The sequence below is a fragment of the Colias eurytheme genome, chromosome 22 (assembly GCF_061535395.1).
Source record: "Colias eurytheme isolate Ceu_HAF_F1 chromosome 22, ilColEury1 Martin Lab GWU primary, whole genome shotgun sequence".
NCBI lineage: Eukaryota > Metazoa > Arthropoda > Insecta > Lepidoptera > Pieridae > Colias > Colias eurytheme.
The window spans coordinates 7,212,378-7,284,466 of NC_143001.1; the positions used below are offsets into that span (position 1 = coordinate 7,212,378).

Sequence of the window (72,089 nt, forward strand, 5' to 3'; positions counted from 1 at the left end):
GGGTGGCTGAAGATGTTGTCCGGAGTACCTAAAACCGAATATGTTATGGGGTTTTGTTACCCATGTATAATGAAAGTCGTAGATTGTAAAATAAACCTTTAATCGATCTTTCAATAATACAGTACTATGTTGTTAATGCTATACAATGTTTCACCAGTCACCACAATGAGTCTAGTCTGTACAGGTTAAACTCAAACTCAAACATTCATTTATTCAATTAGACTACTATTTAGTAGCACTTTCGAATCGTCAGGATCGTTAGCAGGAGACAATCATTGAGTATTGGTATTAATTACGTATCAACTGCGTATTGCGTTTTGCGTATTAACAGCTATTGTCCTAGTGAAAATGAATCGTCGAATCAATTTAAAATTCGATCAAGTGTGTTCCGTTTCGGAACGCCACAGATAATAAAATATAGATAATAAAAGTGGCAACACCACAATGTCATGGTGGTATACATTGAGGATACAAGCACTATAAAGAGATAAGAGAAGCCCGAAAACCATATTGTTGTATGTTCAGTTAATTAACAGGAAAAGTTATAGGTGGTCAGTGGCGATATTTTACGGCATGATATAGAATTTTAACAATTTCTATATCATATAATATCAAAATAATGTAGATAAATAAAGAAAATACTGCAAAGATTTTATGAAAAAATTAAGCACAGATTTGAAGGTGTCTTGGATGCAAATACGACTTGTGGCACGCACTTTGAAGAGACTCTACGTGACAATAGCCCAATTTTTTCAAAATATGTGGTACCAGAGTATCCATAAAATGTTTACGAAAATGCAGGACCAAAGAAGTATCGATATTGCGGATTTTTTTCCTATAAATAAGGCAAATTAACAAAGCACAGTGGCTAAAACGCTATATGCGGAGAAAACAATATTCATAATAATTGTCAAGACTGGTTATAAATACTTTTTTTTTTTATGCGACTATTATAGACGATAGTATTATTGTCTTGATTATTGTAGTTAGATAATTTATTTGTAAAAAGATTAAAAACGAGTTATTTTTTAAAAACTTACCCAATTATAAAAAGAAAATATAAGTTTAACATTTTTGTTGGCTTTTTTTAGATGATTCAATTATCGTTCTGTATTTATTATACGTTAACATATTATATTTATTATTAGTTAACATATTAATTGCATTTAATGATATTACAAAGAGTATAATATCATTAAATGTAATTAATATGTTAACTGTATTTTTAATATCTATTGCAAAAAATAGTTAATTTCCATAGAAATATATTAGTATCCCAAGTTAACTTATAAATACCTTTTTTAAAAAATATAAAGATTTGTTGTTGCAGATTTATTGAAAAAAAGATTTAAAAATAATAAGGAATAGTGTGTGTTGTTTCCGTGCAGTATTCAATTAATAGACCAATAGCAACACGGCATTAATGCCAAACTGTCTCATGTCGTCACTTGAACCAATGACACTAAAAGAGTTGTTCCTTTATGCTCATGTTAGAAAAATGACACAAATGCGTTTATACTAAAATAGTGTTAGGACTGATGGAACAAAATGAATTAAGTCTTTATTCAAAAAGTATAACTACACATACGTCTTTGTGTTCGTGGGTACTTTTGACTCGAGACGAATAGTTCCTTTGCGATTGCCTAAAATGATGGATAAGGTAACTTATACCGTTAATCACACCCTACTTATACCGTTTGGGTCATTCGAAAAAATGGGTTAGGACGCAGCTAGAGATATGACCTTTTGATATGTTGTGTATTTTGACGAGCTGAATCCAATGGTGCAATAAAAACCAAAGGGAATAACTCGTCTTACTCCCTTATTCACTGGAGGCACAGAATTATTGCGTTAAAGTATTTTAAAAAGCTTCAAAATATTTGTGGTCAACCATAGCCTATAGTGTGTACTCAGCATAAGAGGGTTAAACCGCTTTTTAAATTAGCGCAATAAATCGGTTAATTTCACACCCAATATTTCGAGCAAAATATCCATTTAAATAACAATTCGTGGCTTATAAAAATGTAAATCAAATGTTTGCATTAATATGGATATATTGAATAATTTGTTTACCTTATTTATTAACCAGTAATATTTTAACACATAATTTTTTGTACAAATATCGTTGACAATTTGTACGAATATGAATAACGTTTATTTTTCTGTAGGTACTTAAAGCTTATTTCATAAGTTTTGTATATGTTTTGTTCAGCTTTTATACATCCATACTAATATTATAAATGCGAAAGTAACTCTGTCTGTCTGTCTGTTACTCAATCACGCCTAAACTACTGAACCAATTTGCATGAAATTTGGTATGGAGATATTTTGATACCCGAGAAAGGACATAGGCTACCTTTTATTGCGAAACATGTACCACTTGCGAAGCCGGGGCGGACCTCTAGTAGTGTATAAATGATATAACAGTTTGGTTACATATATTAGTAGTATATTATGTGTATTAAAGTCTCATCAGAAACGGTCCAGGCTTTTAGTCATTACCTGGAATAAACAGACAGTTATTAATATATTTCAACTAGCTCTACCTGCGGCTTCACCCATATAGTCTAAGAAAAAACCCTTCTCCTTGGGATTTCCAGGATAAAACCTATCCTATGTCATTTCTCAGGTTTCAAGTTATCTTTCGTATTTTTGGTATAAGGAAGAACTGCCTTTTTAGCATTTATTTGTAAAAATATACTTAAACATTCAAACTTTAAATTTAATTGTATTGTATACAATTTATTATTTATTAAATGTATAAGGTTTTATTACATTCACACAGGAAAACAATAATGTATCTGAAATAGTGCAAAATATAGATTTTTTAATGACTCCGCAGTGTAATTTGGATGTGCGCCGAAAAAGAAGACTCGAGGATTTACAAAATGTCGTACTGTTGATATTTTATTCACTGCGAATAAGAGCTAATTGGGATATCTGAGTAAGAAATGAGAGTAGCTAAATTAACATGCAGAAAATATAACAAACTAGCTGTTGCCCGCAGGTTCGCCTGCGTAAAAAGATACATTTTCACGGTACAAACTTTCATCCCCTATTTTATCTCTGAATTGATCAAAATCCTTTCTTAGCGAATGCCTTCGTCCTAACATCTAAATATCAGCCCGATCCATCCAGTTGTTTGAGCTGTGCGTTGATAAATCACTATGTCAGTCAGTCAGTCACCTTTGAGTTATATATATTTAGAAATATAACAAAAATCTGTGATAAATAATATCCATATTTATATTATAAATACGATCTGTGTGTAATGCGTATTCAAATGTATAATCACAGCATTATTCTATAGCTAATGTGTTATTCTGACGTATAACCTATACTCCTGTAAAGTTTCATCAAAATCCGTCTAGTAGTTTTTACGTGAAGGAGTAACTAACTTCCATCCATCCATCCATACTTATACTACAGACAGTAATATAATATTATGCTTATAATATCATAGATAATATAATACCACAGTATTACAATATATTTCCTATATTGTAATACTGTGATAATACTATACTGGTAGGTACTTATATTGTCGCATTTATGATACAGTAAGTATGACTCTACATTCCAAAAACCAAATTCTTGACCTATAGTCTTAAATTGATTGTATTACTTACCTACAACATAATATCTAAAAACTATCATCACATACAAAATTAACAACCACTAACATTACTCTGAATTAAACTAATAAGAAATAATATATTGTTTGAATCTCGCATACCGCATAAGTAGGTATAATGTTTACAAAGCCTTTCTGAGCTTTCGTCTGATAAAATAGTTGAAGTAAATTCACTGGTTTGTAATGTTATTCCTGTACCTTAAACTTAGGGCTTAGGGCTTAGGGCTAATATTATAAGGAACTAAAAATAAAAAGCTTTCAAATTAATAAGATATGACTTTAATTTTAATAAGGTATTGGGTAAATATATATTGGGACTTAATATTTCTATAACTTTCACTTAACTATTTATTTAAAGAAAACGATGGTCATAAAATTTTAACAATGAAATAAATTGTAGGTTATAACATACATACATTCTGATTTAATTGACAAGATTATGGTTTTTAATTTAACGTAGTTCCTTCTTAATAGGACGCATAGAAAAGAGACCATTATGACACTTCCTTTATCCTAGGTTCAGAGTTAAATAACATACTTAATGATACTATATACGTCATACAACTATATTTAGTCATATAGCTCATGCAAACAAACAAACTCTACAGCTATTATTTATGGTATTGAAGTAGTAGTAATCCATTATTCTCAAGTATACTCTTATTATTCTGAAAATTATCAACAGAAAGAAATTATCAAGCACATTTGTCCCCTAAAACGATTTACTCTACCACTGTACATGATAATGAATCCCAAATATCCCCTTAATAGAAAACGAAATTTAATAAAAATATTTTTGTTCCCCGAATGTCGCGTGAAAAACAAAAAAATCAGACGAAATTGTATCCATTCAATATCATCATTGGAATGTCATTAGGTCCATTTTCCTTTGTCATTTTGTTTTGCTATCTGTCTACAATGTTTTGATTAAAAACAATTCACTATGATTGGCTTAACTCGAGAGTTATATATTGTGTTTTTAAAGTACTTATTTTCGTGAGATAATAGATATTAATAAAATGTAATTAACATTGTATTATTTAATACGTATTAAAAATAAAATATAACTAGTTTATAATACTAAAAATATGCTTGATGATAAGAGTACGTGTAGTAAGGAAATTATTAATGGCGATCCTAATCAAAATACTGAATGAAGATGAAGTCATGAAATTATTGTATTGTCACCGATCATTGTTATAAAGTTAAGCTATTGCATAGCTTCTATCGCGGGCCTTGAGCGCGGGGACCGAATCCAGAAATTCCGTAACGAAAAAATCTCACGCTCCCCACTCCGACGGGCGGAGGTGTGGCTTGAAGGCATGCTATGTAATAGCTTCCTTGTATAGTTACTATACTCTTGGGCAATAGCTTTACCGCGGCAGTCCCCGAGTGCCACACGTCTTTTTTTATAAAATGGGTCCGTTTAAAGTGGGCCGATATTATCACTTATAATTGCAGTCGGTTACATATTAAGGGAATATTATAAGGATAAAACATACATGTGAAGCTAATAATAATATTACAAGCGTGTAAAAAAGCCGCAACTCCAAAAAGCTCAGAAATAATCGTATTTATTATTATTATTGTTGAATATAAAGTATTTATTCAAACCGTTCTACTTTTGATTTCTGTACAAAAATAAACATTTTATATTAATGTATAAATACTTTTGGCTACCAATATCTATTTACAATTTTTATTCGTTTTAATAATTTAACTGTAATTGAGTAATCAATTTATAAAGAAATGCTGTTTTTTATTTGCGCTTGTTATCCCAAAGCAAAAATGTATCAAAGAAAGAAACATTATTTGCCTAGTACCTTCATTAAACACAATTTTTAAAGCAAAAGATTTCTACGAACTAATAAAAACACTAATAGACACTATAAAAAGATTCTGAGAGTCTATGTAATTTATTTTAAAAATTAAGTACAGTTCTGGGAAATGTGAATCGAGTGGATAATATATAAATATTATTTGAAGTTTATAAAACCTTGGATGAGCGAAAAATGAAAAGCCAATTAGAGAGATGTTGCTTGCTGTGCCCAATTTATCTTTAATATTTCTACGGTCTACCTAAGTACCTATATTTATATTCAATACAGTATATGACTAGTACCTGACCGTGACTTCGTTCGCGTAGTAGGTCAAAAGTTCAATCTTGTATGTGTAATGAAATAACTTGAGGAAAACTACTTTTAATTCGGCATTGTATTTTTCAAATGATGCTTAAACGTAAAGACAGACAAAAGATCTCCAAATTTAGTTCAGATTTTTATCAACATTGCTTTAAACATGATAAAGATTTATACAAATACAGTAAATATTATTTAGTTTAGTTTACCAAATACCAAAACATAGAAATAATAAAAAGATTTGAATAATCGTAATAAAATTCTCTAATTTGAATTAAAACTTCATTCACATTTTATTCTGTTTTAATCGGTTTTTCAGATCTCACTCATAGAACGTTTATACCTAACTAGCTCATCGCCCGCGGCTTCGCCCGCTTCGTCTCAAACATAATAAATTATATACTAAAACCCTTCTACTGAATCACTATATCTATTAAAAAACCGCATCAAATTCCGTTGCGTAGTTTTACAAAGAGACATAGGGACAGAGAAAGCGACTTTGTTTTATACTATGTAGTGATACTAGTATTTTGTAATATGTGCTAATACTTTTTTCCAAAAAATAGTAATTAAATGTAGCCTCAGGCGTTCCTAAAAGGTGAACAAATAACGTCGACGATCAAAGGAATTTCATTTCTCTAAATTCTAGCCCATGTACAAATTTGGACAGCTCTTTACGATTTGTAAAATCTTTTGATGTCTTCGAGTGGTGAAGGAAAAATTGAGTCTGTATTTAGAATTTAAAGCGGTTGAATTTTAGTGCTTTTAGCTTGAATTGCTACGTTTTAGCGTCGATTCAGGTTACATAATGTATTATATTATGTTTGAACTCATTTCTACATCTTCTCTTATATATTTTCTTTTATTTATTTATTCTAAATAATCCCAAGATCTTCAATAAATAAATAAAATAGCAATCAATCAATCAATCAATCATCAGCCTTTCGATGTCCACTGCTGGACGTAGGCCTCTCCTAATGCACGCCACTGAGCCCGGTCGTTGGCTCAAATAGCAATATGAGTAAGTAATATATAGGTAATATATTGTACAAACGTCTTATAGCTTAAAGTAATTTCTACCAGGTAACCTTCAAATACGCAGTATTACTTTTTCTTAAAAATCATAGAGAAGATCCCTCTATGTATCGTTATGATACACTAGCTGTGCCCCGCGGTTTTACCCGCATTGCTCCACTCCTATTGCTCTTAGCTTGATGTATAAAACATATAGCCTTCGTCGTTAAATGTGCTATCTAACACCGAGAGAATTTTTCAAATTGGACCAGTTGTTCCTGAGATTAGTGCGTTCAAACAAATAAACTCTTCAGCTTTATAATATTAGTATAGATATATCGTTTCTATTTTGATATTACATTGTATATTTGTTGAATGCATATTGCGTCGCCTTATATGCAGGAACGCAGGTGAAAGTCGTTAAATTTTCTAATTAGAAGGTGAAATTTCGTTTACCGGGCATTTCTAATTAAAATAATATATCACTTATGTACTTTAAGAAAATTATTTATGTGATACGTGTATTTCTGTATTATAATACATAACATTTAATAAGTATGAATGTATGGAAACTTTAGGCTGATTTTCCACCATTAATTTGCGAGGAATGTGTTCGTAAATAACCAATAGTATCGCTTCAGACGCTTCAAACTTCAAACTAAATGAGGCGATACTATTGGTTATTTACAAACACATTCCTCGCTTCACATCCTCGCACATTATTAGTGGAAAATCACCCTTATGCAATATAAAATAACACATACATTGAAATTACAAATAAATTGTAATATTTACATACTTGTTTTTCTACGTATCTTACCTGTTCCGACAAAAGCCTTCTTCAAACGTTTCCAAATTTCTCTTTGAAGTGTTTTCCTCCTAGCAGTTTCCTTTAAACTGTTTATATTTTAAAACAGAATTTAATAATAAATAAAATATATTTAATTTTCTATCTGTAATAGTTTTCGAGTTATCGCTAACAATATAATTCTTAAGGCACATGTTTTATAGTTTACTAGTTTACCACCCGCGGCTTCGCCCGCTTTGTCTAAAACCTAATAAATTATGTACTAAAACCTTCCACTTGAATCACTCTATCTATTTAAAAAAACCGCATCAAAATCCGTTGCGTAGTTTTCAAGATTTAAGCAGACAAAGGGACATAGGGACAGAAAAAGCGACTTTGTTTTATACTATGTAGTGATATACTTATTACGCGCACAAAGTCGCGGCCAAAGAAGGTCAACTATTCTATATAAATCGTCTTCATACATTCATTCATATTGGGATAAATTTTGAATTCATAATACCTTGAAAATAATAGAATTAATATTAAATAAAATACACATAATTAAAAACAGCCGTTTTAGCCGTTTTTCGTTAACAGCGTCTGTGTTATTTTAAATATTATAAAATTTATAATTAATTGGTTTAATCGATACGTAAATATTTAATTTTGATTTCATAATATTTAAATTATGATTATAGTAGAGGAAATAGGTAGTTTATTTAAGTCATAATAATAAACAAAAAAAAAATACACAATAATATAATTAGTAGATAGACAAGCGAAAGAAATGATTTACTCCAATTCTGAAAGTGCTTAAATTAAGTAGGTAATAAGAAATAAGCTTTTTATAGTTTAAATATATTATATATAATTGATGAAAAACACATTAAAAACACATTTATTATCATAGCTATAGATATACAATTTATTAGACAAAAGCATTATATTTTATCAAAACATAGATAATAAAATATAATTCGTGTTTTCTCGCAAAAATGTAGATGAAATTAGCTGAGTAGCGTGTAGTAGCTGTAAGCGCCTTTCAGGATCTGAAATAAAATAATAATCCATATGAGAAACAAATTTTATTCAAAGAAAATATAGTATTATTTATAATTTTACAGCCGTACAAATAAACGAGTTATAACATTTTATGCAAAGAATAAACTAAGAATAAGGAAAAATCATACAAATAAACACGAAATAAATGTAACCTAGTATAACTTCGTAATAAGTATTCATACTAATGCTATTCCGTCCTTATTACGGCTACCACCCTAGTATAAGTCTGACATAACCGAGTTATAACATATCTTTTAGTACATTGTGCTGTGTTTTACAAGTTTTAGAAGAAATTTCCAATCTAAATTTGAGATAATAGCAATGAGAGTAATACGAGAAGTAGAAAAAGTTGAGCAAATTAATAATTTCATTACGTACCTATTGAAATGGAAAATTTTGTATGAAATGTCAAAATATACGAAATTATGAAAAACCCTTTTGATATTTATAATGATTTATTTATTTACAACATGCGCCAAACCATACATACATAAAACTTATTTCTAAACTTATCACAATAATATACACTTTCGTTGAAAATATAAATCTTCTAAGCCTGGAGTTGTATGTTTTGAATACCAGTTATTTGGCAACTCTCTATCTCAAGGTGGGTTTATCTTCGTATAGCGGATCGCGTTATCTATCATTTGCTTGCATATTTAATGATATATTTAAATTATTTCCAATAAATATTTAAAAAATAAATAAACAGAACATCGTATGATGAAACTTCACAACAAATTCGACGAAGTCAAACGAACGTCAGCAAAATGACAGCACCAAGGCTTAACCGTAGACAATTTCAATGTTTTTCATAATTTTGTGAATGAATTGCGACGTTGCCGCTTCGCGCCTATTGCATAGCGTGAGCATAGATACATCGACGTTATTCCAAATTTATTTGTAAGAAATTATGACATCCTTATTCTTTATTTATTCTTATCATATCTATGCATTGCATAAGGTTTGAATCAGCAAGTTTTTATTTGTACGGCTGTAATGTTTTATTTATTACTTGCTGTGGTTTAACTTGGAAAAAACTACGAGAAATAACATTACTTCTATTTTTGGAAAAAACTCAACTGTTTTTCTTTAAAATTTCGTCAAAACGGGTACAGTAGTTTAGCCGTTAAAATCAGACAAACAGAGAGTCATACAGACTTTCGAATTTATAATATTACTAGAGGTCCGCCCCGGCTTCGCCCGTGGTACATATTTCGCAATAAAAGGTAGCCTATGTCTTTTCTCGGGTATCAAAATATCTCCATACCAAATTTCATGCAAATTGGTTCAGTAGTTTTGGCGTGATTGAGTAACAGACAGACAGACAGAGTTACTTTCGTATTAATAATATTAGTACCTATGGATTAATGACAACAAATTAAAGTACATTATATGTATTATGTATTCTATATACACGCGTTGAGAAACCACGAAACTCTTAATATTTGTCACTTAATATCTGTCACTTTAATAGTTGTTTATGTATTCTTAAATACATATAAAGAGGTTTTCCTTTACATACTCGAAGGGATAAATTTGCGATGTTTTCCAGGAATTTCAATCTGATTTAGATTTTTCGTTAGAAATTCTGTTTCTGGAAGATGTTCAACGTAATAGATACATATACGCCACAACATCAAAACAACAACAATATTCCTACGAAATTTTATTATGTTAAAAGTTTAAATAAGCATATCTATCTCTACCAAATTTATATCTAGCCGTGCTGCAGGTGGGCAAAATCAAGAATTTCCGTGCTTCAGCCTCCATGTGTTGTTCTAATGTAGAGGTATAACCTATATCCTATATGTATAACCTATATATACTGTTAAAGTTTTATCCAAATCCGACCCAGTTTGTTTGTGAAAGAGTAACAAACACACATACATCCTTACAAACTTTCGCATCTATAATAGTAGGATATGATAAAATGAGTACATGTTTTTTTTTATTTTATCCCATGAATATTACAGTCTACATTACAATTTATGTATATAAAAAATATTTATTATTTATTTTTTTTCCACGATCAACAAATCATTTTATCACGTTATTTTTATACTCACATTAATAAACGTAGCAACGGTTAAATTATTGAACGGTCCCGCGGTAAAAACTATAGTTTTTCTCAACTGGTAAGTTAGTATGCATATAACCTTCTGCTGTTGAACCGGACGAGACCACCAGTTACTTTCATAGGGACCAAGCATGAGGTCTTTGCTCTGAAATAAAAGAAATTAAAAAAAATTAGGCTGAAAATCTATACTTAATATTATAAAGCTGAAGAGTTTGTTTGTTTGAACGCGCTAATCTCAGGAATTACTAGCTCTATTTGAAAAATTCTTTCAGTGTTAGATAGCCCATTTATCGAGAAATAATATAATCACGCTTAGACCAACAGGAGCGAAGCAATGCGGGCGAAACCGCGGAGCACAGCTAGTTTAGAATATGTATGACTATTTTTTTATTTTGATTTCATGAAAAATAGACTGACATATTTATTTCACTACACCTATATGAGTTTAACAATTCGTTCAAAGATAAATTGACATATTGATGTACAGTCACGAGCAATAATATATGCCTAGGGGGCGATGTGCAAAAATATCTGTCACTAGAACAAATTCAATAATATCTGTCTGCCCGTATACAGCAAAAATATCTGACATTATTAGGCAGCATAATAAAGTGGCATCAAAATTATATGACGAAAATGTAGAGCAAATAATTGTGACAACCTCTCGAAGCATAAATATGTGACGTCACCTAGGAGGCAATAATATCTGACACAATTTTATATTTCTGTATTGTAAAATATAATTGATTCCTCACAAAAAGCATAAATATGTGACACTAGCTTTCCGCCCGCGGCTTCGCCTGCGTTTTCACAGAAATACCGCATAGTTCCCGTTCACGGCATAAATATGTGACATCAACTAGGTGGCAATAATATCTGACACAATTTCATATTTCTGTATTTTGCATCGATTCCTCACAAAAAGCATAAATATGTGACATCAACTAGGAAGCAATAATATCTGACACAATTTCATATTTCTATATTTTGTATCGATTCCTCACACAAAGCATAAATATGTGACATCAACTAGGAAGCAATAATATCTGACACAATTTCATATTTCTGTATTTTGCATCGATTCCTCACAAAAAGCATAAATATGTGACATCAACTAGGAAGCAATAATATCTGACACAATTTCATATTTCTGTATTTTGCGTTGATTCCACACAAAAAGCATAAATATGTGACATCAACTAGGAAGCAATAATATCTGACACAATTTTATTTTCAATTTAATATTGAATTAATATAAAATAAATAAATTGTATTTTAACTACGTTGTTTTAAAACATGATTACCATATTAATTAATATGTGCCGTCGTTGTATACTACATATTGTATGTCTAGATATTATATCCTACTAGCTTAACACCCGCTGCTTCACCCGCGTTTTCAAAGAAAAATACGCATAGTTTCCGTTCCTGTGGGATTTCCAGGATAAAAGCTCTCATAAGCGTTAATCCAAGTTACCTTCTATGTGTGTGGCAAATTCCATTGTTTTGTCTTTTATTTGTGTGAAAGAGCAAACATCCTTACATGATACGAACTTTCGAATTTATAATATTAGAAGGATATCATATCATGACAAAATTAAAGTATTCATATATGTACTTATATGAATACCCACTTGGGTAGGTCTATTTTATTTGAAGGTTCAGTGTAACCTTCGTGTATTATTTAGAAATTGTTTTATTATATTTGACGTTAGCGGCGCGCGTTTGACACGATTGCTCCGTTATTCATTTTCATTTACCTATAATATTGCTAGTATTGCTATTATTTTATTGAGTATCGAAAATTATGGCAAGTTATCATATTATCGTAATTTCATTTAAATAAAAAATATTTACAAAATATAATGTGTCTTTTGTTCATATTCTTACCCCAGCAAAATACAAAACACTAATTCAATAAAAAAACGTTTGGCCTTTTTAAAATCCTATCCTATCTTATCCTACTAGTCCTACTATAATCCTATCCTACTAATCTAGTATTATAAATGTGAAAGTTTGTGAAGATGTGTATGTGTGTGTTTGTTACTCTTTCACGCAAATACTACAGAACCGATTACAATGAAATTTAGCAGACATATAAAGGGTAACTTGGGTTAACAAATAGGATAGGTTTTATCCCAAAATTCCCACGGGAACGGGAACTATGCGGTATTTTTGTGAAAACGCAGGCGAAGCCGCGGGCGGAAAGCTAGTGTCACATGTTTATGCTTTTTGTGAGGAATCAATTATATTTTACAATACAGAAATATAAAATTGTGTCAGATATTATTGCCTCCTAGGTGACGTCACATATTTATGCTTCGAGAGGTTGTCACAATTATTTGCTCTACATTTTCGTCTGCTTGTCTGCTTTTCGTCTTTTCGTCTGCTTTCGTATGCTTCTGACTGTACAGTCAGAAGCATAAATATATTACCATTTGCAGATTAGCAAAAATATCTGTCATAAGAACGGGTTCAATAATATCTGTCTGCCCGTATACAGCAAAAATATCTGACATTAGTAGGCAGCATAATAAAGTGGCATCAAAATTATGTGACGAAAATGTTACAGCAAATAATTGTGACAACCTCTCGAAGCATAAATATGTGACGTCACCTAGGAGGCAATAATATCTGACACAATTTTATATTTCTGTATTCTAAAATATAATTGATTCCTCACAAAAAGCATAAATATGTGACACTAGCTTTCCGCCCGCGGCTTCGCCTGCGTTTTCACAGAAATACCGCATAGTTCCCGATCCCGTGGATATTTTGGGATAAAACCTATCCTAAGTGTTAACCCAAGTTACCCTTTATTTGTCTGCTAAATTTTATTGTAATCGGTTCAGTAGTATTTGCGTGAAAGAGTAACAAACACACATCCTCACAAACTTTCGCATTAATAATACTAGATTAGTAGGATAGGAAGTAGGATTATAGTAGGACTAGTAGGATAAGATAGGATAGGATTTTAAAAAGGTAAAACGTTATTTATTGAATTAGTGTTATGTTTTTTGCTAGGGTAAGAATATGAACAAAAGACACATTATATTTTGTAAATATTTTTTTTTAATAAATTTACGATAGTATGATAACTTGCCATAATTTTCGATACTCAATAAAATAATAGCAATATTATAGGTAAATGAAAATGAATAACGGAGCAATCGTGTCAAACGCCGCTAACGTCATATATAACAAAACATGTGACAAAACAATTTCTAAATAATACATGAAGGTTACACTGAACCTTCAAATAAAATAGATCTACCCAAGTGGGCATTCATATAAGTATATGAATACTTTAATTTTGTCATGATATGATATCCTTCTAATATTATAAATGCGAAAGTTCGTGAGTATCATGTAAGGATGTTTGTTACTCTTTCACACAAATAAAAGAGAAAATGGAATTTATCACACACATAGAAGGTAACTTGGATTAACGCTTATGAGAGCTTTTATCCTGGAAATCCCACAGGAACGGAAACTATGCGGGTTTTTCTTTGAAAACGCGGGCGAAGCCGCGGGTGTTAAAACTAGTAGGATATATGTAATATCCAGACATACAATATGTAGTATACAACGACGGCACATATTAATTAATATGGTAATAATGTTTTTAAACAACGTAGTTAGTTAAAATAAAATTTATTTATTTTGTATTGAAAATAAAATTGTGTCAGATATTATTGCTTCCTAGTTGATGTCACATATTTATGCTTTTAGTGTGGAATCAACGCAAAATACAGAAATATAAAATTGTGTCAGATATTATTGCCACCTAGTCGGTGTCACATATTTATGCTTTTTGTGAGGAATCGATGCAAAATACAGAAATATGAAATTGTGTCAGATATTATTGCTTCCTAGTTGATGTCACATATTTATGCTTTTTGTGAGGAATCGATGCAAAATATAGAAATATGAAATTGTGTCAGATATTATTGCTTCCTAGTTGATGTCACATATTTATGCTTTTTGTGAGGAATCGATGCAAAATATAGAAATATGAAATTGTGTCAGATATTATTGCTTCCTAGTTGATGTCACATATTTATGACTAGCGGTCCGCCCCGGCTTCGCCCGTGGTACATATTTCGAAATAAAAGGTAGCCTATGTTCTTTCTCAGGGTCTAAAGATTATCTGTGCCAAATTTCATCATCAAAATCGGTCCAGTAGTTTATGCGTGAAAACCATACATACATACATACATACAAACCTTTCCTCTTTATAATATTAGTATAGAAGTATAGATTTGTATGAGGAATCGATGCAAAATACAGAAATATGAAATTGTGTCAGATATTATTGCTTCCTAGTTGATGTCACATATTTATGCCGTGAGAGGTTGGCACAATTATTTGCTGTAACATTTTCGTCACATAATTTTGATGCCACTTTATTATGCTGCCTACTAATGTCAGATATTTTTGCTGTATACGGGCAGACAGATATTATTGAATTAGTTCTAGTGACAGATATTTTTGCACATCGCCCCCTAGGCATATATTATTGCTCGTGACTGTACTGGACTAATTAAAAATCTTTGATTATATACTCCTAATCAAAGTTAATTAAAAATATAATATCTTGTATGCACATACGAAAACGACTGGACCGATTTTGATGAATATTTATAGACTGGCTTTATACTAAGTAGAGTGACACAGACAAAGCAGTAATTGCGTTAATAGAAATGTTTTATAAGACAGACCAATATATATAAGTAAATAATATAATTATATAACCCCTATTTAGAAAATAAGACAAGAAATGCTACACCAAATTATTTCACCAATAGCTTAAAGGTATTCTCAAAATTAAAAATAGAATAGGAAAACTCATAGAAACCTAGAATTTAATTAAAAACTTAAAGTACTTACTGCATACAAAACATCGTTACTATGCCAGCAATACATGAAAAGTTGAGCTATACCAAATATGAGGTATTCGGCAATCAGAAACTGCTGCATTGGATTCGTTTCTACCTAGGAACAAATGAATTTAAGTAAAATATATTACTAATATTTTCCTTTTGTGTTATATGAATAACAAATGAATAACAAATGAATTGATTTTATAATAAAATAAAATTAAGAAGACATAATATAAAATGTTTATCTAATGTAAAATGTATTTGCATGCCGTTGAATAACGGCTAAACATGCTGAAATAATGTATCTTATTCTTAACACCTATGTATACCATGTTTACTTGCAAATAAACGATTTATTTATTTATTTTATTTATTTATGAATGACTCAATTATATTACTAATGCTATAAAAGAGTAACTGTTTGTCTCTCCGTCTGTCTGTCTCATCTTCACGCCTAAACCACAGCTGTACAAAGTTTGTTTGAGGCCGCAGAAATATCACGAAATTTTTTTGTTTGTTTGAACGCGCTAATCTCAGGAACTACTGGTCCGATTTGAAAAATTCTTTCAGTATTAGATAGCTCATTTATCGAGGAAGAATATAAGCTATATAATTATAATCTCGCTAAGACTAACAGGAGCGGAGCCACGCGGGTGAAACTGCGGGGCGCGGCTACTAATAAATAAATGTAATATTTACCGTTATTTGGTAGGCAGTAGCGCACAGCATGACCGAGCAGACAAACATATATAACAACATAATAGGCGACAGACAGGAGTCGAATAAGGCAGCATTTCTGAAAGGAAACCTATGTGTTAGAACAGCTAATAGAATCTTATAATATAAAAATTAATCCCAAAATGTGTTGGTAAGCGCATAACTCGAGAACGGCTGAACCGATTTCGATAATTCTTTTTTTATTATATTCCTTGAAGTACGAGGATGGTTCTTATGTAGAGAAAACGTAAATATTATGTACAGTCAGAAGCATAAATATATTACCATTTGCAGATTAGCAAAAATATCTGTCATAAGAACGGGTTCAATAATATCTGTCTGCCCGTATACAGCAAAAATATCTGACATTAGTAGGCAGCATAATAAAGTGGCATCAAAATTATATGACGAAAATGTAGAGCAAATAATTGTGACAACCTCTCGAAGCATAAATATGTGACGTCACCTAGGAGGCAATAATATCTGACACAATTTTATATTTCTGTATTCTAAAATATAATTGATTCCTCACAAAAAGCATAAATATGTGACACTAGCTTTCCGCCCACGGCTTCGCCTGCGTTTTCACAGAAATACCGCATAGTTCCCGTTCCCGTGGGAATTTTGGGATAAAACCTATCCTATGTGTTAACCCAAGTTACCCTTTATATGTCTGCTAAATTTCATTGTAATCGATTCAGTAGTATTTGCGTGAAAGAGTAACAAACACACACATACACATCTTCACAAACTTACGCATTTATAATACTAGATTAGTAGGATAGGAAGTAGGATTATAGTAGGACTAGTAGGATAAGATAGAATAGGATTTTAAAAAGGCCAAGCGTTTTTTTATTGAATTAGTGTTTTGTATTTTGCTGGGGTAAGAATATGAACAAAAGACACATTATATTTTGTAAATATTTTTTATTTAAATGAAATTACGATAATATGATAACTTGCCATAATTTTCGATACTCAATAAAATAATAGCAATATTATAGGCTAATAAAATTATAGGTAAATGAAAATGAATAACGGAGGAATCGTGTCAAACGCCGCTAACGTCAAATATAACAAAAACATTTCTAAATAATACACGAAGGTTACACTGAACCTTCAAATAAAATAGATCTACCCAAGTGGGTATTCATATAAGTATATGAATACTTTAATTTTGCCATGATATGATATCCTTCTAATATTATAAATGCGAAAGTTCGTATCATGTAGGTAAGGATGCAGTTTGTTACTATTTCATACAAATAAAAGACAAAACAATGGAATTTGGCACACACATAGAAGGTAACTTGGATTAACGCTTATGAGAGCTTTTATCCTGGAAATCCCACAGGAACGGAAACTATGCGTATTTTTCTTTGAAAACGCGGGCAAAGCCGCGGGTGTTAAGCTAGTAGGATATAATATCTAGACATACAATATGTAGTATACAACGACGGCACATATTAATTAATATGGTAATCATGTTTTAAAAAAACGTAGTTAAAATAAAATTTATTTATTTTATATTAATTCAATATTAAATCTTTATATTCTTTATATATAAAAATGAATCGCAAAATGTGTTGGTAAGCGCATAACTCGAGAACGGCTGAACCGATTTCGATAATTCTTTTTTTATTATATTCCTTGAAGTACGAGGATGGTTTTTATGTAGAGAAAACGTAAATATGTACCACGGGCGAAGCCGGGGCGGACCGCTAGTAATATTATAAATGCGAAAGTTTGTGAGGATGAATGTGTTTGTGTATGTTTGTTGCTCTTTCACGTAAATACTACTAAACCGATTAGGTACTGTGAAATTTAGCACACATATAGAGGGTAACTTGGATTAACATAGGATAGGTTTAATCCCGGAAATCCCACGGGAACTATGTGGGTTTTTCTTTGGAAACGCGGGCGAAGCCGCGGGCGAAAAGCTAGTATGTATATAAAAATGAATCGCAAAATGTGTTGGTAAGCGCATAACTCGAGAACGGCTGAACCGATTTCGATAATTCTTTTTTTATTATATTCCTTGAAGTACGAGGATGGTTCTTATGTAGAGAAAACGTAAACATGTACCACGGGCGAAGCCGGGGCGGACGGCTAGTTGAAAATAAAATTGTGTCAGATATTATTGCTTCCTAGTTGATGTCACATATTTATGCTTTTTGTGTGGAATCAACGCAAAATACAGAAATATAAAATTGTGTCAGATATTATTGCCACCTAATTGGTGTCACATATTTATGTTTTGTGTGAGGAATCCATGCAAAATACAGAAATATGAAATTGTGTCAGATATTATTGCTTCCTAGTTGATGTCACATATTTATGCTTTTTGTGAGGAATCGATGCAAAATACAGAAATATGAAATTGTGTCAGATATTATTGCTTCCTAGTTGATGTCACATATTTATGCTTTTTGTGAGGAATCGATGCAAAATACAGAAATATGAAATTGTATCAGATATTATTGCTTCCTAGTTGATGTCACATATTTATGCTTTTTGTGAGGAATCGATGCAAAATACAGAAATATGAAATTGCGTCAGATATTATTGCCACCTAGTTGATGTCACATATTTATGCCGTGAACGGGAACTATGCGGTATTTCTGTGAAAACGCAGGCGAAGCCGCGGGTGGAAAGCTAGTGTCACATATTTATGCTTTTTCTGAGGAATCAATTATATTTTAGAATACAGAAATATAAAATTGTGTCAGATATTATTGCCTCCTAGGTGACGTCACATATTTATGCTTCGAGAGGTTGTCACAATTATTTGCTCTACATTTTCGTCATATAATTTTGATGCCACCTTATTATGCTGCCTTATAATGTCAGATATTTTTGCTGTATACGGGCAGACAGATATTATTGAATTTGTTCTAGTGACAGATATTTTTGCACATCGCCCCCTAGGCATATATTATTGCTCGTGACTGTACCACGGGCGAAGCCGGGGCGGACCGCTAGTAACTAAATAAAAATGTAGTAAAGTTATTAAATGAACGATGTCATTCACGGCGGGAATCTCATTTTAACGGTGCATTTACATCAAACGAATATAGGGCTAGAATACGAGCAAGAGCATTCTTTCGTAATCTTTTAGTGTGAACGAAATCTCATATTCATTGTTGTTTAGTATACTTAGAGTTAGAACTTTGCATACAATCGTTTCGAATGCACTGTTTACACGAAAATAATTTTACATAGTGGGGTTAGAATGAGCAATCGCTCGTTTGATGTAAATGCACGCAGATGTTCGATTGGGTAATCATTCTTATATCTAGCCAATTTAATCTCTAGCCTACTATAGCCATAATATTTTAAAAATCTCACGTAAAAAACAAATTTATCAAAGTGAAATTACATATTATATTATTCTTTCACAGGAACTTGAAATCAACTTTCTCATAATTCAACCACTAAACGATATCTATACTAATATTATAAAGCTGAGGAGTTTGTTTGTTTGAACGCGCTAATCTCAGAAACTACTGGTCCGATTTGAAAAATTCTTTCGGAATTAGATAGCCCATTCATCGAGGAAGGTTATAGGCTATATACCATCACCCTAAGACCAACAGGAGCTGAGCAGTGCGGGTGAAACCGTGGTTCACAGCTAGTAATTTATATCGCAAAATGTACAAAATGCAAACAGCGCATGTAACGAGTATCAACATTACATTTTCCTTATTCTTTGTTAAATCCCGAATTATCCGTAAGAGTAATTTTTCGAAGAATTGTAACTAAGCCGTATTTGTTGGAGGCTTTTAAGGAATTAGCCGGAAAGTAAAAACAGGGGATAAAAGCCCACGATGAAAGTGGGTACACGTTTTCGTCGAATTATCTCCGTGGATTATCGTTTTTTTCTACCCTTCCTACAGGGTGTTCGATTAGATAGTCAATATTACCTGTCAAGTAATTATTATATGAATTTTTAAGCTATTGCATAGCTTCTATCGCGGACCTTGAGCGCGGGGACCGAATCCAGAAGTTCCGTAACGAAAAAAACCTCACGCTCCCCATGGGGACGGGCACGGGGGTGTGGCTTGAAGGCATAGCATGCAATAGCTTTACCGCGGCAGTCCCCGAGTACCACACGTCTTTTTTGATATTGATTCAAAATTCTAGTATATGTTATCAAACACCTACGAACGAGCTTGACCTATTTTAATAATTTTTGTATATGTATGTAGTGGTTTATTACGCATGTGTAGGTATATACTATATAGCCCTACACCTATTCAATTGGATTTCATAGGTTATTAAATAAACAAAAAGTTGAAGCTGTTTTTTTTCCATAAATATGATTTTTTTAGAAGAATTACGTTTTGTTAAGTGGCCACCATTTGTGTCACATGTGGATACAATTCTCCTTTGTTGGTTTCTTAATATAGTTGTTCAAAAAGCATTTCTAACTAAAAACGACGTACGAATCTGGCAAGGTAACTAACGACTGTCCATGAAAAAGAAGCAAGAGAAGCTATTGCCAATAAAAGTCATTCGATATCTAGACAATTCATTGACCACAATTACCTTTTTCTTACAGATATGGTCTGTAAGAAATATTTCGTGCAGAATATCTTCTAATTGAGTTCAAAATGAATACTAAAATGCCTTAAAATAAATAAATAAATAAATGTCTTAAAATGCCACACGGGTACTATGAAATATAATTATATTATATATCACTCCAGAAAAGTTTACCTTTTACCAAGAGAAAGAATTTTTAAAAATAATTTTTCATCTTGCATTCATTTTGAATTTCTATTGTGTACAGGTCGTCAAAAAACTTCATCAATAACGATCATAATAGATAAAAAAAAAACTATTATTTATCATATAAACTAGATTAGCGTAAATATAAATATCATCTATCTGAAAGAATGAAAGAAAATACATTTGACACAGAAAAAATAACATCCTGTATATAATATTTACGCACCATACAGTGGTTGATGGAAAACCTGGTCAGTAATTACGCGAGGAGTGGACAAAGTACGAGGGTTTCGAAGCTAATTAACAGGTATCCGATAATATTTGGTCATTTGCCAAAAAAACCCACGTTTTTGTAGTTATTTACTTTATTCTTTGGATGTTCTTTGGCGTATTTTTGTGTTTCTAATTTAGTAGATAAGGCCTAATAAATTACATATTTTTTTTGTTCCATGAATTCAAAGAAGGAGTAGGTTCTCAAGTCGACTGTATTTTTTGTTTTTTTTTACTTCAGAATTTTCAACTGCGTGAGCCCGTTTTGATACTTTTTATTTGAACGCTAGTGCATAGCTTAGTTCTGGCAATTGGAGGGCGTTTAGTTTTTTTAACAAAGTAGAGCTCCAATTCAACTAACTTTTATATAAATCTACAATCATATTGTCCATTTTTTATTCGATCATAAAAACAGATAGTTACTATCTGACTAAAGAACAAGATGTTTAAAATGTTACAATTATTATTCTTATTATGAGACATTTTTCACTTTTACCAATATCATCATCACTACATAGTATAAAACAAAGTCGCTTTCTCTGTCCCTATTTCCCTACGTCCCTTTGTATGCTTAAATCTTTAAAACTACGCAACGGATTTTGATGCGGTTTTTTTTAATAGATAAAGTGATTCAAGAGGAAGGTTTTAGAATATAATTTATTACGTTTTAGACAAAGCGGGAGAAGCCGCGGGCGGAAAGCTAGTATTAGTATAAAACAAAGTCGCTTTCTCTGTCCCTATGTATGCTTAAATCTTTAAAACTACGCAACGGATTTTGATGCGGTTTTTTTTTAATAGATAGAGTGATTCAAAAGGAAGGTTTTAGTATAATATAATTTATTATGTTTTAGACAAAGCGGGCGAAGCCGCGGGCGGAAAGCTAGTAAAATATATAAGGATTACCTGAAAAATGTGTCATATAGGTAAAAGTGTGTGTCAACTAGTACGATACGATAGTTATAAAACGTATTTGCTAAAATAATATCGGAGACAAATCCACTAAACCGATAAAAATCCGCTCAACTAAATCTCGCTAACTCAACAATTCGGAAAGATATCAACTTATTCTATAAAACAGTTTCCTTGACCAAACTCAGATAAGTACTATCAAGTACAACTGTTTATCCAGATTCAAAACTTCTTAAGTCCCACGCTTCACAACCCCATAAACCAAAGAAGATTTATCACTCGAATGTACATTTCAACAGATATTGTCGAAGTTAAATTGACTTTTCTCGCGACTCCCAATTCCATACATATGCTCCAGAATGTCACTTGAAAGTTAACTGTATTCTATTAAGTTAAGGTTCATTTTCAAGTGGTTGTAACAAGCAATAATATTTCAAGAATGTGCAAACTAATCTTGGTATAATTGACATTTCATTAATTGTATTATTGTTTCTTTCAGACAGTTCGTCGGGAGTAATTACAGCGTGGAGTATTACAGGAAATTTAACAAAGTTGGACGGAATTAAATTTCACTTCGAGTTATGTTTACATAGAGTTTATACACGAATACTTATAAGAAATTATGTTTGATGTAATGATGCGTTTTTGCTTGTTATTTTATTTTCAGTGTGTGTAGATTTAATTTTTTATGTGTTCTTAATGCGTGTTTGTTTAGGTTAGGTCGAATTCATTGTAACATAGGTTTTGAAAAGCATTTTTTAAAGACTTATTAAAATAAAGATTTTAAAATGTATCGATGTTTATTATTTTTAATCAGTTTTGTTTTAACCTGTGCTACATAAGAGCATATTAATTATCTGTGTATTTTCATTTATAATTTGTAACGAAATGGTACATTTATTACATTAAATAAGATTAAGTATGTATATAATATTTAACTAGTTATGTACAATTTTAAAATGTCGATAAAAATGCCTTTATTTACCATTTAAACTTTAATAAAAGTTGTTTAAACCCGCATTGTTAATTACTTATGATTGGCACATAGCCACATTAACATTCTCGAAGATTTCTAACTCCGGGAGTTTAGAATTACCCCAAATTAAATTCCTTAATACTCACGCGATTAATTCCACATGCCGCTTATGGCAGTTCTTCAATCTTTCCATGGCTGTCTTGTCATCAACAATCTCTCCACGCCCGAAAATATTGCCACAATCCATTCTTAGCATTTCCAATTCTGCTTTGAAAAAGACCATTATAACTATAGAATTAGTATCAAATGACGTAATCCACCCCCCACCGTATATAGCTGCATAACTCTGGTAAATAGACGCAGCTATATATCCCATTATGGTGTTTTTGTTAAAGGGAACCCATGAGCTTACAACCTGTATGTAACTCTCTGTACCATTCTTAACATTTTCTCTGTATACTTCAGATGAGAAGTACTTATAAACTGGCTGGCCCATGACTATTATAACCGTAGTATACATCAGAGACCAATACAAGTATGTGATTTTCCTACAATATTTCGTGTAGTTCGTAATAAGTTCTTTCTTGGCTGGTTCGTCCCGATTCCTTTGGGCCAAATCTGCCCTATTAACGTATTCAATGATGCCCTTCCAATGTTTTTGCCAGGACAAAAACGTGAGCACCTTCGATACACTTACGGTAGCTAAAAGGGTGATTTTAACGTTATTTAGGAGCAAATTCATATCGTCTTTCACGAACCAGATATCAACGTATTCGGTAGCCGTGAATATGGTGACTAATACATGCATAGCGAGATAAAAGGTTTTCTTATAGACACTCTGAGGAAGGAGTAAGCCCCAAAATGTAAGTGCTTTATGATTTGGACCTAGTAAGGGCCGTTTCGGGTCTTCAAATCTTTGCAATACATTGCGCAGCATTTTGATGTGTTTTAGTTGGATTGTGGGAAAATTTTCGTGTTATTTAAATTGAACATTGTGTTATAAAGGTGTCAACTTATTAATATTATAACGGTTCAGTGATAGTGATGTGTATGTGGATTGGTAAAGATGTCGATGTTTATTATATTATTATATTATATTTTGAAGTATTATATTTATAAGGTTAAATAAATATATTTTATTAATTTCTCCTTGATACTTCATTCTTAAGAAACTACTACTTACTATTAATACATTACTAGGTATATTTAATGAAAATTATAATAATTTACACACATTGCCCTAAAGCCCTATTGTTGACTGATAACATAAATCAACGAGCGAGGCATGATTGATTAGTTAGTATTCGAGGAACACATTTTCATATGATATGGCTATAATCATTATCACCAATTATGATAATATGAGAATGTCGCTTTATCTTAAAATAATATTTCACCTTAAAGCGAATCAGCTAATAATATGGAGAAATGTAACCAATGCTATCTGTATATATACAAAACTCAAAGGTGACTGATATAGTGATCTATCAACGCACAGCCCAAACCACTGGACGTATCGGGCTGAAATTTGGCATGCAGGTAGATGTTAGGCCGTAGGCATCCGCTAAGAAAGGATTTCCCGAAATTCTTGCGGGAACGGGGAAAAACGGGGATGCACGTACATAGTCGTGGGCGGAAGCTAGTTCTATAATAATATTAAAGCTTTACTGTACTAGCTTTCCGCTCACGGCTTCGCTTCGTTATCTAAAACTTGACAGAATGATAAAAAGTGCAATAGTTTTTCTGTCTATCGCGAACAGACACACGGATGCGGTGGCTAGCATTATATAAAACTAAACAACTTTACTTTGATATCATGCTAGTGATAGAAAAAAATATTTTATTTTTATCAACAAGCTCGAAAATTACTTTATTTTAACGCTATTCCTGATTTACATAGGCAATGTATTTTGCCTTTTTTATTACCTTGTTTTATCTCTGAAAAAGGCATAATTTATTATAAAACACGAATAAAGTCACGGGCAAAAGTTAGCAAGTCAAATAATGATCAAATGGCACTTAACTTATTCTCCTCACATTTCTCGATAAAATTTGCGAGATCACGCGTTTCATATCACGACTTGTGACGTCACTCTTGTGATGTCATTATTTTGCATATCATAGAAATGGAAGAATGATGAACGATCTTTGGTATAATAATGTCGGGGTTATAAGTCTAGTATGTCTGATGTTTTTGACCTGAATTGCTATAGTCTTATTTCTTTTTGGAGATAATGTATTATGATTTTGAATGAAACTGCTTTAGGCGCGTTGAGAGTATTTCAAGGTCGCGTCATGGTAATACCGTCACGTCATGGAGTAAGGCGAAGGTTTTTGGTATCTTTGAATCTTGCCAAACAATTTTCCCTTTTGACACGTGTGCTCGGCTCACATGCTCTTTTTTATGTATACTTTTGTTTATTAAGTAACGATATTAAAAAAAGACGTGTGGCACTCGAGGACTGCCGCGGTAAAGCTATTGCATGCTATGCCTTCAAGCCATACCTCTGTACCCGTCGGAGTGGGGAGCGTGAGGTTTTTCTCATTACGGAATTTCTGGATTCGGTCCCCGCGCTCAAGGCCCGCGATAGAAGCTATGCAATAGCTTAAAAACCTTTGCGTATAGGAATATATTATCGAAATGAGGCAATGAATTCTTGTTTATCGTTTTTATTCTCTACAAATTACGAGGTTACTAAGGTTTTAATTTTGGGAACTAATAAATTTATGCTCCCTAAATTAAACATGTTTGGGATGAATTAATAAAAAATAGACTTTACATTGTTTATGTATTGTAATTATACTCTTACTTATACGATTTAATAGATTCTTATAATAAAACAATAAAAAGTTACTTAATCTAATACTAAACTTGCTACTATTTTCACAGTACCTACAACGACCTAATCTCAAAGAATTCCTTCACCAAGGTGTAAGGTTCCTTCGAAACACGAACGGTTGATAAAGTTGAAAGGCATTTTATATAGGTTTTTCCTCTTATCTTAATCTTAATACTATTATAAAGGCGAAAGTTTGTATGGATGTATGGATGTTTGTTACTCTTTCACGTAAAAACTACTGAACCGATTACAATGAAATTTAGCACACATATAGAGGGTAACTTGGATTAACACATAGGATAGGTTTTATCCCGGAAATCCCACGGGAACGGGAACTATGCGGGTTTTCCTTAGCAAACGCGGGCGAAGCCGCGGGCGTAAATCTAGTTTCTTATATTGTTTGGGTTAAGGTGATGAATTAATTTTTCTAACATTTACGGCCCTTTTTAAACCTTCGTAATTTTTATATTATTAAAGTTGTCGTGATGAAAATTCTTGACAAGAAAGTTCAATAGTAACACAATACGTCTACCGTTTTAGAAACATGATTCCATGATATTTTCTCGATAGAAAAAAAATACAAAGTTCTCATTGTTATTTTTTTATAATCTCTGGCATCTTCAAAATAACAAACGTAAAGTTACGACTTTTTGGATATTAACTATAAAATATACAACCTATACGTCTACCGATTTAGAATTTTGAAATATGCGATGGTTTTGAAATAAACAAGAAATACTTGAAATTAGCGCGCGACCAGCCAATATAGCGAGAGCCGCCCTGTACCTTCCTACTAGGAATGGGTCGTCGACGCATTTTTCATCAACGAGACTAGACCGTTAAATGTCGTTCATCAACTAGTCGATCAACTAGTTAAAATCTTCGACTAGTCGATGTGTAAACTGAAACGAATTGACACGGTCGACCGACGCGCGACGGTATTGGTAATCGAAGTCGAACGTTCGTTACCTTGAACTGAGGTCTACACTCTACATGTAAAATTCCACATTCTTACCACGAAGTTATTACGAATTATAGATTTTCAAAGAATTCAATGTCAGGGTTGTCTCTAGTAAAGAAAAAGTCAGAGCTGTTTTTTAACAATTATATACCTATTTATCACCTATCTATTAGGTACCAAGTTTTTGTTTATGTTTTAACTTGTCGTTTTAAGTCGTTAGTTATAGTCGATATTTTAACATTATTCAATATATTATTATAGGTAGGTAATCCTTATGATATGTAATAAATTAACTGAATAAAAAAAATATCTTAGATTTTTAAGACAATTCAATAATATCAAATTAATACAAATTAATCTCCTTTTTTTTTCAATATTTCGAGCATTGATCATAGTAATCTCATTAAAAGTCAAACGGAATTAACGGTAAAAATATTGAACTATACAAACGTGTCGACTGACGAGCCGTCTACGACGAGTCGTTTAGCCGTCTACGGTGGACTATTATATGGCCACGTCGCGTCGAAGCGTTAACCGTCGCGGACGCGTTGACGAGCGTTTCGACTTTTTTGTTTAGTCGTTGAATTCAACTAGTCCGTTGATGAACGATGGACTAGTCGAATCGTTAAGTGTACATAGACGGTTAATTTAACTAGTCCGTTGATTCAACGCCCATGCCTACTTCCTACCCCGATCGCTGCACGAGTCATTCCCGCTACGGCCGTCACACGGGGAACTTGTGTCGCTCGCGCAATCGTAAAAAAGGGTGACAACACGATAAGACAAAATGAGACAAATGGGGACAATAAAGAAAATAAGAAGAAGAAACATAAAGGTTGGAGGAAAAAGAATGCTTACAATTGGAACAAATTAATGAAGTAAGTTGGTTTTATTTTAAATTTGATCATAATTGTATTATAGACGATGTTTGATATGTACCCCTGTTTTAAGTACATAACGAATGTGTAAGATTTTTTCATTTATAGCATAGATAATCTTTTCAGAAATCCGGAATCCAGAAGGAAAATAAACCCACTGATTGTTCACAATGTGAACCCACTCCTTCGTAAGTACCTTTATTCAGTCAAAAATGTATGTTATCAACGTTCTACTGGTTTTATCGCATGATTCCATTTTTAGCAAAAAGCAACACAGTGCAAAGAAATAAAAAATCATGGTGAACTTAGTGGAAGTATGGCGGACATAATATGGAACAGGAGCTCATTGGAGTAGTATTATATTTAAAAAAAATACGAAATCATTTCAAGAATTACATTTCTTAGAAGGTGGTAGATAAGTATGTTGTATAAAGAATTTGGTGTTGATATTTATTTCATTTATACTTACTACACCTGTGCGGGAAATTGCTTAGTAATAAAACAGGTTTATATTCATATTTACATAGTAATGTGAGTTTTCATTTCGAAAAATTTTGTGTAAGTACATATATTAAATTGAGTTCCTGGGTGATCTGGAAACACAATTGGGCCCGGAAGATGGCGCTGCAGTCACTCCTCCTAATGACATGAACCGATTTGGATGAATATTTGTGTGCACATTTCATTTTTGTGGGATGATTGGTTGATTCGCTTTCACATTAGCTAATATTATGTATTTTTGTTGTTAGAAAGTAAACTTAATTTAATGTTTATAATACATTATTATTGGTATAAATAAGCCAGTGTTCGTCTCACATTGCTGTACCTGCCTACCTACCCTACCGGGGCCTAACTTTGTTCTGGCTATTTTATTTTGATTATTTGTAATGAATAATTACAATTATAATAGAGTGCAAAAAATAAATACATGCGTCAATATATTTTGTGTTTTTTTTTTAAACAATTTTTTTATTTAAAAAAATATCATTCCGACCGCGGCTTTGCCCGCGTGGAATTAGGTTATATCGTGAATCCTGTTTTATCCCACAGAAGTGTTCAGTTCGGATAAAAAGTATCCTATGTGTAAATCCAGGCAATTAGCTATATTTTATCAAAATTGGTAATGTAGTCTTGACGTGATTAAGTAACAACTAACAAAAAAATATACAAATTAACATCCAAAGTTTCGCATCAGTTTTACTGTATTAGTGATATCTTCCACTCTTGACTTTGACTGAGAAGAATTAGGGTTTATAACTTCTTTCAGAAATAGTACCTTTCATTTCTGGGCATGATGTAATATCTACGTCAGCATCAAATTCTATCTAAATCAATTCAGTAGTCCGCGTTATTGAGTACCATTTCATTTTTTCAGAGTAACAATATTTTTTGTTATTTTAAAGATTATTTATAACCTGTATTATTTTGTAATAAAGTAAACATTACGAAATAATAATAATTATTAATAATGTCTAAGTAGTTGTTGGAAAGAAGATTATTTGTTTATAAGCAAGAAAATAAAACCAATAAATCAACAATTGAATAAATGTATAACAATATTATAACTGTATGACGACTCCATACATGTTTGTCCCGAGTCGGCCAGCGGCAGCGCGGCGAGTTTGCAAGAATGACTTCGCGCACACCGGCGTTCGCGATAGCGAGCTATTAGACTCCGCCCGCCAAGCAGTGGATTTTTTTTTGTGTATCGTCTTAAAGTCCAAAGCGGTAATGGGTTTGTATTGATGTGTATTCATTTAAGTTTGGCTTTGTGAACACGATTGTAAATATTTTTTTTTTTATAAAAATATAGAGTTGGTGTTTTCCTTTATTCGTATAAAGGGCTGTCATAAGTTTAATGTTGGTATTTATTTGCAAATTTATAACTGTTAATAGCAGGAATCAATCAGTTTAATATTTTAATAAAAATTTATAATATCACTGTATCATCATTTATAGCATAGCCGTTTCGCTCCAAGACGGGACAAGGTTAAGTATTACATACTATAGCTTTTTTATCGTTGTATGTAAGCTGAAGTTTTATCATTAGTAATCTAATGATGTATCATTGCCAAGTATAGTCATCAAAATCCGTTCAGTGGTTTACGCGTGAAAGACGAACATACATACATACATCAGTAACTTTATCGTTTATAAAATAAGTAAGATAAGCTGCTTAGATTAAATTTTAAGTTAAAGTTCAACAATATTTTATAGAAAATATTTTCTCTCTTTGTTTCTTTCTATAATTAACTGCATAATCTATGACACAAGTAAAATATTTCATGCGAAAAATTATTCAACTCAATTATAATTTTATCGATAACAGTGTTTCCAATCTCTACTTGTAATTGCAGTAATTAACTATCGTGTTGTTTGATATTGTTACTTCAACAAGAAAATATCGTGTCGCCATAGATTAATTGAACAGATACGACATAATTAAACATTAATTATTTTCTTTGTTTGGCAAAATCTGTAATTTGTAATGACTCTACTAGTATGCTCGTAAACTCATTTACATTGTTACATACTAGTTATTAATTTAAATTCCTTCAGATATTACTGTGTACTTTTGTAACTTTAAAAGAAAACAAATAGCCTGACTAATAATAATACTTATTTGACTGACCGGTTGACTTGGTTGGTAGTGGCCCTGCCTTCCAAGCCAGAGGTCGTGGGTTCGATTCCCACCCGGGGCAAATATTTGTGTGATGAACATAGATGTTTGCTCTGTGTCTGGGTGTTAATAATCTATATAAGTATTTATTTAAAATTATATATGTATGTTTATCAGCCATCTGGTTTCCATAACACAAGCGAAAGCTTAGTGTGGGATCAGACCGTGCCGTGTGTGAAAATTGTCCTGAATAGATATTGATTTATTTATTTATAGCATAATTTCATACAATTTTAATATATATAAGACTTTAAAAGCATACAAATATTTTGTAACACAATTTTTATATGATAATAGCTTTAGGATATCTTATTTTATTTTTGCTACGTAAACCTTTGAAGTTATATTCTTATGCATTTTAAATTTATTATGTGCATAAACCAAATATACTCGCACATTAAAAACGGTCAAACCACTACGAAAATTCAAAACTAACACTAAGTCTTTGATGTTCAAAAAATTTATTTTAAAAACTGTTGAACTAATATTTTTAATATTTCAAAGGATCACTTTAATCATACTCATAAAGCGTAAAATGAAAATAATGTTTGCTAAGAAAACTAAGTAATATGAAAGAAACTCAAACTAAAACAAAAAACTTCTTTCTTTGCGGACACTACTAGTGTTTATTAACAGTCAAAATATTAAAAACTACTTTCAATTTGCAATATTGCTTATATATTAGTATGTTTTCCTTCCTGAAACAGAGATGTAAATAATGAACATATAAAATTATATTTCATTTTTGCACGCTCATCTTATCTCGAGAACTTGACTTACTATTTAATCTAATTGAGATATTGGTTTTCACTTTGTAGCGTTCGTGGTCAAGGGCAGTGGTCGAACTACATCAATTGCAGGAGTATTCATATTGATAAATAGTATAATAAATAAATTGAGTTTCATACCAATTAAAAGTCTTTTATTCTAAAATGTACCAGTTGTAACGCACGGCTTCGTTATACAATAGAAAGTAGCTTGTCACTCTTTACCTCATTATCTCTAGACATATAAATATCGCACCATAAAATCAATCCATTGCGACGTGAAAGAACGACAGACAAACACACTTTCGCATATATTATAATATCGTTAGTAATATTCGCATAAAATCAAATACGAAAAAATACTAGTACATTTGTTAAATAAATTCTAATATCACATCTGTGCTTTAATCTTTGCCACGTAAGTATAAGGTGTTATGCATTTAGCTCGTAATTTCTTTATTTGTCATGTCAAGTTCGAATAAAGCCTTGTGTTGTTACAGTTAATTATACATGTAAATTCACAGGTAATAAAGAAATAATGTTCTTGTTTTCATAAAGAGCTTTTTATTTTTGTGCTGGCTGAAAACGATTTTATATGAGTTGATGGTGTTTATTTTTTGGGTGTAATTTTTTGAATAAATAATACAAAATTATTTTTATTCTATAGAGCAATATACCCAAATGCTTCTTCAGCTGCTGTTTATTTCGATATCGGTTATACGGAATACTATTTTCAAATCGTTTATCTTACAATAAAATACATTAAAAACAATCCAACAAAATGCAACAAAAATACAATAACAAGCATCGCACAGCAGCCCTACCAAATTAAAAAAACACATCATCTAGCAAACCTATAAAAATGCACCATCACATAACAAAATTAGGCGCATTATGAGATTATGACCCACGGATCTCTAAAACAAAAAGGGCTTAAGGTCAATCAGATATAAGTTCAGGAATTTCCCAATAAATCGTCAAGTACGATCCCTTCCTTATTCCCTTTGATATCACTACCTTTATAATTGTTTGAGATTTTTGAACGGATCTTTTCGAGTTTTACCTTACATTTGAAGATATTTTGATACTTTTGTGAAAATGTCGTAGAAAATAAAAAATATTACGGAGGTTTCCATTTTGTTTATGGCAATGTTAAAATTTAAAACATCGCGATTCAAATTTTCATTCTAGCATTAATAATGCTGCAGATCATACTAATAAAACAATCATTTTAACGTTAAAATCGATTTATTTAGAACTAGAGGTCCGCCCCGGCTTCGCCCGTGGTACATATTTCGCAATAAAAGGTAGCCTATGTCCTTTCTCGGGTATCAAAATATCTCCTTACCAAATTTAATGCAAATTGGTTCAGTAGTTAAGGCGTGATTGAGTAACAGACAGACAGACAGAGTTACTTTCGCATTTATAATATTAAGTATGGATAATTCGCATGTCAAAGTCTTTACAAGCTCCTCAGAAATGGCTTGACCGATTTTTGCGAGTTTCTTATGTATAGGTAGTATACTAGACTACAAGCCCGCATAGGACAAAAATATGGGTCAAATGAACCACCACGGGACATATCTAGTACGAAAGAAGAGCAAAAAATAATAAGATTCATCACTATGCCGTCACTTGTAAGCTGTCCAACTGAGTGTAGATGAGAATTGAAAAGTACAGGTAGACTCGGTAAATTTTGGTCATATATTTTTGTACGGCATTCTTAACCATCGATAGATCCATTAAAAATAATAAGAAACCGCTCAGTGCCGTACAAAAATGGTGGTCCACCAAGTCAGAATTTTTATTTAATTTCCGAGAGTTACCGAGGGTAAATTTGGTCATTTGACCATGTACGGCATCTGTGTCATACTATTGCTATACTGCTTTTAATCCATTATTCCGCAACGCCGTACAAAAATCATGGGGACAAGGGGAAAAAATCGAGAGTTGTAATCCCCTCTCTTTCCCCACTCCAGGGGGTCATTTGACACAACACGAAATAAATTTATTTTTAAAGTATTTTATGCATAGATTTTTTCATGTGCCGTACATTTTCGTTGGTTCAAAGGGGAAAAATCTGAAAAAGAAAAAAATCCATATAACGAAATATTTGCTTTATATTTTTATAATAAAATATAAATATACATTAATATTAAGAAGCTCGAGGTGGTTAATTATCACCTTGGAAAGTCGGAGTCAGGTGGAATGGACTCCGTTAAATTGATGAACTAATAAAAAAGCTATGAACGAAAAGATGTGAATTATATGCAATCAGTCCATGAATACAGGTAAAGTCACAAGCAAATGCTAGTAATATATACATATTCAAAATGTACAAGTAAAGCGCTTTCAAATGATACCAAACACTGCATATTTATCTTAACTTTATTTTTTTACTCTGTATGTTTTGTCCGCTAGAGGGCGCCACATTAGATTTTGTGAAACCCCATATAGCCTTTAGCTAGCTGGTCGCTGGTTATCCAGTGAACAATTCAGACGCTTCTAATGATATGTCAATTGTCGAATTCTGATAAGTAGTTTAGAAGTTACGAGGGAATAGATGAACATACATACATGACCTGTAAACAACCATAACCCTCCTTTTGCTTTGCCGTAGTTGGGTAAAAATATGTTAATGCCGTACTGTATCAAATGGCCATAAAGCACCCTTAAAATTGTAGCTTTCGTCGCTTTCATCAGCCTAAAAGATGTGGTCTGCACAAAAATGTACGGCATCGTTTTTTCCTAATTTATCTATGTTAATACTATTTAAAACAACGGATAAAGTGTAGAAAACTATTATATTTCATTAATCTACGATGTTTAAACTTTAACAAAATTTCTGGTTTTGCATTTCTCTATAACTTTTTTTAGAACGGTTTCTTTTGAACGGCAATACTATACAACAATTGAATTTTACAAAATCATGTTAAAAAAAAGTTCCCGTACAGGGTCAAATAGGTCATTTGACCCTGTACAGCTCTTTATATCAAGAATTCGATGAAATTAAGATGATTATTGGTATACATTTAAAAGAACAATTATTTTTTGACGGCATTGCTTTTAATAGTACTTTTGAGTGCTAGATAATGTTTTGGAACCGAAGCCGTACTTAGTCAAATGACCCCCTGGAGTGGGGAAAGAGAGGGGATTGCAACTCTCGATTTTTTCCCCTTGTCCCCATGATTTTTGTACGGCGTTGCGGAATAATGGATTAAAAGCAGTATAGCAATAGTATGACACAGATGCCGTACATGGTCAAATGACCAAATTTACCCCCGGTAACTCTCGGAAATTAAATAAAAATTCCGACTTGGTGGACCACCATTTTTGTACGGCACTTAGCGGTTTCTTATTATTATTAATGGATCTATCGATGGTTAAGAATGCCGTACAAAAATATATGACCAAAATTTACCGAGTCTACCTGTACTTTTCAATTCTCATCTGCACTCAGTTGGACAGCTTACAAGTGACGGCATAGTGATGAATCTTATTATTTTTTGCTCTGCTATCGTTCTAGATATGTCCCCTGGTGGTTCATTTGACCCATATTTTTGTCCTATGCGGGCTTGTAGTCTATACTACATCGTAAACTATTTTTATATCCCTAAGTGATAAGAGTGGCACAACAACCTTTGCCAATTCAGCTAGTAAATTTATCAGCCCTTGTTTTTACAGGATTATACATTTAGAATCTAAAAATGTTTAACAGATTTTAAACGAGATATATGCACTAGCTCTCCGAGCGCGGCTTCACCGACATTCTGTGAAAAATAACAAATTGTATACTCTGTTGAATCACTCTATATATTAAAAAAAACCTGCATCAAAATCCGTTGCGAAGTTTTAAAGATTTAAGCATAGGTACGGACAGACAGCGACAGCGAATTTTTTATACCATGTAGTGTTGTTTTTTAATCCGATGTTACAGCGAGCGTGGTTAATATCCATACTAATATTATAAATGCGAAAGTAACTCTGTCTGTCTGTCTGTTACTCAATCACGCCTTAACTACTGAACCAATTTGCTTGAAATTTGGTATGGAGATATTTTGATACCCGAGAAAGGACATAGGCTACTTTTTATTACGAAATATGTACCACGGGCGAAGCCGGGGCGGACCGCTAGTAATGAATAAATCGGATTTAAATCCGTTAAACGCTTGTTAAACGTCTTAAATTTCTAATTATAATCCTCGCTAGAACTAATAATATCCCAGATTATCTAAATCAGACAATTATAGTTTACATAATCCGCCTAATTAAATCATAGATAATTCTGTTAATTGTGTATTAATTTGCTATAATTACTGTTATTTTATCGCTCCACTAATTTTGCCTGTGGCTCTGTTTGATCTATCCTATCCTACTAATATTATAAATGCGAAAGTTTATGAGGATGGATGTATGTGTATGAGAATTTATGTTTGTTACTCTTTCACAAAAATACTACTGAACCGATTACAATGAAATTTAGCACACATAATATAGAAGGTTACTTGGATTAACACATAACTTTGCCCCCATTTTCAAAGAAAAGCCCGCATAGTTACCATTCCTGTGGGATTTCGATAACAAGTAGCCTATATCTTATTCTGGGTCTTCAGCTACCTACATACCAAATTTCATTGTAATCGGTTCAGTAGTATTTGCGTGAAAGAGAAACAAACATCCATCCATCCATTCTTACAAACTTTCGCGTTTATAATATCAGTAGGATTACTTATTCAGTTAAACATCCGTGTTTATTATTGCATTATTACTATACTAGGTTTCCGCCCGCGGCTTCGCCCGCGCAGTCAAAGAAGAACCCGCATAGTTCCCGTTCCCGTGGGATTTCCGGGATTGCGTCATTTTACCGGGATAAAAAGTAGAATATGTCCTTTCTCGGATATCAAAATATCTCCATACCAAATTTCATGAAAATTGGTTCAGTAGTTTGGTCGTGATTGAGTAACAGACAGACAGACAGAGTTACTTTCGCATTTTTAATATTAGTATGGATTATAATGTAAATGTATTTCAATATAATATTAAATAACTAAAATCTTGTTCTACGGGTCTTAATATCGTATATTTCTCTAGGGATAGGAAGGATTTCAATGCAACGTACACCAGTAGTAATAAACCGCTTAAGGAATTTACATATTGAAATAGTGTAATATCTTGCTAAAATATTCTGAACTATAACCTAGATACTGTACTAATAATTTATCGGGTTATCGAAATGCATGTGGGAGAACATATTATTAAGTTTTATAACCTTTATAACTCAATTGAGCTGATTACCTTCTGCCCTGGTTGCCTGGAAGAGATCACTACTAAGTGATAAGGCCGCCAAATACACTAAACTGCTCCTTGCAAATATTTTTGTATATTTTAGTACCTAAGTCTGTTTAGTTGTATTAAAGAGTAAAATAAATAAATAAATAAGATAAATAAATACTAGAATTTCATTAAGATTTTTTATCAGCATTGAAAACAAAATTATGTTTGTCGATACCTACAGTCTTTAACTATACAAAATTGCGATCACAGGTTTCAAGTAACTAATCCATACTAATATTATGCGAAAGTTACTCTGTCTGTCTGTCTGTCTGTCTGTTACTCAATCACGCCTTAACTACTGGATCAATTTGCATGAAATTTGGTATAGAGATATTTTGATACCCGAGAAAGGACATAGGCTACTTTTTACCCCGGGATATAGGATAGGTTTTATCCCGGAAATCCCACGGAAACGGGAACTATGCGTGTTTTTCTTTGACTGCGCGGGCGAAGCCGCGGGTGGAAAGCTAGTATTCCATATTTTTTTAACTCTATTCTTTTTTATAGAGCTTTACTTCAAAATCGTCATAGTATATGCCACCAGTTTGAAAAAAGGTTTAGAGCAGAGTCGGCATAAACTCTTTGCTGTTTTAAATATGTACTTTATTTTTTAAAGATAGAGAATAAACTATATTTCAACAAAAAACAGTATATTTCACTAAATATGCAGTGTATTGCAATTCAACACAAAAACTAACGATATTTAACGTTAACCCATTTAGCCAAAACTAATTGCTAAGAAAACAGTATACTCCTTCATTAGAGTATCAGAATAAGGACGACCCTAGTTAAGAGTCAGCTAATAAGGTTAGGGTTGCCACGTGTTTGTTTTTGCGAAGTTATTTTTCTGAAAATATATATTTGAAATTAATTGTGCAAAGAAGTATATAAGGTTAATTGATTTATAAAAATAAATACGTTATATTAATATTTTAAGCTATATAATAAATTGGTAAAGCTACGCGACTCTACAATATTTTAAGTATACAAATACACTTCTACATAATTATTATTAATCTATTTTTAGCTGCATTACAGAACATCTAAAATTTAGCCGTCCTTTATTTATTTGTTTTACGTGTCATACTTTTATATATTATAATATAATATATATACTTATCAATTATCTGCTTTATCCTCTGACATCAATAAATTTGAACACCTACATACATACATTGTAAACCTTAAAAACAAAATACTCTGTTTATCCGAAGAAATAACAAGAAAGTTTATCCCACAAAATAAGAAACTACTGGTCACCCACACGTACGCAATTCATTAACCACAAGGAGGCTAAACGTATTGTATTTGGGAATTCACTGCGAAGACATTTTGGATAGAGAAAAAAAATGTTATTACATACTAGAAATACGAAGAAATCAGGTAATAATATGTACATATAAATAAATAAAATAAGTACTTAATCAGTGATCATATACATATACATATAATACATGTGTACATATTCTCATTTTATTGAAATCGGTTAAAAAAGGAAATCAACCAAATAAATAAACGCACATTACTAGTATCTTCTTTGACCTATAAGAAATGGTATTAAGTGCTCTAAGCAAAATAAATATGTAAGAGGAGTTTTATTTTATTTATTACATATCTATACTAATACTAGCGGTCCGCCCCGGCTTCGCCCGTGGTACATATTTACGTTTTCTCTACATAAAAACCATCCTCGTACTTCAAGGAATATAATAAAAAAAGAATTATCGAAATCGGTTCAGCCGTTCTCGAGTTATGCACTTACCAACACATTTTGCGATTCATTTTTATATATAAGAAGATTATAAGGCTGAAGTGTTTGTTTGAACGCGTTAATCTTAGGAACTACTGGTCCGATTAGAAAAATTCTTTCGGTATTAGATAGCTCATTTATCGAGGAAGGCGGATAGGCTATATAATATCATCACGCTAAGACCAACAGAAGTGGAGCTCTGCCGGTTAAACCGCAGGGCAGCTAGTACGTTATACGACGAATAAGTTTTAACCAATTTAGGGTTGATTTTTCACTATCCATCATACTGGCCAATGCGAGCAGATGTCACATGTCGTCGAACTTTTTGATTTCCTGCTATACTTTACTTTATCGATAGGAGCATTTATCATATTGATATTAAACAGATTTGTATTGAAAAGGAAATTTAATTTTTGCATTTTTCTTGTCATTTTAAGTCACTTAACTATATAGATTATGCATTTTCATAAAAATTATAAAAAATAGCGGTTTAATTTTCATGCTACTTGTGTCCCGCAGTTTCATCCGTTGACAAAAAAGTTTGAAAAAATAAAACCTATGCTTGCTCTATCTTGTTAACTTTTTAAATTCAAAATTTCATCCAATTTAATGGCGTGGTTTAAATGTTACCGACAGACAGACTTAAGCTTGTATAATATTACATTACGAATGAAACTTCAAAACTTCCTTCATTAATTGCAAGTGTAAATCAGCCTTATCAATTAATTCTATCCATTATCACATAATTACAAAGTTTCAAGTTAATAATAAATTCAACGAATTAGGAACCTTTGAATTTTAATTAATAATATTCTATTTAAGTTCGCTGAATTCGGTATAAGTTTAACTTGGTATACTATATTATATAAAACCGAGGGGACCTGGGTTCGATTCCCAGTGGAGACGAAGAAGAAAAAAATATTTCGGTCTGGCAGGACACAGAAGGCTGATCACCTACTTGTCCCTAAATAAAATCGATCAGTGAAATAGATGTATTGTGCATCTACCCCTTACCCCACTTGGGGACATGGGACTTCACTACATTCACATATTTTATGATAGAATTAAAGAATTTTCGATAAATTTTCATATTTTTGGTTTATTTTTGAATACCTACTTTGCTTTTAGTGCATACTTCGCTAGATATCGCTATGTCGCTTTAAAGGCATACCTTTAAAATATTTTTTATTTACGTATAAAAATACATAAAATTGAGTGTCCATTTTTAGTGTTACTATTAAAACTTTTTATTTTAAAATTAAAAAAAATTGTCTATACTAAAAAGTATTTTATTAGGACACAAGTAAGTTAATACATTTCCCTTATTTTTTTAACAAATTGTAAGGTGACCATTTTAAATTCCAGTCAGATAAACTTTAATTACAACACGCTTATGCATAATAATTACCACGGAAGAACCCCTTTCATTCACTATACAACAAATTTCACAAACCTAATTATAAATTAAAATAACCTTCCTTGATTTACTCATAAAGAATATAAAGTTACATCTTCATAATTACGGAACAAAGCTGTATTTCACTGCTTTCTTTGTTAAGTCAAAGTTTTTAAATAAACACTAAGTGGCTCTTCTCAAAGAAACTTGTACTTTTCCGTGTCTAAAGAATAGAGTGGATTTTCCATTAATTCCGTTTTTGGTTGTTTTCTTTTTATTATATTGTTTATTTTGGTATACTCGGTCGTGATAAACGAAGCCTACGCGGTTCAATCGAAATAAACTTTGGGGAAATAATCAATTGGCATATTATCCTGCTTTTTACTTACACGTGTACATTTATTTTACTACACCATTTAACATATCTATACTAATATTATACAGCTGAAAAGTTTATATGTTTGAACGCGCTAATCTCAGGAACTACTGGTCCGATTTGAAAAATTCTTTCGGTATTAGATAGCCCATTTATCGAGGAAGGCTATAGTCTATAAATCATCTCGCTAAGACCAACAGGAACGGAGCACTGCGGGTAAAACCGCGGAGCACTCGTATTAGGCAGTATTAGGAGTTTTATACGGATCGTCGTGGTGGAAATTCGACCTTCATTCGAACGATTGTCACTCTCCACTGCACGTATCGCGATGAAACACACATTCAACAAATCTGTATTGCGATACGAGAACAACAATATATGTAGCATCGAGATATTATGGGAAAACATTGCGACGTGTGACAGTTGAGCTATAGCTATGTGTAGCTTTTGTTAGCTTATCCTATCCTTTTATATTGGCCTTCGATAGTTTTGCAACAAGTTTAAGCATTTGTTTGTACTGAGATGAAAAACAATTATTAAGACGTAGACGTAGACGTCTCGACGTAGACGTCTCGACGTAGACGTCTCGACGTAGACGTAGACAAAGATAAAGTCGTAGACGTAAACGTAGACGTAGAAGTAGGCGTAGACAAAGACGTAGACGTACACGTAGACGTACACGTAGACGTACACGTAGACGTAGACGTACACGTTGACGTACACGTACACGTAGACGTACACGTAGACGTAGACGTACACGTAGACGTACACGTAGACGTACACGTAGACGTAGACGTACACGTAGACGTAGAAGTACACGTAGACGTAGACCTAGACGTAGACGTAGACGTAGACGTAGACGTACACGTAGACGTACACATAGACGTAGACGTAGACGTAGACGTACACGTAGTCGTAGACGTAGACGTAGACGTAGATGTAGACGTAGACGTAGACGTAGACAAAGTCGTAGACGTAGACGTAGACGTGGACGTAGACGTAGACAAAGTCGTAGATGTAGACGTAGACGTAGACAAAGTCGTAGACGTAGACGTAGACAAAGTCGTAGACGTAGACGTAGACGGAGACGTATACAATATACATGGACGTGGACGTAGAAGTAGACGGAGACGTAGACGTACACGTAGACGTACACGTAGACGTACACGTAGACGTAGACGTAAACGTACACGCAGACGTAGACGTACACGTAGACGTACACGTAGACGTACACGTAGACGTACACGTAGACGTACACGTAGACGCACATGTAGACGTACACGTAGACGTACACGTAGACGTACACGTAGACGTAGACGTAGAAGTATACGTAGATGTAGACGTAGACCTAGACGTAGACGTACACGTAGACGTAGACGTACACGTAGACGTAGAAGTACACGTAGACGTAGACGTAGACCTAGACGTAGACGTACACGTAGACGTACACATAGACGTAGACGTCGACGTAGACGTAGACAAAGTCGTAGACGTAGACGTAGACGTGGACGTAGACGTAGACAAAGTCGTAGATGTAGACATAGACGTAGACAAAGTCGTAGACGTAGACGTAGACGGAGACGTATACAATATACATGGACGTGGACGTAGAAGTAGACGTAGACGTAGACGTACACGTAGACGTAGACGTAGACGTACACGTACAAGTACACGTAGACGTAGACGTAAACGTACACGCAGACGTAGACGTACACGTAGACGTACACGTAGACGTACACGTAGACGTACACGTAGACGTACACGTAGACGTACACGTAGACGTAGACGTACACGTAGACGTAGACGTAGAAGTATACGTAGATGTAGACGTAGACCTGGACGTAGACGTACACGTAGACGTAGACGTACACGTAGACGTAGACGTAGACAAAGTCGTAGACGTAGACGTAGACGTGGACGTAGACGTAGACAAAGTCGTAGATGTAGACGTAGACGTAGACAAAGTCGTAGACGTAGACGTAGACGGAGACGTATACATGGACGTGGATGTAGAAGTAGACGGAGACGTAGACGTACACGTAGACGTAGACGTAGACGTACACGTAGAAGTACACGTAGACGTAGACGTAGACGTACACGTAGACGTAGACGTACACGTAGACGTAGAAGTAGACGTAGACGTAGACGGTTATAATTCATCTGTATACAAGGTATACAAAAAATTGGTTGTCTGTAAAGTCGGTTTACTGACGATAGTTGAACGTGACAACGTCCAATTGTGCTTCTTTGTCGTTCGTTCCGCGCTCTCGCTCGCACTTCAAGCCTTACATGGAACGCCTCAGAGCGAGGTAACGCCGCATGAGTCATGTTTTTTCGTGCGTGCACGCGGCTCTATCTTCTATCTTCTATATATGTATATAAAACTCAAAGGTGACTGATATAGTGATCTATCAACGCACAGCCCAAACCACTGGACGTATCGGGCTGAAATTTGGCATGCAGGTAGATGTTAGGACGTAGGCATCCGCTAAGAAAGAATTTCCCGAAATTCATGCGGGAACGGGGAAAAACGGGGATGCACGTACAAAGTCGTGGGCGGAAGCTAGTCGAATTATAAGACGTTGTCACGTCAAAAAATTAAAAAGAACACAATTGACCCTATACCAAGTACTATTATATTATATTCTATGCTTGTGCTAGATACTGAAGTTGCATTCTATTCTTACATAATATTTCATCCAGATTTAGAGCTATTTTCTTGAGAGGAACAAACATCTTCCCGCATGCTTGCTTGCTTCCGTGCTTAATAGCTACATATTTTGTACAACTATACCCAATCATATATTTTATTTTACAAAAATCCAAACAATATTCGCGTAAAACTGAGTTATATCAATTCGTAAATTTAATTCGAAATCATCGTTCCGTCTCTAGTGACGTCATACGATCGCTCATTGTACGCGATGACGCGTCGAGAGCAATGGACAGTCGCGTTCAGAAGTGAGAATGAAATTTATTTATTTAATATTTTATTTATTCACAAAGAAACAGGCTTAAATCATTATATTATAGACCCTGACTTTCGCACTTTAAAAAATGTGTGTATATAATAAACAAGCTATGTTTTACAGATTCATATTATGTATGAAGAAACGCTTTTTAAATTTTATCCAAATTGTTGCTATGGAGTAGATATGATAGCGTAACAGACATACCGATTCGCATTTATTAGTATTTACTAATTTTAAATGCTTAGTAATAAGATAAAGATGCAGAATGATAGATATATAAAAAAAGTTAAATTCATTAGAAATTGCCTAAAATATAATCTCTGTTTGTTAAGAAATATTAAATTTCAGTATTACAGCATTAAATATTAATAATTTCGAAAGTGTAACTTTACAAAATTTTAAAGTACTTTTCATCACAACAGTACTAGGTCTTATATTGTAACGATTACTATTATAATTTAAACTTTAAGTATAATGAGATAAGAATCAAATCCGCTTGTTAGAAACGGTATACAATTTCTTGTTAACCAGACTCAGCTATTAAACTATAAAATATAATGAGATTACTTCATTTTAATAATTGCTTCTGACTGCTGTCTTCGTTCTCTCCGGAAATACGACGTACTTTAGTAAAAATCTGGTATTTTATGCATTAAATTCTATAATTCATCGTGTTTTAAATTCATCAAAACTTTCCCGGTTGTGGTTATAACACAATTTAATTATTGTTGAGTGTTGTTGTGTGGTGTGTTGTCGAAAAATCATTTCACGTCGGTTGAAAATTACGCACTTTATAAATTTTATATATCTTATAAGTCTTCAAAAATAAATTTGTTAAAAATATTGAGAATTGGAAAAATATAATGCAAACATAAATGGGATTTAAACGCATAACTAATTGCTATAATTATGTTGCTATCGAACGGACAAAACAGTAATTATGTTGTGTGTAGATTATTTTTAGTCGAATTGTAGACCATTTCAAAACTTTATTTTAAAATATTGCCAACTAACAATGAAACCCTTACCCTAAGCATGTACTTAAATCATCAACACAAGTAGGTACTTCTTGTATATTTGTGCGAAATAACTAAATAATATTTCATAACACTTTCAATAAACTTAAAATTGCATCCATTTTCTTCGAACACTTAATCATTCTCAGAAATGAAAACATAATTAACCTAAATATTTAAACACCTTAAATATCCTTAATATTTTCCTGATGCGATTTTGAAAATTAATATTAAAATTTAAAAGCAATTTCTTAGAAATAAGGAAATGAGTGACATGGGAGATGAAATTATAATTTTTTTATATAAAATAAGAGTTTCTTTGCTCTCGAGGGAATAAAGTGTTGGTATTCGACAAAATTATCTTAATATGTATAAATCTCGTGTTTGTCCTCAATGGACTCCTAAACCACTTAACCGATTATAATACAATTCACACACCATGTGCAGTTCGATCCAACTTGAGAGATAGGATAGTTTAAACAGGTAGGTACCACGGGTGAAGCCGGGGCGGACCGCTAGTTTATTAATAAATAAGAAAAAATAATTTTATACAGGGTGTCACACTATTGGTATACTAAGCGCGAAGGGACTTATAGGTTTGCATACACTGATCATGAAAAAAATACATAAACAAAATTTTTACTAAATTTTTCCTGAAAATCCATGTTTTCTTCTCTGGCTTCGCGCAGCCGGCATATAACGCTTCTCTAATGTGAGCATTTTGTCTATGAAAACATAATCTTAAACGATAGCCCACGTGCTGGTGGCAAAGCTGGGAGGGTTGCTTGTTAGGGGTGTACACATAGAGTTTTAAGATTTCATCTATTTAAAAAAAAATGCGTCTGGAATTTTTTAAGTATTTTTTACGTACTCAGCGTATGCAAAACTATAACCTCCTTTGAGCTTAGTATACCAACAGTGGGACACCCTGTAGAGCAAAACATAGAGTACACATAATATATGTTTTATTCTATTAAAATTAAAGCTTAAAATCAACGTGTGTTTAACATTCTGATTTCATACAGCAAAACAGGTGAACCGATTTTAATTAATTTACAGAAATAGAAAAAAAATTAGGAAGTTTCTTCTTCGAAAAAAAAAGTCAAAAGAGATGTAACAAATATATGTCATTTTATAAGAAATGCACACGAGGAAAGCCGACGTATGAGTCTAGTGAATAAAAATCACTTAAGAAATTAAATTTCAATATTAACTTTTCGTCTTATTGAGGACGTCTGTATTGGGTCAAGGTTCTCTTTTATGATATTTCATTGAAAATTTTCAAAGAATTAGGTACTAATTATAAATAGCTTAAAGTAATTTGATACAATCATAATATAATGATAAGTGCATTTTATAGAATTTGCAAAGGATTTAATAAGTAAATGTTTTTAGCCAATTTCATGAAGGAAATTATAATTTTCTATAATGCAATTATGTTCCTTTTCAATAAAACGAAATTAGAAGAATATCAAAAATATTTTGGGGTTTGTAAATAGAGATGTTTTTAGGTCACCAAAAAACCACATAATTTTATACAAGTACAACTTATATCCTAGATATACATATTATATAGAGATAACTGAACTCAGGGATTAATATATTTTACAAACGGTCCGCCCCGGCTTCGCCAGTGCTACATATTTACGTTTTCTCTACATAAGAACCATCCTCATACTTAAAGGAATATAATAAAAAATAATTATCGAAATCGGTCCACCCGTTCACACGTGATGCCGTGACAACGCGAAACGGGTTTCATTTTTATATATAGACTATGTATAGATAGAGTTTGTCTTAACTATAAAACGTGCATTGGACACAACCATGTTGTTTCTATTCTAACTATAATCATCTTAATATGTTATACTATTTCATTTCATTGTAATCGGTTGAGTAGAATTTGCGTGAAAGAGTAACAAACATAGAAACATACACATACACATACATCCATCCTCACAAACTTTCGCATTTATAATATTAGCCTTACCGGCCTTATAAATAAATACATTAAATGCTAATTGCCTTAAATGCTATTTATTATTATACTTAAAACGTATTCTAGGAGATTTTGTTTTTGCTGTCTGACTTTAATCCAGTTACTATACCGCCTTTCCGAATTAACTAAATAACTGTATTTTGAGGAATATTATAAAAAAATAATTAACGAACCGTTCAATCGGTTTAACCTTTTTCATTTTTCATTAAACAAAATATAACTTCATCTGAAAAAGACTCCTAACACGAATCACCAAAAAACCAACCCGTTAAAACATAACTGACTTTTTAAAACAAAAACTTAGAAACAATAACACACCAAACGGAGTCCATTTAATCCAGAAGTATAAAACGTCGCTGTGCTTAACGAAATTGCGCAATTTGCATACGAATGTAGTGAAAACCTTTAGGGTGAGAAGTGATATACAACAAAATCGTAATTTTCGACGGCGGGGCCGTATAAATTCTGTTAGTATGTTAATTTTCGACTTGACGACCCTTTTTTCTAAATACGTAATACGACACATTGTTGGATTTTTGGATTAAGCAATAAGGCTTAATATAATCTGTTGAAATGATCCTTAGTTAAAAATTATTCTTCAAATATCATAATAAATAACTACATTAATTAATATATCTTCATTGTCCTTCTGACATTGGACATTTTACAGTTTAACATTATTATGTAATAATCTATTAAAATTGACTCTAGATAACGACATATTATATGTATACGGAGAACAAATGAAATACTAGCCGCTTACCCCGACTCCGTTTGGATTGAACTGTAATGTTGTATCGTACAAACAAAAAATAGTGACATGCAACTAAAGAAAAATGTCACCGTCTGAGTGTCTGGTGATGAAAAATTCCTTTATAATCCTACTAATATTATAAATGTGAAAGGTTGTTAGGTTTGTATGTGTGTGTTTGTTACTCTTTCACGCAAATACTACTGAACAGATTACAATGAAATTTAGCACACATATAGAGGGTAACTTGGAACACATAGGATAGGTTTTATCCCGGAAATAGGATAGGTTTTATCCCGGAAATCCCACGGGAACGGGAACTATGCGGGTTTTTCTTTGAAAACGCGGGCGAAGCCGCGGGCGGAAAGCTAGTATTAGCATATTACTAACCTTTAATAATCTACCTATAACTTCCATATTACGCGATATTATTTTTATATTACACACATCAATGATCATTCTATTTGATATATTACAGAGGTACCCTAATCTATACAAATCCTGTCAATCAAATAAGAAAAATCTATTTTTATCTCGAACATTCTAGAGATAAAACATAACGCAAAAAACAGCTGATTTGAATAAAGTCTCTCAGGGAGTACTTAGCCGAGTTGTGTTCAGGCTTGGTCGCAAGTTCGATTCCCAGTGGAGACACTATTACCCAGTTCGTATGTAGCATTTTGATGAAGGAATGAAATTCAATGATATCAAACAAAATTATCTTTCAATTTTTTTACGTAACGTTCCTTTTCATATGTCTTATATTTAGAAAAAGTTAAAGGTCTTATTTGTATTTATTAGCTCATTCAATCTGGTACATAATATTATGATTACTATAAAATATGTCTCAAAAATTACATATAAATTACATTGTTGATTTTATGAATCTTTGAATTTAAATAATAAAAAAATAAAACAAAAGTTTACCAGTTAACCATTACCCACACTCACATTTATATTTAAATCTTTATTCACTGCAGCCATCTGCCATAATATATTATTAGTAACTAGATTTCCGCCCGCGGCTTCGCCCGCGTTTGCAAAGGAAAACCCGCATAGTTCCCGTTCCCGTGGGATTTCCGGGATAAAAACTATCCTATGTGTTAATCCAAGTTACCTTCTATATGTGTGCTAAATTTCATTGTAATCGGTTCAGTAGTTTTTACGTGAAAGAGTAACAAACATCCATACATCCATACATCCTTACAAACTTTCCCCTTTATAATATATTAATTAATTAATAGTGATTTCGAGTAGAAAATATATTACGTAATAATAAAGACATTTAAGGAGCTATAAACACAAAAAAATAGGAAAATAATCGAAGCCTAGTTCCCACGATACAGCCTACGCACTTCTTTCAGCTATTTTTTCAACATACTCTATCCATCAATAGAGCGATCATTCAATGTCCCACCTAAGCCTCTCTTAGCGATACAAGATACAATAAGGAAATATATTAAAATGATTAAATCGATTGATATACCATCAATCTGTCTGTAGCTTAATGAATTCTGAACTATGGATAAAGTTGAATCTGTAATCTGTATAAATAAAAACAACAACTGTTTTATTATTTCAATATTAACCAAGTTATATGATACTTAAGGATTGTTATAATAACCTTGAGTAATTGTTTAAATGATTTGTTTCCATTATCATAAGTTTTTCCACGTGTATTCGTTCTGTCGTAGCTTCGTAGCACGCTCGTAGCTTACGCGTAGTTTGTACGTAGCATATACGTAGCGGCCCCGTAGATGCCTCGTAGATGCCCCCTAGAGAGTTCATATGAGCTAAAATAGACAGCCTTTAAAGATAGCTTCAACTTGGTTATAGAATGAAACTATATTGTAATACATATTATATAGAAAATGTATATTATATTACTTATATGATAAATGTTGAGTAGATGTGATCTAACGATGTGACGTGTGACCTTTGAAACTATTCCATCAATTTTCTGATACTTGATATCCGATAGATAAGGGAATAACATATTATATAATGTGTGCTTTACATGTATAACGTAATGGTAAACCTTAGAATGAAACTAGTTAGCAACTAGGCTATTCACTGTCTGCCAAAACAAGGAACTGACTCGTCTCTTTTTAAAGTCAAACGCGCTAATTGCCAAATATACGAACGTTATTCAACGTTCCTCTTTAGTTTCCCTCCCTTAGTACACATTAAAGTTCTCAATTAAAGTCATGTTTGAGGTTGGCTGAAACTGGCTGTCTTAATTGGACTCAAAAGTTGATCACTAAAAGCACATGAATGATTTGATAAAACGAGTGTAAGGCTGTGACACATGTCGGGAAAAAGTTAGCCTAAATTCAGCTCCGGTCAGCTTGAAATAAAAACTAGGGATAAATAAAATGTTGAACAAATAGTCTCGTCATTCAACGAAGTAGAATCTCTGAGTTGGGAAATTGAAATGTAATTTTAAATGTTTATTTTAACATCAAAATCTATACTAATATTATAAAGCTGAAGAGTTTGTTTGTTTGTTTAAACGCGTTAATCTCGGGAACTACTGGTCCGATTTGAAAAAATCTTTCGGTGTTAGATAGCCCATTTATCGAGGAAGGTTATAGGTTATAATATATCATCGCGCTACGACCAACAGGGGTGGAGCCACGGAGGTGAAACCGCGCGGAGCAGCTAGTATTAAAATAATAATAAACAATTATGTAGAGCATTTTATTTAAACTACTTAATGCTTTTTTAATCATCTTCATAATATATAATAGCAAAATATATAGATAAAACTTTTTTTTCTATTCATTACAATAACTACATTTTGGAATTATTCCAAAGTGAATTAACAGTGACTAAAAATTGGCTAAAACTCAGTACTGGCTGGGCCTGGCTAGTTAGTTTTTGCTGAGCCATAGAATTTATATTTTTTGCAATTTCACGATGAAATGTTAACGGTAATAAATTTCATATGATTCGTTAACTATATTTTACACAGAACGGGAGTAAATAATCTTCTTTCATTAGTTATACTAGTGATATACATAGACCATAGGTACAAAATGTCGATTTGATTTTACCCAAGATTTTCCATGAGCCTTGTAACCTTCGGATGTAATTGGAGCCATTAACCGCTCACCAACCTCATTATTTCTATAACATTCCATAAAACCATTACTATTATATAGAGGTAGTAGAGTATCTAGAGAGAGCTCGGTTGTTTGGCTCTTCGATTTAGGCGAGGTTTAAATACTAGAAAAAACGTGTAAAAAATAATTTATCATTTCGTCAAAATATGTAAATAGTGTAATGTAAGTATTAATTAATAACAGTTTATCATTTAATAATTATTGATGTAATCGGGAAAATAACTTATTCAACATGCTGAAGAACTTAAAAGTTTATCCAAATTTTGCATCATTTGTTAAGGCTCCTTCGAATTAATCCTTCCGATATATCCCTCTCCTTCCTTTCCTGAGGACAGCAACACATCCACTTCCTAGTGGAGTAGATGCGTGTATCGCTCAACACCAGGCGACAAGTCTGCTCGTTTGCTATCCTATATCATAAAAAAAAAATCATGCTATAGACTTTCATCGTAAAACTGTATCTTTTCAAAGAAAACTGAATAGGCCGATAGTAATGATTATCACGTATTTATATCTAAAGAATTATCGCGAACTGTAATAAAAATACATGTAAAACTCAGCTATAATATGATGAACCTATTTCCAACCACTCTATTTATAAAAAAATTCAACGTTATTTTAAACGTGTAATAACATAAAAAGTCTTAAAACAAAAACTTAAGTTAACTAGCATCATATTGTAGTCTTGGCTTACTGTTCGCATCAGAAACTTTAAGACCGTATTTTATCCAGTGACTTACGATAGATATTCTCTACAACGAATGCCTTAATAACTTTAGAATACAGTTTTTGTTCCCTTTTTCCACATGAACAAGAATGAAATTTATGTATTGGAAATTAAAAGTTTACATCGTATAATAGAAAATGTTGTATTAAAAATTGTGAAGAATATAATTTTTTTTTATCATGAGGCGGGAATATGCAGCTTTTTTCTATTCTAGAAAGTTTTCAATAATAATATACTATTTAACAAACATTGAATTCGATAATTGATTAGTATCTTTGCAGCGTTATACTACAACAATACCATAAAAAACTAAGACAATTCATCATGTGTCATAATGAAAAATTATCATTCATAAAAATCAAACATAACAAAATAAAATGCAATGTTTATAAATAATTATAAATAATTTATTTATTCGTGCATCCAGGAGCAAGTCAGGGAGAGGCCCAGGGAATATGTACGCGGAAGGAAGTTAACATGTTATATTTTGTAAGACGTAATAAATATAAATAAAAGTTTTATCTATTTTATAATATTTACAAATATCAAACAGATAGAGAAAACATTAAATTTTTATTTGCTTGTTGTGATCAGAGCTAAAAAACACTGCACTAATTTTTAAAGTTTTATAATATAACGAAAAAAAGTAAATGAAGTAAAGTAGTTTTCAGCTAAATTAAAGGAGAGTACCAACTCTCTCTTAGAAATATAATTTTTATCATACCTAAATACCTATGTATTTGATTACGTATTTGAATCACTTCATACTAAAAATAAAGATATAATAATATGTCGTCCTTTAACGTGTATTTAATAAATTTACAGTTAATAGTTGTACTAGGAATTTATAATGTAAACAACTTTATGTTAATTCTCTTTGACTACGCGAGCGAAGCTGCGTGTAACAGTTAGTAATTCATAAGAAAAACACATGTAAGGTAAATGTATTGGGTAAATAATTTCTATTAAATATGACGATTCAAAAGCGCTTCTAAAAAGTGGTATAAATAAATCTTTGAGTTTGATAATAACTATACCAGGAAAGAGCTATGTTAAATAAGAGTATATGTTATTTAGATTCGTAGCCTCGGCTTATAGTTACGTAAGGGAAAGATCACATAATATCTTCCAATGAGAGAAAATCCTTTCAAGCTCTATGTTTTCTCTATAATATCAGGAAAAAGCACTAGTATTATGTTCTCTATGATATTCGAAGTATAGTATGAGAATACGTAGGAATGAATAATAAATATGTCTAATAATTTTACGATGAGAATTTGTTGTGTTTTGTTTTGGTTGCAGGCTCGAAAGTCGAAACCGGTTTACAAGCGATCCTTTACAATAAAATAACGTACGTATCGCGCCAATAATTCTTTCAGCTTAAATAGAACCGATAGGAAAATGTGTGTAGATAAACCGAGTCGGCCCAAGTGACACAAATCGTGGGAAAAATTGCGAAAATTTTTCACGATTCGCACGCATGCGTTCGCCAGTCGAGCTCGGGACGTCGAGCGGTGCGCACGTGTCGTGTGTTGTGCTGTGCTGTGTGTGTGTGAGTGACGTGCAGTGATGTGCGATCGTAGTGAATAAGCGGGTGAGTCTTATTTTTTAGGGAAAAAAAATTTTTTTTTCGGGAATGTTTTTTATCGAAGTTTTTGAGGAAAGTTTGAATTGTAAAGTTTATGTGTGGTTGTTAATTGAATTTTGCTGATGCAATTAAATAATCGATAAAATTATTTATATTTATGGAATAGGGCACTACGAGTTGTGTTATATTTTTAACAATTTAAGGCGTTTGATCTCCGGTTTAATATTTTTAGGACCATAGCTACGATATTATTGCGTCTTTTTTTTATTTCATTGTAACGAGAGGATAATCGGTTCGATTCTCTACATTTGCTCTATCTTTTTACAGCTCTACCATGTAGGTGGTAATTAGTTATTTTATCTTTTATCAATAACTAAATTAAGGTCTTCAGTTTTCTATTATGACCTTTAGAAATAAAATTGTAATTTTGAGTATATTTTTCGTATGTAATATTTTCGCAAACTGAGCCTATGAAATTATTTTTAATTTCATTCCAACAACACTTTTACGAATTTTATTTTACATGTTGTATATAAAAAGAATATAACAGCTACGTTATTTTATTTTTTTTATTTGTAATAATATTGCAACGATGCTTTCACTCTTACCTCTATATTATTATCTATACAAATATAACAACAAAATCTATTTAGACAATATTTATTTCAATACAAATGTGTGACAAAAGTTAGAAAATTTTAAAACAAAATTCATTCGTTATTCCACAATGGTTGTTAACACTTTAACATGTGAATGATGAATTGTCACTACGTTTGAATGAATTTTGACGGTATTTCGTGTATGACAAATTGATAATCTATATTCGTACGTAATATTATAGAAATAAAGTTTTTATTCGTTTATTAGTAGAAAAGCTTCCACTGCTTTAACGATGATGAAAGTTTAAAAGAGCGTTACATTACGACGCAATAATAATATGATAGTCATATTATAGATTATAGATAGATTTAATTATTGTTTTTATTTTATTTAACGTGGACGGATGAAGTAAGAGTGACTAGTATGTGAATATTTTGTAAATTTTTTGTATTTTGGCAATTGTTGATAATAACTATTTATACTAATAAGTAATACTAGAATTAATACAATCACTACATAGTATAAAAAAAGTCGCTTTCTCTGTCCCGTATATCCCTATGTATGCATAAATCTTTAAAACTACGCAACGGATTTTAATGCGGTTTTTTTTAATAGGTAGAGTGATTCAAGAGGAAGGTTTTAATATATAATCTATAAGGTTTAAGACAAAACGGGGGAAGCCGCGGGCGGTAAGCTAGTATTTAATAAATTATTTTAATAGAGCCCCAAGACCTTTTAATATACGTTATTACTTATCCACATCTGCTTTAGTGTTATTTTATTCTTAATATAGGAAATATTTCGTTCCCTTATGTTATATAGTTACTTCTTCTAGTACTTCTACTAGAAATAAAACCTAGGACTCCTATATAATACGCGTTAACCACTATACCAAAGAGATAGCAAAGTCGTATAATAAATGAAACAACTCCAAGCTTTTGAGAGCAAAGAATACGTAATAATATTTCATAGTTCTAGTTGGAATAACAATTCCTATTTCTATCTAGACTTGAATAGGTTTTTTCATATTTAATACCACGTTTCTTATAATATATGTCGCGTGTTTCATAGCGTCTTTGAAATATTAATCACTTTTATTTTCTTAGTGTGAAAAGCTCTTAGAAAAATGTGAAAGAATCTTATAAACTCTAGACGTATATTTATTCTGTATATTTAAATTGCTTAATGTGATTTATGTCTATACTAGTTTTCAACTAGCTTTTAGTGTGTCTTTTAAATATAAATACTAGTTGTTCGTCCTGGCTTTGTTCTATTTAACTCAAGGTAAAGACAAAAAAATAGCGTTTATTACCAAGTTATAACAACGGTGGTGAAAGATAAATCATGTCTACTAATAGTACACATGCGAAAGTAATTGTCTGTCTGTCTTTTCTTTACGCCTACACCACTGAACCGATTTTGATGATATTCGGTGAAAATATAGTTTCAGACCTGAGAAAGGATATCGGATATTTTTTACGTCGGTAATCGGGAACAATGCGGAACCTTCGGCGGAAAGTTTGTAGATTATATTTTGAAATTGGTCCAGTATTATTTTTTCTTTATCCGTCATGAATTAAAAAAACTTTATAAGTTATATATAATTCTACATAGATAAGACTAATGTTAACATTAATTTCATCACTTACATTATAAACATTATCAATAGATAAAATGTTCAAGCAAGTCCCATTTTTGATTCTCCTCAGAGACTGAAAGAGGCTCCCTTTCAGAGTTTAGAAAGCTCATAACCTCGTTCGAAAGTCGATCAGTGTAATGTGAAATATATTTCACCCGGGTTACGTAAGGCATATGACATTTTTTCGTTTATTTGATGATTTTGAAGGAAGAGGAAGTTCGTGATAGATGGAATACATACATTTAAAATACTAAATATGTAATAGGCTTAAAGGTAATAACGTAAATGTACCTATTAGATATAAAAATTGTATAATTTTTTCTTAAATTTTCTAAGAATATTATTCTAGGCTCTGCAGAAAATTCGTGACATATAGAGCGTTTTGTTTTCGACCTTAAATCTATTATAATTTTATATTAAACTGGCTTTCCTCCCGCAGCTTCGCTTGCTTTGTCTAAAACCTAATAAATATACTGATAGCTTCCTCTAGAATCACTCTATCTATTAAAAAAAGCCGCATCAAAATTGCATAGTTTTAAAGATTTAAGTATACATCGAGACATAGAGACAGAGAAAGCGACTTTGTTTCATACTACCTATGTAGTGAAGGTCATTATTCTGATTCTATCCGGTCAAAACCGAATATCTTATGGACAAGCTATTTATTAAACAGCCCCATTTAACTAGCCCTTATCAATCAAGATGATTAAGGATACTAATGAATATGGAACTGACACTTATGAATATTAAGGAGTTATTTTTCAATCCTTGGTTAAAACTTATTCGTCGAATAATGTATAAAACTACCATTTTAAAAACGTATTCTAAATGTCCGTATTTGACAGTTTACGTGACATTTTAATATTATCGTGTTATACTTTATTGGACGGATAAGTTTTAACCAAGCATTGAAAAATCGGCCCTTAATTATACACTTTATATTCATCGAATATCTATCAATATAACATAGAATTGTATATGATCTAGATATTCTAATAATATTATAAACGCGAAAGTTTGGAAGTATAGAGGGATGGATGTTTGTTATTCTTTCACGTAAAAACTACTTAACCGATTACGATGAAATTTGTTATGTAGGTAGCTGAAGACCCAGAATTTATTTAGGCTACTTTTTATCCCGGAAATCCCACGGGAACGGAAACTATGCGGGATTATCGATTTTCGTTCGGACAATTACGTCTATAAGATATTTTTTTTATAATATCGTTCAAAAATTAAAGTAAGTAATGCTGTGTAACAGGATTACTCGGTTCTTCATTAGGAAGGGTATAATACGTACAATATTTATTGCGCAAAGGGGATACCCACATCTACAGACCCAACGAAGCTTCTGTCAATCTTTTACTCCCACGTAAGTTGTAGATATTTTGATTAAGACAATGAATTATGTAGAAAACAGGTCAGTATAATAATATTTATTTCTAGATTTCCGAACGTCGCTGCGTCCGTGTAGTCAAAAGTAGCTGCATAGTTCCCGTTTCCATGTAATTTCCGTGTAATAACCTATCTTATGTCCTTTTATATGTCTCGAACTATTTTAATATCAAATTTCATGCAAATCGGTTCAGTGGTTTAGGCGTGAAGAAGAGACAGACACACAGACCGTCAAGCAGACAGATTTACTGTCGCTTTTATAATATGAGGTAATAAAAGAAGCTAATTACACTTTCAAAATGTTCTGCTTAAAAAGTTATAATTAGTACAATATCATCACTACATAGTATAAAACAAAGTCGCTTTCTCTGTTCCTATGTACCTTTGTATGCTTATTAGGTTTTAGACAAAGCGGGCGAAGCCGTGGGCTGTGAGCTAGTATTATTATAATATGAGATAAATTTTACCTTTTGTTTTTGATCACAAATTCCTACAAGATAATGTAAGGCATATTTAATTTCAACTTAAAGAGTTGCGACATTTTTCTATTAAAAAGTTCGCATTTAATTTTGAATGAATTCCCAACAAAGCAAACACTTTACAATAATTAATTAAAAAGCTTTGGCCTGCGGCTTTTCTCTCAAGTCAAAAAAGCTTGTATACGTATAGGCTTGTATAGGTCATCTGTTTGCGTATTAAAGGTCAAAGTTTCTTCTGTAATTATTTCATCAATAACCGTATTAAAAAATAGTGTCTATTCTATTAGTGTTATAAAAAGGAATATAAGCACAGTATTACAATAATGGTAATACTATGATATAAGTTTGTAGAAAGTATTTATTTATTTATTTATTTATTTATTTATTTATTAGACACACCAATAATGACTCAATTAATACAATTTACAGAAATAAATTAATAATTATTTCATAAACTGAATTGGCCATAAAGCAGGCGTATACAACAAGTCTAAAAATACATAATCAAATTTATCATCCATTGACGAAAAAACATAAAATTCATCACATAATTAAAAATTTATCATAATAATATCAAAAATTACTAAATGTAGGGATATACACACGTATATACAGTATGCTGATCAAAGCTTTTTGTATATGTACGTGTCCACATTGTTTCCCTGACACTTTTTACTTTGTGATTTATTCAGTAGCGCTTAAATGTTAACCTAAGTCATAAGTTTGTGAAAAGGATTAAAAGCATAAGTAAAATAAGGCTTTTTATTTGAAGAAGTTTAAGAAGTGCTACTAAACAAATCTTAAAAATACTTTCACTGATAGAAAGCTGCTTTTAGTGTTATGGGTTTTATTTCATACGTTTTTGTCTATTTTTTTATCCTTCTGAAAGAAATTTTTTAAGAAGCTTATGTTTAAAAATTACCTGAATATATTTATAGAAAATGTAGACCAATTACATTTTAAATGTCACTTATAAATAGACAAAAATCATATCATTAGCCATAACTTTGTATTATATCAAATAAATGAACCTACATACTATTTGTGTCAAAGTCGTGGAACCTTTTATTGAAAAAGTATTTTTGCTTTTTCACGAATAACTTTATTTCTACTTTGTGTTCACTGAACATCAGAATACGCTCCCACGGAGAATTAAATATAAAATTTCACCTGGATTTTTCAAATATTACGATCGCAAACGAATTTATTCTCTTACGCTTATAATTTATTAAATAATTCTATAAAAATAAAAATATTCAGCGATGGATAGCTCTTTCGATACGAATTTATTCTCGTATCATTCGTTGATTTTAAGCAATTATGAATTCCGTATTCATTTATATGAATATTCAATTTAAAAACTTCAAAATATTATACTTAAGATCTTCGTAAAAATAAATGCTTCAAGGTTTTGTACAGAAATTAATGTCTATTTTTCTTATCCTTTTACATCTTCTTAGGCTTGTTAACAAAATTGTTATTAAAATTTAACCTTTGACTTTTTAATATTTAAAAATCTTCGCTTGTATCTTAATATATATATAAATCTCGTGTCACAATGTTTGTCCTCAATGGACTCCTAAACCACTTAACCGATTATAATAAAATTCGCACACCATGTGCAGTTCGATCCAACTTGAGAGATAGGATAGTTTAAACATGTAGGTACCACGGGCGAAGCCGGGGCGGACCGCTAGTTACTTTATAAAGATTCTATCAGGTGATAATAAGAATAGTATCTACACTTAGTCATAAAAACCGTTGCCAAATAAGATCATTCGTTTCAGAACTACGGGAACTTACAGAACCATTGTATTACTTAAAAAATTTATAGTCAACATCCAAAACATTAAATTCGAATGCCTATTCGTTTATACACATTAGGTTTTAGCGTGCGGTTTATCAATGTAGGTATATTTCATTTGGGTGCTATCCATTTAAAGTGTCAACCGTGGCTTGCGGTTTATAATGATCGCTAAATGGTCTAGACTGACTTATATAGGCTATATGAAACTTATAATTCCAACTCAAACATTTATTTATGACTTAGTTTTTTGAAGCACTTTTGTTTTTTTGACGTGACAACGTCATATAATTCGATGGAGCCGGCTGTACGCACGAAAAAACATGACTCATGTGGCGTTACCTCGCTCTGAGGCGTTCCATGTAAGGCTTGAAGTGCAAGCGAGAGCGCGGAACGAGCGCAAAGAACTAAGAAGCACTATCGGACGTTGTCACGTTCAACTATCGTCAGTAAACCGACTGTACAGACAACCAATTTTTTTTTAGAATAGGGAAGCGCTTGACCACCATCTCGCCGGATGGTGGTCTAAGATGGAACGCGCTTCCCTAGAAGGTACCTGTTCACTCTACGCTTGAATCGGAATAATATAGATTTACCACTTACCACCGGTTCAGAAAGCAGTTTCTAAAGAAGGACGAGTCCCTGTATTGGATTCTTTATATTGTAGAAAATAATTTTGTAAAAATAATACATAATTATATCGTTGTTAGTAAAATCATAAAAATAAGACATATTATAGACACACAATAAACCCGAATTGACAATCGTTGGATAAATTGATATTTGCTAGTTAAAGAAATTTCGAAGAGCTTAAAGTATGGATAAACAGACAGGAAGAAAGCAAAACTATATAGCTAAAAGAAGCCTAGAATACATAATATCTTCTAATTATATTATATTATTATGTTTGATACTCGGAACAACTTTGTCGAGTGTTTTTAAAAGAAAATATAACAAAAGACAGTTCAACGTTATGGTTCGAACGTAAGTAGCTTCATAAGGACACACTTAATTAAATTTCTTCACAATACAATATTTCTCAGAGAAAAACATTTCAAGAAATGATTATAATGAATCAACTTAAAAAGAATGTCTTATTTATGTAGAAATATTATTTTTAAATGTACTTTGTATTTTATTTATTACAATCTTGTTTAAAAATCTTAAATATGAGGGTATTTTTTTAAATTAATTTATTATTGTTTTTTCAATATTCAACGGAAGTTACAAGCTCATTACCTGTCATGATATTGTAATAATTCACTACTTAAAAACAAAGAAATAAAAATTATTTATTGTGCACCTCAGAAAATTACAAATGAGAATAAACAATAAGTCAAAAAGCACAACAGGCGGTCTTATCGCTCAAACAGCGATCTCTTCCAGGCAACCTGGTGGACAAGGACTTACTTACTTTATACGTTGAAAACAAACAAAATTAATTTCAGCTCTTTGTTTTATACTTAACTAGCTTTCCGGCCGCGGCTTCGCCCGCGTTTTCAAAGAAAAACCCGCATAATTCCTGTTCCCGTGGGATCTTCTTGTGTTAGCATTTGAAGTGAAATTTCTTTGTCGGGTTGGAAAAAAATTAAGTGTAACATTTTATCGTTACGCGTGACATTTTTCCGTTACGCGCGATCTTTTTCTTATCCCTACCACTCGTGATTCGACGTATTTCTGTAAAGTTGCATATAGTAAATTATTTTTTGAAAAATAAGGTCATAAATAAGTTTCACTTCTTACGTGTGTACAGTGTACACTAGTACACGCACACATTTTATTTTTTGACGAAACATCAATCATTGAAAGGTAACAAATAATTATTTTAACGCTACATTATCGCAGATACAGGATAAAGGAAAATACCATAAAAAGCCTTATTTATCAAGGCTTATAAACGCTAATAAAAGGCGCGAATTAATCGCTTTAAAAAGGGATGGAAGGTATTAAGTTCTTATGGTTAGGGAGCCAGGTGCAAATTTGGTTAACTATTTCCTCTCAAGAGATAATTCGTCAGACGCATGAGAGTATAGTATTATAAAGCCTCGTGAACGTCAGCTGGCGCTCGGTTGGGGGGGTGAGCGGTTGTAGCCTCCCACGCACATAGGATTCCTCCCACGCACACATTCATTTCCTCTCAGCTAAAAATTTGTCAAATTGTAGCTAACCCAATATCTCAACGAAAAAAAATAGTCAGCTGGTTACAACATGGTGTATTATACGTCAGCTGGTGTCTCGAACATGAAAGTTAAATTTAAAGAAAAATTTATTTTCCGTTATTTCCTCTCAAACAAAAATTTACCTGATGATAGCTTATATGTAACTGTGGATAAATATATATGTCAGCTGGCTGTATCTTGGTGGAAAAACCGTCAGCTGATACGGGAGGCTACAACCGCTCTTCCCCCCAACCGAGCTCCAGCTGACGTTCACGAGGCTTCATAATACTATACTTTGATGCATTTTACTAATTACCGCTTGAGAGGAACTTGGTCATAAAATCTGCTGCTGGCTCCCGGACCATTACCTTTTATATCGTTATTCATAAATATGTTAACATATCGTTCAACGTATGACATTGAAGTACATTTTAAACGCATATGAAGAGAAAATATTTGCAAATAATATATTGATCTTTTTATTTCGGCTAATCGCAAAAAAAAACAATTATCATTTTTATAACTGTTGTCTGGGGTAGTAGCTATTTAGGAAAAGTTGATAAGATAATATTATAAATGCGAAAGTAACTCTATCTGTCTGTCTATCTGTTACGCTTTCTCGCTTAAACCTCTCAACCGATTTTGATGAAATTTGGCACAGACAATCTTTAGACCCTGAGAAAGAATATAGGCTACCTTTTATTGCGAAATATGGACCGCTAGTATAAAATAATACCAAAAACGTACCTATATTATTAAAAAACAACATTCCATATATTTTTAAATAGTTAAACTAATCAAGCATTAATAATACATATTTATTTTAAATCTAAATCCAGCATATAGAAAGGATCAAAATATCAACAGTATTACAACATAACCAAAGGCAATTTATTAATATGTATTTTAACTATAGCAATCAATGTTATTAACAAGCATTGGGGCTAATTAGTTATCATATATTGCTTCATCATGACAATATTGCTCTGAATATTTAAAAATATTTATATTTATGACGTTAATTATACGTAAACGCATTTTGTATAATTGAGTTATTAATAAGATAGTGTAGTTTGTTTCATTATATTGGGTATACGATTTATATTTTTTAAATAGTAATATTATGATGTTTTCGTTGTAAACAGCCTGAATGGGAAATTAATTGACATATAGAGGAGATAACTGTTAAGAAAAAAAAATTGCATATTCTAAAGATGTAATAATATTATGTCTCTGCATCTTGAAGGATTAGGAAGGTTTTAGAATGAAAACGTATGGAATATTTTCCGGTTTGCAAAGCCCAGAATACATAGTTGTTTTTTTTAAATTTATAAAAACCCAGTAATAAGGCTGCGAATTATGGGCTATATCATCATATTGTATCTTTTCTTTGAATTTTGCTGCATGTATGACCTATGTGTAATAAAAATATGATTTCACTGAAATTAAATTAAACAATAATAATATACAATGCACGTGCAACATTAAATTTCTATTGAAATCCATATTAATATCAGTATTAAATCTGTGGTGTTTGGTATATACCTCGTAAGTGCAAAAATGGCCATTTTTTGTTTTTTGGCCATCTATACTGATAAAAACGTCCTCTTTCGTTTGGTCTATGTCACATAAGCCTATTGATAGTAGAAATACCTTAAATAGGTTGTATCAAAACCACTTAAGTACAAAAAAAAATATTTTTATTTGATACAAATATATTAATATAACTTAACATAGACTTGTAAAACGAATACTCAATCAACGAACGGCCATTTACAACGTAAGAGCACTTAACATAATTAGACCAAACTTGAATAATTATTATCATCACTTAACTTATTTGTACCAAATCAAATAAAATTATTAGTGAACTTAACAGGTCTTCTCTGAGTTCTCCCTTACTTAAATATAACGTTATTTGGCACATAATTTAAATCTTCAGACATTAGGTCTCAAGCCTATTATCTATAAAGAAACATCAGGGCCGCGCCGAACCCCGGCAGCGCCTGTGTGCGAAACCTATGAAGCGCCTCTTTTTGAACGAATCATCATAAAAAACGAATTTTATTTTTGAATGAATATTTTTAATTGTTAATTTTGACTGAAATAAATGTTCTCCAGTTTAAAATTTCTGGCCAGGCTCCAGGATCATCTTTGGAAAAAGTTGGTATTGGTGACGATAATTGTCTTGACGGTGACGATGGTGTATCAGGCACAGGCACAGACGTAACTTCGGCGGCATCATCTTAAATTAATAACAGACAAACAAATACATAATATTGTTCACATAAGTACCTATCTATCTCCTTGTCTGAATAAACTGATTTATCTATCTATGAATAATTATTTATATTTATACAAATTTGAGTGTCTGTTTGTAATATTAAAATAACCGCTTTTTACTAAATGCTTATGGATGGACGCATTCAGTAAAAAGTACATAAAATAAAAAACATTTTTTTAAATTTTTGTCTGTCTGTTCCTTCCGTCTAATCTCTAAAAACGATTGTGTCGAAGTGGATGGTTGAGCCCATGTTGAGCCGTAAAATATTTACTTATTTTAGTTGCATTTTTATTACGTTCTTCTTCTTGTTTTCTTTTCCTTATTAGATTCTGGTAACCAGATAATTTCTTTTTTTTATCATGATTACTATCACTCATCGTGAAAACACGTTAAAACAATCAGTAGGTAACACCCAAACAATGATTATAAAAATTCAATGCGCACCTTACACACACACACTTTCAATCAAATGATTGTTCATTTGTTTTGTTTTGCCTTAGCTATCAAACTCGGCGCCTCTACGGTTTAAAATAACTAGTACTTTTTCTCTGGTTCAAAGAACTGCCGCTGTTTTAACGTTGAGCTCGTAAGGAATGTAAACTAAAACCCTAAACGTAAAATGAAACCATAAACGTGAATAATAATAAACATTAAATATTGAGCGACTTGTTCAATAAGCGTTATAGATGTTTTGTTGTTTACAAGGCCTATGTTGCGCCTATTGTACGGTCTACTTACTTGTCGATACTACACTACAAAAAACAATCATATAGGTAACAAAAATAATTTAGGTGGCAGTGGCGGCGCGGCGCCCCTATTTTCTTGGCGCCTGTGTGCGCCGCACACTTCGCACACAGGGGCGGCGCGGCCCTGAGAAACATGCATGTGATGCAAGATCTCTTAGACTTAGTGTGTTCAGAAACGTTTACCAATCTTTAAATCGATTTGGTTAGATTGGTAAACGTTTAAAAAGCCAAATAACGATACCTACACGCACAAGGTTTGATTCTTTGTCTCTTCAAATTCATTCTTTCATGTCAGATTAGAATAGATTTAGAAAAATCGGAGCATAAGGCAACATTTCACTATGAAACTAAAAGATAAAAGCTGTTTGTTTACAGATTCCAAATTTAACAGCATCTGTAGCCTTTTATAAAAGAAACTTTGGACTTTCAATTTAAAAATCCGCAAAGTTACTACTAAACGAACATTCCATTATGTTATGTATGAAGGAATAGCTCAAAGAGGTGCGGATAAAATCGCATCATGCTTATGGCATTTTATTAACCGTTTGGCAGAAGAAGTAGAGTAGCTTATTTTATATTCAGTGTTTTCCAGGTCAAAAACGGTATAATATCTTGCCTGTTAAGCAGATATTGAAAGATTCATTCAAAAAAGAAACAGCACCATCTCCGTTCCCCGAGATAAATGAAAATGACCAGCCATCGCCATGATGTAAAATTAATTAATGAATCTGACTTCTTTCCATTTTCGAAACTATTGACTACCTACTCATTTTATCAAAAGAAATACTGCAACAGACAAAACTACATTTGGTTAGAACTGTATTTTCTGGTTGATGTATGAAAAGTCTAATGACGTAGATTTTAAATACTCTTTGAGTGAAAATGAAGAGTTTCTGTATTTCTGGTTTAAGAGAACTGAGAAAAGATAGAATTCTCCGAAGTGGCTTTGCCATTGGCCTCTAATGAGCCTATCAATATCGATGCTCTGAAATTCAAAGATATCTTAGATCTCCTGCCAATAAGTGATCCAATTTATGATGATTCTTTCAAATCATGGTCTCATGGTCCGACTAGAAACAATCTTATGACTTTCAGGACAGTGATGACGACTATGAATGAATGTTGTAGTGGTACGTTTTACAAACAAATTTTATTTGACTGGATCCAGCTCGTAACTATTTGCAGGGTAAAGACATCTTCTCACAAGGAGAAGACATGAGCAGTAATCACCACGCTTGCTCACTGCTGGTTGGTGATTTCAGACCAAAATCTCGGTTGCCATCACGATGTTTTCCTGTTATTAGAAATGATGATGTTTTCTTGTTATAGAAGATGTATCTCTGGTTATTAGAGAATTTACTTATGCATCCGAAAAAGACGCATTGGTACATGTCGGTTGATGGGATCGATCCCGCAGCATCTAGCACGGCAGGCAAGCGAACTACCGTGACTTCTGAACCACACACATACACACACACTACTTTTAGGATTTTACTTTGTAGAGAGAGTATCAGAGAATTGCATATTGCACGAAAATCACAATATTTCCTGGCTTTTTTATGAGTATACTTATTTGTGGCAAATCACACATTCGTTTTTGTTTTTATATCTGTGGTATTTGGTACGTACCACTTAAGTGCAAAATGGTGATTTTTGGGTATGAGCGTTTGAAAGTTTTCACGGTTGCTACCCTGTTGCTACAGATCGGAATAAACACTTGAGTAAAACAAATTTATGATATTTAAATGTCTATTATGTTCAAGTTTTGAACACTTACAAAAAAAATAAAAAAAATGTTCTAGTTCAAGAGTAATTGTTACTTAACATGTTTGTACCAAAAGAAAAAATGTGAAAATGATGTGAAAATGTCTAAAACGTGTGTACTTAAGTGGATTAGAGCATATTTATTTGTACTCTTAATTAGTATTTATTCCTATTTTTACCTCAATGGAAAGGATTTTTCTTTTTTTTTTTTCGACGGAGACATAAACAGACATTAAAAAACAAATATTATGGGGAAACGTCTTCCATACAAATAGATTTAACCATATATATCTGTGGTGTTTGGTATATACCTCGTAAGTGCAAAAATGGCCATTTTTTGTTTTTTGGCCATCTATACTGATAAAAACGTCCTCTTTCGTTTGGTCTATGTCACATAAGCCTATTGATAGTAGAAATACCTTAAATAGGTTGTATCAAAACCACTTAAGTACAAAAAAAAATATTTTTATTTGATACAAAATATATATGGTTAAATCTATTTGTATGGAAGACGTTTCCCCATAATATTTGTTTTTTAATGTCTGTTTATGTCTCCGTCGAAAAAAAAAAAAGAAAAATCCTTTCCATTGAGGTAAAAATAGGAATAAATACTAATTAAGAGTACAAATAAATATGCTCTAATCCACTTAAGTACACACGTTTTAGACATTTTCACATCATTTTCACATTTTTTCTTTTGGTACAAACATGTTAAGTAACAATTACTCTTGAACTAGAACATTTTTTTTATTTTTTTTGTAAGTGTTCAAAACTTGAACATAATAGACATTTAAATATCATAAATTTGTTTTACTCAAGTGTTTATTCCGATCTGTAGCAACAGGGTAGCAACCGTGAAAACTTTCAAACGCTCATACCCAAAAATCACCATTTTGCACTTAAGTGGTACGTACCAAATACCACAGATATAAAAACAAAAACGAATGTGTGATTTGCCACAAATAAGTATACTCATAAAAAAGCCAGGAAATATTGTGATTTTCGTGCAATATGCAATTCTCTGATACTCTCTCTACAAAGTAAAATCCTAAAAGTAGTGTGTGTGTATGTGTGTGGTTCAGAAGTCACGGTAGTTCGCTTGCCTGCCGTGCTAGATGCTGCGGGATCGATCCCATCAACCGACATGTACCAATGCGTCTTTTTCGGATGCATAAGTAAATTCTCTAATAACCAGAGATACATCTTCTATAACAAGAAAACATCATCATTTCTAATAACAGGAAAACATCGTGATGGCAACCGAGATTTTGGTCTGAAATCACCAACCAGCAGTGAGCAAGCGTGGTGATTACTGCTCATGTCTTCTCCTTGTGAGAAGATGTCTTTACCCTGCAAATAGTTACGAGCTGGATCCAGTCAAATAAAATTTGTTTGTAAAACGTACCACTACAACATTCATTCATAGTCGTCATCACTGTCCTGAAAGTCATAAGATTGTTTCTAGTCGGACCATGAGACCATGATTTGAAAGAATCATCATAAATTGGATCACTTATTGGCAGGAGATCTAAGATATCTTTGAATTTCAGAGCATCGATATTGATAGGCTCATTAGAGGCCAATGGCAAAGCCACTTCGGAGAATTCTATCTTTTCTCAGTTCTCTTAAACCAGAAATACAGAAACTCTTCATTTTCACTCAAAGAGTATTTAAAATCTACGTCATTAGACTTTTCATACATCAACCAGAAAATACAGTTCTAACCAAATGTAGTTTTGTCTGTTGCAGTATTTCTTTTGATAAAATGAGTAGGTAGTCAATAGTTTCGAAAATGGAAAGAAGTCAGATTCATTAATTAATTTTACATCATGGCGATGGCTGGTCATTTTCATTTATCTCGGGGAACGGAGATGGTGCTGTTTCTTTTTTGAATGAATCTTTCAATATCTGCTTAACAGGCAAGATATTATACCGTTTTTGACCTGGAAAACACTGAATATAAAATAAGCTACTCTACTTCTTCTGCCAAACGGTTAATAAAATGCCATAAGCATGATGCGATTTTATCCGCACCTCTTTGAGCTATTCCTTCATACATAACATAATGGAATGTTCGTTTAGTAGTAACTTTGCGGATTTTTAAATTGAAAGTCCAAAGTTTCTTTTATAAAAGGCTACAGATGCTGTTAAATTTGGAATCTGTAAACAAACAGCTTTTATCTTTTAGTTTCATAGTGAAATGTTGCCTTATGCTCCGATTTTTCTAAATCTATTCTAATCTGACATGAAAGAATGAATTTGAAGAGACAAAGAATCAAACCTTGTGCGTGTAGGTATCGTTATTTGGCTTTTTAAACGTTTACCAATCTAACCAAATCGATTTAAAGATTGGTAAACGTTTCTGAACACACTAAGTCTAAGAGATCTTGCATCACATGCATGTTTCTCAGGGCCGCGCCGCCCCTGTGTGCGAAGTGTGCGGCGCACACAGGCGCCAAGAAAATAGGGGCGCCGCGCCGCCACTGCCACCTAAATTATTTTTGTTACCTATATGATTGTTTTTTGTAGTGTAGTATCGACAAGTAAGTAGACCGTACAATAGGCGCAACATAGGCCTTGTAAACAACAAAACATCTATAACGCTTATTGAACAAGTCGCTCAATATTTAATGTTTATTATTATTCACGTTTATGGTTTCATTTTACGTTTAGGGTTTTAGTTTACATTCCTTACGAGCTCAACGTTAAAACAGCGGCAGTTCTTTGAACCAGAGAAAAAGTACTAGTTATTTTAAACCGTAGAGGCGCCGAGTTTGATAGCTAAGGCAAAACAAAACAAATGAACAATCATTTGATTGAAAGTGTGTGTGTGTAAGGTGCGCATTGAATTTTTATAATCATTGTTTGGGTGTTACCTACTGATTGTTTTAACGTGTTTTCACGATGAGTGATAGTAATCATGATAAAAAAAAGAAATTATCTGGTTACCAGAATCTAATAAGGAAAAGAAAACAAGAAGAAGAACGTAATAAAAATGCAACTAAAATAAGTAAATATTTTACGGCTCAACATGGGCTCAACCATCCACTTCGACACAATCGTTTTTAGAGATTAGACGGAAGGAACAGACAGACAAAAATTTAAAAAAATGTTTTTTATTTTATGTACTTTTTACTGAATGCGTCCATCCATAAGCATTTAGTAAAAAGCGGTTATTTTAATATTACAAACAGACACTCAAATTTGTATAAATATAAATAATTATTCATAGATAGATAAATCAGTTTATTCAGACAAGGAGATAGATAGGTACTTATGTGAACAATATTATGTATTTGTTTGTCTGTTATTAATTTAAGATGATGCCGCCGAAGTTACGTCTGTGCCTGTGCCTGATACACCATCGTCACCGTCAAGACAATTATCGTCACCAATACCAACTTTTTCCAAAGATGATCCTGGAGCCTGGCCAGAAATTTTAAACTGGAGAACATTTATTTCAGTCAAAATTAACAATTAAAAATATTCATTCAAAAATAAAATTCGTTTTTTATGATGATTCGTTCAAAAAGAGGCGCTTCATAGGTTTCGCACACAGGCGCTGCCGGGGTTCGGCGCGGCCCTGATGTTTCTTTATAGATAATAGGCTTGAGACCTAATGTCTGAAGATTTAAATTATGTGCCAAATAACGTTATATTTAAGTAAGGGAGAACTCAGAGAAGACCTGTTAAGTTCACTAATAATTTTATTTGATTTGGTACAAATAAGTTAAGTGATGATAATAATTATTCAAGTTTGGTCTAATTATGTTAAGTGCTCTTACGTTGTAAATGGCCGTTCGTTGATTGAGTATTCGTTTTACAAGTCTATGTTAAGTTATATTAATATATTTGTATCAAATAAAAATATTTTTTTTTGTACTTAAGTGGTTTTGATACAACCTATTTAAGGTATTTCTACTATCAATAGGCTTATGTGACATAGACCAAACGAAAGAGGACGTTTTTATCAGTATAGATGGCCAAAAAACAAAAAATGGCCATTTTTGCACTTACGAGGTATATACCAAACACCACAGAAATATATTAATATAACTTAACATAGACTTGTAAAACGAATACTCAATCAACGAACGGCCATTTACAACGTAAGAGCACTTAACATAATTAGACCAAACTTGAATAATTATTATCATCACTTAACTTATTTGTACCAAATCAAATAAAATTATTAGTGAACTTAACAGGTCTTCTCTGAGTTCTCCCTTACTTAAATATAACGTTATTTGGCACATAATTTAAATCTTCAGACATTAGGTCTCAAGCCTATTATCTATAAAGAAACATCAGGGCCGCGCCGAACCCCGGCAGCGCCTGTGTGCGAAACCTATGAAGCGCCTCTTTTTGAACGAATCATCATAAAAAACGAATTTTATTTTTGAATGAATATTTTTAATTGTTAATTTTGACTGAAATAAATGTTCTCCAGTTTAAAATTTCTGGCCAGGCTCCAGGATCATCTTTGGAAAAAGTTGGTATTGGTGACGATAATTGTCTTGACGGTGACGATGGTGTATCAGGCACAGGCACAGACGTAACTTCGGCGGCATCATCTTAAATTAATAACAGACAAACAAATACATAATATTGTTCACATAAGTACCTATCTATCTCCTTGTCTGAATAAACTGATTTATCTATCTATGAATAATTATTTATATTTATACAAATTTGAGTGTCTGTTTGTAATATTAAAATAACCGCTTTTTACTAAATGCTTATGGATGGACGCATTCAGTAAAAAGTACATAAAATAAAAAACATTTTTTTAAATTTTTGTCTGTCTGTTCCTTCCGTCTAATCTCTAAAAACGATTGTGTCGAAGTGGATGGTTGAGCCCATGTTGAGCCGTAAAATATTTACTTATTTTAGTTGCATTTTTATTACGTTCTTCTTCTTGTTTTCTTTTCCTTATTAGATTCTGGTAACCAGATAATTTCTTTTTTTTATCATGATTACTATCACTCATCGTGAAAACACGTTAAAACAATCAGTAGGTAACACCCAAACAATGATTATAAAAATTCAATGCGCACCTTACACACACACACTTTCAATCAAATGATTGTTCATTTGTTTTGTTTTGCCTTAGCTATCAAACTCGGCGCCTCTACGGTTTAAAATAACTAGTACTTTTTCTCTGGTTCAAAGAACTGCCGCTGTTTTAACGTTGAGCTCGTAAGGAATGTAAACTAAAACCCTAAACGTAAAATGAAACCATAAACGTGAATAATAATAAACATTAAATATTGAGCGACTTGTTCAATAAGCGTTATAGATGTTTTGTTGTTTACAAGGCCTATGTTGCGCCTATTGTACGGTCTACTTACTTGTCGATACTACACTACAAAAAACAATCATATAGGTAACAAAAATAATTTAGGTGGCAGTGGCGGCGCGGCGCCCCTATTTTCTTGGCGCCTGTGTGCGCCGCACACTTCGCACACAGGGGCGGCGCGGCCCTGAGAAACATGCATGTGATGCAAGATCTCTTAGACTTAGTGTGTTCAGAAACGTTTACCAATCTTTAAATCGATTTGGTTAGATTGGTAAACGTTTAAAAAGCCAAATAACGATACCTACACGCACAAGGTTTGATTCTTTGTCTCTTCAAATTCATTCTTTCATGTCAGATTAGAATAGATTTAGAAAAATCGGAGCATAAGGCAACATTTCACTATGAAACTAAAAGATAAAAGCTGTTTGTTTACAGATTCCAAATTTAACAGCATCTGTAGCCTTTTATAAAAGAAACTTTGGACTTTCAATTTAAAAATCCGCAAAGTTACTACTAAACGAACATTCCATTATGTTATGTATGAAGGAATAGCTCAAAGAGGTGCGGATAAAATCGCATCATGCTTATGGCATTTTATTAACCGTTTGGCAGAAGAAGTAGAGTAGCTTATTTTATATTCAGTGTTTTCCAGGTCAAAAACGGTATAATATCTTGCCTGTTAAGCAGATATTGAAAGATTCATTCAAAAAAGAAACAGCACCATCTCCGTTCCCCGAGATAAATGAAAATGACCAGCCATCGCCATGATGTAAAATTAATTAATGAATCTGACTTCTTTCCATTTTCGAAACTATTGACTACCTACTCATTTTATCAAAAGAAATACTGCAACAGACAAAACTACATTTGGTTAGAACTGTATTTTCTGGTTGATGTATGAAAAGTCTAATGACGTAGATTTTAAATACTCTTTGAGTGAAAATGAAGAGTTTCTGTATTTCTGGTTTAAGAGAACTGAGAAAAGATAGAATTCTCCGAAGTGGCTTTGCCATTGGCCTCTAATGAGCCTATCAATATCGATGCTCTGAAATTCAAAGATATCTTAGATCTCCTGCCAATAAGTGATCCAATTTATGATGATTCTTTCAAATCATGGTCTCATGGTCCGACTAGAAACAATCTTATGACTTTCAGGACAGTGATGACGACTATGAATGAATGTTGTAGTGGTACGTTTTACAAACAAATTTTATTTGACTGGATCCAGCTCGTAACTATTTGCAGGGTAAAGACATCTTCTCACAAGGAGAAGACATGAGCAGTAATCACCACGCTTGCTCACTGCTGGTTGGTGATTTCAGACCAAAATCTCGGTTGCCATCACGATGTTTTCCTGTTATTAGAAATGATGATGTTTTCTTGTTATAGAAGATGTATCTCTGGTTATTAGAGAATTTACTTATGCATCCGAAAAAGACGCATTGGTACATGTCGGTTGATGGGATCGATCCCGCAGCATCTAGCACGGCAGGCAAGCGAACTACCGTGACTTCTGAACCACACACATACACACACACTACTTTTAGGATTTTACT

The 72,089-nt window shown here is 32.4% G+C and overlaps 1 protein-coding gene and 1 long non-coding RNA gene across 2 annotated transcripts; one reads left to right on the forward strand and one right to left on the reverse strand.

The window, feature by feature from the left end:
* Positions 1–8,583: 8,583 nt before the first annotated feature.
* LOC149898762 (odorant receptor 30a-like) lies at positions 8,584–24,141 on the reverse strand. The gene is made up of 5 exons (XM_090114910.1): positions 23,351–24,141; positions 16,301–16,397; positions 15,609–15,713; positions 10,708–10,863; positions 8,584–8,625 (listed from the first exon to the last, which is right to left on the reverse strand). The coding sequence occupies exons 1-5, from the start codon at positions 24,139–24,141 to the stop codon at positions 8,584–8,586; spliced, it is 1,191 nt and encodes a 396-aa protein (XP_089971036.1).
* A 3,583-nt stretch (positions 24,142–27,724) lies between these two features.
* Positions 27,725–29,595, forward strand: LOC149898763 (uncharacterized). The gene is made up of 3 exons (XR_016458039.1): positions 27,725–27,883; positions 28,010–28,071; positions 28,146–29,595. It is a non-coding gene; the product is annotated as an uncharacterized LOC149898763 (long non-coding RNA).
* The last annotated feature ends 42,494 nt before the right edge of the window (positions 29,596–72,089 follow it).

Coding starts and splice junctions, on each gene's coding strand:
- LOC149898762 (XM_090114910.1), bottom strand. CDS start 24,141: ATGCTGCGCAATGTATTGCAAAGATTTGAAGACCCGAAACGGCCCTTA. Junction 10,864..15,608: donor GTAACGATGTTTTGTATGCA/GTAAGTACTTTA, acceptor CTTTTATTTCAG/AGCAAAGACCTCATGCTTGG. Junction 8,626..10,707: donor CCGTTGCTACGTTTATTAAT/GTGAGTATAAAA, acceptor ATTTTATTTCAG/ATCCTGAAAGGCGCTTACAG.